The sequence below is a fragment of the Quercus robur genome, chromosome 3 (assembly GCF_932294415.1).
Source record: "Quercus robur chromosome 3, dhQueRobu3.1, whole genome shotgun sequence".
NCBI lineage: Eukaryota > Viridiplantae > Streptophyta > Magnoliopsida > Fagales > Fagaceae > Quercus > Quercus robur.
The window spans coordinates 9,741,499-9,802,446 of NC_065536.1; the positions used below are offsets into that span (position 1 = coordinate 9,741,499).

Below are 60,948 nucleotides of genomic sequence, written 5' to 3' on the forward strand. Positions count from 1 at the left end.
GTGGTTTCAAAATACTTTTTTTGGGTTTTAGGTAAATAAAAAAATTGTGGTTTCAAAATGTATGGGTGCACAAAAGGAAGGATTTTATTCTAGGTTTCTTGTATGATCCCAAAAGACTTCTTAAGATTCATTTGAAAGCATCTACTTATCCCAAAAAAAAAAAGATTCATTTGACAGCATCACAACTGTATGAGCACACGTAATAGATGGTAATCTTGTGCAGAAGGGTGGTTCGACCTTGGCTTGGACTGAAAATGGTTGATCTTAACGAGATGATCATTGCACAGCTTAAAGAAAGAGATAACACATTTCCAAATGTCAATAAGGGTGTTCTTGTACCTATGGTATGTCCTCTAATTGTTTCCTCCCCCAATCTTATTTTGTAAAACCAAATGAAAAAAAAATCTTATAAGACGGTCTCATGACACCTCCCTCTCACAACATTTGTGGGTCCCATATGCTATGAGAGGGTGGTCCCATGAGATACCCTTTCGTATTATAATGTACTTGGCCATGTTTTATGAAGGGTTATATGTTATACTTGAAAATATATCTAAGATCACAATAATTTGTTCTTTTTGGGTGATGCATGTTTTATTAATTTCTTTACTTATTTGCAAAATTACTCTTCAGATTCTTATCTCGATGGATTTTTGCTGGCTACATGTAGGGTTTACAATCACTGGTTTGTAGAAACTGGGTTGGATATAGTGAACTGCTTCCCCTCCCCCCACCCCCTCTTTCAAAGATATTAACCTTGTCTGTCACACTAGGATGGGAAAAATGGTATTGGGTCTGTGACCAAATATTTTTATTGACTTTTGCTTTGTTTTGACAGAGGCTTAGTTTAGATTTAAGGTCTGGATGGGGCCTGACTTTTGAGGGTAGTATGCTATGCTTTCTAGTGAACCCTACTCTGACCAAAAGACTAGAGGCTCAAAAGGAACTACAGATATATTTTGCTGTGGTTGGTCTTTTGTTTGCATGAACTGATATTTTAACAGTGATTTTAGTTAATGTCAATCAGATCCAGGTTAGGATTTGGGTTGGGTTTATCTGGTTGAGTGGGTGGCTTCCCACTAAAGCAGTGGTAGGCAAAATATATTTTTGATGTTTCCATTTAAAATTAAATCTGTAATAGTATGCCTTGACGTGTGAGTTGATTTTATTTATTTAGGAATTCTGTTCCCTTCTGGCTTCTGCCATATTAACAAATGGAAGGAATATGCACTAATTCCATGCTGTGAAATAGAATTTGTGGTATCCTAAGGATTTCCTGATGATATGACGTTGTTGATAAAAATCAAGAAAAAGGCATCTTCTCACTCTGATGGTTTTCTGATTGTTTTACTAGGTGACTCCTGGATGCCCTGCTGATCGTGCTGGATTTCGTCCTGGCGATGTTGTGATTGAATTTGATGGGAAACCTGTTGAAAGCATCAAGGAGGTATTTGGGACCTTAATGGATGTCAGTAGGAGGAAATTATGCATTTTGCAATGAGAAGTGAAAAACACTAAAATATTTAATGGCTGGAATTTGAGCAGTTCATGATTAATGGAGAACCTTAATCTTAGATTGTTATGCATTTTCCTTTGATTAAACCACAATTTAGTGGCTTCTGGCAGGAATTCTGGTCCTGAGGGCCTCATAAGGGATTTATGATTGAATGTGTTGATTGTCAGAATATTTTAAGTCTGTGATGAGAAACTAAAGGATATTGAAAGAGAATATAACTTACCTTCCGAAAAAAGGAAGGGAGAATATAACATGATACATGTGGTGTGCAAAAATTTCCAATTTAATTGAGTTTGGGTTCTTAAAACTCATGCTTTTGTCTAATTGAGTTTGTTGCTTACTATTTTTATGATTATGATTCTGATGGTCTATACAATTTGTGAATTGTTGCAGATTATTGAAATAATGGGGGACAGAGTTGGAGTACCCATGATAGTGGCTGTGAAAAGAGCTAAGGATAATTTGGTCACTTTGACAGTAATTCCAGAGGAATCCAAATCAGATATGTGACAGATAACTACTCTCCTATTCAAGACATATACATTGGTTAGATCTTTTGTATTACCAGTACATTAGCAGGAGAGTTTCATAATTTAACCTTTAGGTTTCTTTTTTTAAAACTTATTACTTATAATTTTTTTTAATCTTTAGGTTTCTAGTTTTCGTGTTCTTTTTAGCTTATTCCTTTAGGCTTTGTTTAGGAGTTCATAAAGGAATGAAATGGAATGTTAAAAAAGGAAGGAAAATGAATGGAGTGGAATGTATTTAAGTAAGAGAAATGAATAGAGTTGAATTAAGTGGCATTGTTTGGATGTTTTAAAATAAAGAAATGGAAAAGAATGAAAATGAATGGAATGTAAGTAATATTGTTTGGGAGTAACATAGAGGGAAATGAATGTAATCATTTTATGACAATATTACTATTAGATTTTTATTTTAAATTAAAGGATTAAATATATAGGGGTATTTTGGGAGTTTTAGTAAAAAATTTATTAAATCTAATTCCATTCCTCTCAAATTCTTCCTAATTTCAGGGGGAATGAAAATTTGAAATTTTAAAGGAATAAAGAAGAATGTGTGTTCCTTTTTACTCATTCCGTTTCTTCTCATTTAAACTCTCAAATAAGGGAGTGAACTTTTCATTCTCTCTATTAGAACTCCCAAACAAGAGAAGGAAGAATATTATAAAATTATTTTTTCTATTCCTTTCCATTTCATTCATTCTTTTCAAATTATTCTAAAATTTATGCTAGTGGGAAATACATTCTTTATCAATCACTTCTCTCAGACCTTGCAAACGTGAGAGCTTTGTGCTCAGAGTACGACTTGTTCTTTCTTGTATTTTCCTTTAGTGATCTTAGCACTTGCACCAACGTGTAAGGAATTTAATCTAATTGCAAATGGACATGCACATATGTGCACACTTATTAGATCTTAGGTTTTCAAAGAATAAACTTGACTTGACCCGACCAGTTTTCTTCTCTCATTCTTGTTTTGTTTATTTTCTGTTCTATGTTTCTGGGCTGAGTTTCTAGGTATGTGTAGGTACACATGCTTCATGCATGCATACGCCAACAAATGGGATTCGCACGCATACCCTATGTATGCGCATGTACACTCGTGCCCAGAAACCTAGATTATGTTTTTCTTTGTTTTTACTTGTTTTCTTTCATATGTTTAGCCTTGGTTTGGTCTGTTTTTCCCATATTTGAGTCCTGAAATCAGTTGTTTAACATGTTTTGTATTAGATGAATGATTAGGGTTTATACCTTTTTGGATACCATGAACATGCATATGAACATAAACATGCATTGATGCATAGGTGTTGTGATATAGTAAGGTAAATGAGGTAAGTCATACATTGACCGCATGAACATGCGTTTGAGTGTTTGAACATGAGTTATTTAAATATTAATAGTATGCTTGGTTGAATGTCATGAGGATTTGGTTGATGTTTATGTTTGGTTTTATCTTATTGATGTTACTGCCTTGTGATATGTTTACTGCCCTTAGTGGATCTGAATTTTGTTGTAATAGATGAATGCTAGGTTTGGGGATGATATGCCATGTTGTCTAAAAGTTTGTATGAATTTAGAATATCGTATTAGAAGACCCTTTGATGGGATTAGGATTTGGAACACAATGAGTGGAGGCTGACTTACGGGTCGGGTGGGGTTAGGTGCCTAATACCTTCTCATCCCCATATCTAAACTTTTGACACGTGTTCTGATAAAGATTAGTCCTTCCACAAAGACACTATATACATGATTCCTAGACCTAATCTAGGTGGTGGCTCTATCTACACCCTCTATCACGGTCCATTCTAGGATGAGGCGTACTTTCCATGTGAAGACCCAAAACTTGTTGTGGACGCTTACGCCCACAACAAGCGGCATGCCTATGTCATTAGTTTGCTCCCCCATTGTACGCTTTGTTTAAGAGAAGTGTGCATAGGTGGGGCTAGGGTATTGACCAAAACTATTGGATTGTCTCTATAGTCTTTCAGCATTGCCACGCATGGCAACACTGAAAGAGGGAAACTGTAGACACCCCATTTCGTTCTGACCTATACCCTAGCCTCCCGGTCTAAATGACGAGAAATCGAATTACTACCAAAATGATCAGTGGCATGTGTGGAACCCAATGACTTAATAGAGCCCAAAATGTCATCCAAGAAACCAACCCTAAGCCCAAAATCCATTTTCAAGCCCAATACCCATTTTAAAGCCTAATTTCCAAAGGGCTTACAAAATGTGTGTACGCTAGGTATATGATGCATATGAACCCAATCTACGGCATACGCACCTTTTGGTCAAAAGCCTAAAATTACTCATTTCCTTTTTGGTGGGATTTTTTGGTCAATCAGTTTGACCAATTGACTGACTAAAATGTCCAACCAAATCCTAACCTCCACTAAGCCTATAAATACCTCCACTTTCCACCACCAAAATGATCCTACTATTCACCCATAGTAGAAGCTATGCCAAAATTACTCCAAAATACTTATATAGTCTTAAGTTTCTTTATCAGACCCAAAAAAGAACCTTTATCCAAGTTGTTGATTCACACATAAAGCTACGGTAGCCGATTCCAGCCAAGGGATCGATCAATCTACATCCCTGTTAGGTATTAAAGAGGTGAGATATATGTCTTTTCCATGACCATATCTCCCTCTTTGTTTTTCTCTTTATCTATACTACTATTTAAGGAGCTTCCCCTGTTTGGAGTCTTCATTTTAGATGTCTAATATACCCTTAAATTCACCTATATAGAAAGTTTAAATAATATGGTTAGACATGTAAAATTGCTAATTTAAAAACTCCTAAATTTTAGCTAAATTAAAAAAAAAAAGGTTTTCCTCTATCTTAGGTTCTTCTCTCTCTCAAAGATAACCCCTTATCCATATTCCTTAAAATTAGGTACTTCCACTTCTCCTTATTCCTTCTAAACAAATCAAACACAAATAAATGTCTTCCTTCCTCATATTTAATTTTTTTATTTTTTTATAATTTTTTTATATAAACCTCTCTTTTTCTCTCTCAAATGAAGGACCTACAATGTAATTCTCTTAGTGCTGTTTATTTTTTTTATTGCTTATTTGATTTTGATTTATTTGTTATAGAAATAGTAAGAAAAGAATTTGAAATAATAAACATTGTATGATAACTATTTTTAGGGTTATTGGACCAATTGAAGCTGTTGTATATCTACTTTTATGGTGGCAAAAGTAAGGAACTTAGGACCAAATGAGATTGAAGTGAGACATGAAAAAGATTCAAAAGATTGCACTGTTTTCTTACCCCATTTGCTTTCTTTTCTTTTCTTTTTCCCATTTTTGTGCCTCTCAATTCTACTTAGAAGTTATTATTTGTTGTATATGAGTGAGTTACATGTGTGAATAGATTTTTTTTTTTTTTCCAAAATTTTTGCATTCATTTTGTTATTTTGTAACTCTGAACTATAAAATTTTGGGTTAAAAAGTGTAATTATTTACTTTATTGTAATGCAATAGGTTTGTCCATGATGATAGGTTCCAGAAGGTAAGGACATGGAAATAGAAGAGATAAAGTAGGATGAAATTATTGTGAAAAATAAGGCCATGAGTCAATGCTTAGTATTTGTAGGAAAATGTGTAAACCCGACCTAAAAAAAAAAAGAGCGCCTTTGCACGCGCGAAGTGCGTGTGGTGAGGCTAATGTGGTTTATTATTGTCTTGTGTTCTTTTTATTTGTTGTTTTTTTACATAGCCTGTGATATTTTGTTCTTGAGTGTTAACATGTTTACGTGTGCTTCATTTCTATTTTCTATGCATGACACAAACCTGGGAATTGGGTTGGAACCCTAGATGTGTACGTTAGCATAATGGTGCGTACACATTTCTGGGCAAACCCCATATTCTATTTTTATTTTATTTTTTGTTTATTTACTTTTTTATTTTACTAATGTTGTATATATATATTTTATTTATTTTTCATATGGTTTAATTTGCTATTTGTATGTATATATCTCCTTGTTTGGTTTCTTTTCTTTTTAGTTAATAAATACAAAAAATGCAATTTCATTTCAAATAAGTGGCTTACAATTTCATTTTAATTTGATTAGGATTAGTCAGGGCTTTTGATTAAGTTTTCTCCAGCACGTTACTTGAATTTGTTGATGTACATTAGTTTAGAATTTATTGCGTGTGAGATATCACATATTTTGATGCTTTGACTATTTCCTCCTGAAGTGTCTTTTATAATCAAATGGGTAAGGATTTGAACAGGCAAGGATTTGTTTCCAACTAAAACTTATGCCCGTGGACTTGACTAAATGAGATACTATGGCTTAATTTCATCAATTCAAATGGCATTGAATGTGGTCTTGCATATTAAGGTGATATAGTAATTCTTGGTTTGATCAAGTGTTATTAGTTTCCTTTGCAGCATGATAATGTTTATTTCCTTCTATGTCTAAACATGACAGCCAATGTATCTTCCCTTGCATTGTTTCCTAATTTAATCTTGTGCCTGGACATGCATTGCCAAATATCCTCAATTCCTATTGGAGTTTGGAAATAAATTATTGCATTTAATTGGGTAATCAATGACGATTAAAATGTGATTGCATGATTTATTTTTCTTCCTTTTTTAATATGATTGACATGCATTATAATTTCCTTGGACATTGGTCTTGAAGATTTGAATTCGAAATTAAAATTGATTGGTTTTTTCAAAAAAAAAAAAAAAGATTGGTCAATTCAAGGGAAGTCTTCAGATAGCACTTAAAAAGATAAAATCTTTCCTAATCAATGAGAATTAAATCTTTTGTCAACTATTTCAATGATGAGATTTTGAAAAGAAAGTGATCATAAATTCTTTTAATTCTAAAAGATTTTCTTTTGGAAATTAATTGATTTTAAATTAGGGAGGGAATTTGGCAAGTAAAAAAAGATGGTTGGACATTAAATTTTCACATGTCTACATGCTTTGATGATTAAATGCTCACATGCGCACACACTTGGATGATGATATGTTTATGCTTGGATGTTTACATGCTCGTGCACTCACATGCTTTGATGATCGCGCTTAAATGCTCTGGTGATTGGATAGTAAGTTGTATGCGTGCTCGGATGCACATGTTCATATGTTCACATGCTTGAATGCACACATGCTCACATGCTTCCATGTTCTTCTGCTCACATCTTTGGATGTTTACATGCTTGCACGTTCACATGCTCACATATCTGGATGCTTCCATGTCTACATGCTTGGACATCTTGTACTCACATGTTTGGATGTATGCATGCTTACATGTTCACATGCTCCTATGCTCACATGATTGAATGTGTATATGCTTATACATTCCTTTGACCTTCACAAGATTGATTGCCTTTCACATTATCCTTTTTCTGCCTTCTGTTTTATCTTGACTCACATGACCTGTAGATGAACTCTAGGGCTTTGAGGCATCTGTTTGTTCACACAAGTTCATTAGGTAGATCTCATTCGACCATTATCCAGTAACGATATATGAAGGCTAGCTACAGTTGGGTAGGCTTGGGGTGCCTAACCTCTTCCCATTCTATATCCTAACTCCAGACTTAGTTTGGTAGGTAGACCTTCATGAGTCATGTTTTGGTTTCCGGACCTATAAACAAGTAGCAACTCCTCTGTCTCTTTTTAAGAGGCTTTGCGTACTCCTAAGCTTGTGCTAACTTTAAGTCTAAAACCGTTTTTAAGGAGATTAAGTATCGCGTACCCCGCCTTTGCAAGAAAGAATCGACATATTGATGTGTCATAAATGAGGGTGACTAATAGAGGTCGTGATTTGGTAGTTATGTGAAGTTCATGGAGTAAATTGGCCAAAATAATAGTTCAACGGGTGTCTGGACCACTACCTTAATGTTCGGGGGGGGGGGGGGTGTTAGAGAATTTTTTCCTTTTTATTTGTATATGGAATTGTATATTCTACCATTTAAATGACACACGATGTAGAAATATTCTAATATAAAATTTTTAAATATTAAATATAATCTAAATTTAATTAAAAATATATTAGAATAATGATGCATTAAATTCTTAGATCTATAAAACTTAAGTTGTACAAAATTAAAAGGTCAACCAAATATGAAATGTCTTTGGTTTTATATGTATTATATATTATAGATTATAAATAAGTAACATTTCAATGTTGAGAATGACAATCCATTGGCTTATCGCCTTGACAATACAGTGGCCACTTTAAGAAGCACATAAACAATTAAAAATGCATGTCACTCACGGAAGAACTAAGGAGCTCCATTAACTGATAAGATATGATATGGTTTTCCAAATATGATGTCAAATTTTTTTTTTTTTTTTTTTTTAATGCTCTAATCTACTAGAAAAAGGGTTGGCTGAATTACTAATTAGTCGGACTAATTAGTAATTACAAATAAATTTGAAATTAAAGAGAGAACGCTAAAAATATTCTATCTTGAAAGAAAAAATTTGCAGGATTTTTCTCTCATTCTTGAGTGATGATTAGAACGAATCAACGAAATGAGTAAATCATAAAGGAGTGGAATCAAAATATAAAGAAATACTAAGATTTGAAGGGAAATTGTTAATCAAATTCTATCTCAATTAAATTTGATTAACACTTTGCATAAATATGGTAACAAATAAATTTAGAGTTGAAAGATATAATTTTTAATTTTTCCCATTTTTGAATAGTTAATAAAGGGAGCTGAATAGCCAACAGAAAATAGCAAGGTGGGATGACTGAGAAATTAAATAAAAAAGGATGCCTTAATTAAGGTATTAAGGGAGGGAGAGAGAGATTTGTCTTTATATATATATATATATATATATTAGGTGGCAGACCCATATTTTTAGGAGTTTGATTAGAAGAATTACAATTAATGGTCATAAAATAAAATTTAAACTTGACATAATTAGCCGACGCCCATCATTTATAAGGTAGTTTTTTTTTTTTTTTTTTCATTAACCCATTATTTTAGCAGTTATTTTTTTTCTTAATTATGAATTATTTTTAGAAATATTTTAATTTAGAATTTAGGAGTCCAATCATTGTGTTCTTAAATAAAATTTCATTTCCTTATAAAGTGAGAACCTTCGATGTAAAGTTAATGCACAACCTAAGTCATTTCAACTTTCACTTATATATAAGCTGTGGTGTATTTTTGAACACATAATCAAAGAGTGGGAGAATGTATACTAGAAACTTTTTTGATGTACCAATTGTATTTTGTTTCTTATTGACCTAGCTCATTTTCATGCTTACTTATCTTGGAGCCAATGGCTTTAGCATCAAGCTCATCCCAAGACACTCTATTGATTCAATGCTCTTTCCAAAAAATCTAAGCCTACTAGAAAAACACTTCAGAATTGCTAAGCTTTCTAAAGCTCGAGCTCTGCATTTCGAATCCATGGGTTTTGTAGATGCGATCAACTCAACAAAGCAAGGCATTGAAGCGCTACAACCTAAGATAGAGTATTCCTTGGGAAATTTTTATATAGCTCAAATGAACATTGGCACACCACCATACTCTGCATTATTGCTATTGGATACTGGTACCAATAATACATGGGTTCAAAGCTGCTAAGTGCGCCATATGTTTCCCCTTAAAATATGAAGGTTTCGATTACCGTTAAGTCTGAAACATACTATGCTGCAGCTTGTAAACATCCCCTTTGTGTTCCCAAAATATGTAAAAATAACATGTGCCTTTATGAGTCCGTATATATTAATCGATTCAGTTCCACTAAGGGTATTCTTTCGATTGACACATTCACATTCCCTTCCAATGAGGAATCTGTAAGCTTCCCAGATTTAGTTTTTGGTATGGGCTATGAAAATCAAAATATTAAATTTAGTCAAAAAATGGGAGGTGAGAATGTAATAGCAGGAATTTTGGGTATGGGATCAGGAAGACGATCAATCCTAAGCCAACAACAGTCGGTGACCAACCTACGTTTCTCATATTGCCTTCCTTCATGGAACAATGAAGCGGGAACCTACACATATTTACGTTTTGGCGATGATGCACAAATTAGTGGAAATACTCAAACAATGGTACAATCGATACCAATGTTACCCAATGTAAATAGATACTTTGTGACAGCGTTGAGTATTTTCATGAATGAAGTGCTGCTTCCAATAGATGTAACTGTGTTTCGATTGAGAGCTGATCGTACTTATGGATTTGTTATTGATTCAGGAAGTGGAGCAACTTTTCTTGTTCCGCAAGCATATAACGTTATCAAAGAAGAGATGATTAAATACTTCTTGGCATATAACTGGCATCCCATGGAGATATCAGGCCTAGTACCATATGACCTTTGTTATAATGTCATACCAAGTGGAGATCAAAAATTACCAACATTAAAAATTCGTTTTATTGGAGCAGACCTTGATCTAGATTCTAAACGAATCTTCGAGGTAATTGACAATATGTTGTGCATGATTATCATGCCTATTGAGCGAGGACCAAGTCTTCTAGGGGCGTTTCAACAAGTAGATTATCGATTCTTGTTTGATGTTAAAGCCTCTTTATTGTCGTTTGTCCCTGAGAAATGTCAATTTAATTAGAAGGAAAAAAAAATTGAATAAAAAAACTCAGGAAAGTTTAGTAGACATTGTAATTTCATTTTTCTTTGTAAGGGGTGGGGCTATTATCTTAAGTGTCAAATTTTTAGCAATGTTATTAATTTTGGTTTTATTCCGACTGGAATATCTTGTACCGGCATGCAATTTGGTATAGTAATACCACTTGTTCCACCTCGAGCCAAATTCCAGCCAATTTCGAGGCGTTCCGGCCATTCTAGTCAATTTCGGCCGCTATCAGTTTTTAGCTTAAAAAAAGAAAAAAGAAAAACACTTTACAAACCCATCAATCTCAGGTCACCACCATGTCTGGTTGCCGGTTTCCTGAATGAACTCAACCCTCTTCTTATTCTCCGCTTTGTATCCACCGATGAGTGGTGTTTACTTTTTTATTTTATGTTGTCCTCTAGAGTCTAGCTTTGTTGTCCTCTTTTATTTGATTTCAAGTTTCAACTTTCATTGGTTATAAAAAAAAAAAAGGTTTCAACTTTCATTTGCTTCCTCTAGTGTGAGCCACGTGAAGGAAAGTAAAAAAAAAAAAAAAAAATCCACAATAATTGTCAGACCTATTAATTTTATTTCCTCTCAATAAGTTTCTATTTTTATTTTCCCTATTATCCAGGTACAATGGTACATGTTAATTTTATTTATTCTAAAAAAAAAGATATTATTATATATACTGTTATTTAAGAGGTTTCTTTTATTTGAAATTCTCAAATTTTAAATTTACAAGTTTGTAAAACTTAAATGGTAGGGTTACACATGTAAAAAAAAGCCACATTCAAACCCACGTTAAAATTTTCCCTTAAAAAAACCCGCATTCAAATTTATCAAAAAAAAAAATACCACTTTCAAATCTATAACAAAAGTGTTGGACAACTACTTTGCTAAAAAAAAAAACTGAAAGTTAAAAACAAATCTAAAAAATTTCAAATACAATGTCCTAACCCAACCCGTTTAGATTCTTTAAAAAAAAAAGAATGTTATCTTTGATTAACCTCTGAGCGCACGCTCAAGTGTGTGCTAAGAGACTTTTCTATTTGTTTGGGTAAAGATTAATGATTCACATTTATTATAATTTGGGATAATAACATTTTTCGATTACAAAAATATCTAGGGGTGTGATGAGTGTTAGGGATGGCAATAGAGCGGGGTCGAAGAATGGGGTCTTCGTCCCCGCCCTGCATGGTTTTGTTTTGCCCCATCCCCGCCCCGCCTCGCATAACGGGAAATACTTTCTCACCCCATCCCCGCTCCTTGGGGCCCCGCGAAGCCCCGTCCCGTCCCGTAAAACTCTACTTTTTGTTAATTTGCCCTACAACTAGTACAATTTTTTTAATGAAACTTATTTCATTAATAAAAATATACTTAAAATTACAAATTTATCCCATCAAATCAAATCAATTTTTAGAAAAAATTGAATAATATATCCAAGTGTTTAACAAGACAATCATAAAAATAAAATAAAAATTTCATATTATAACACATAACAAAATAAAGACAGAGAATCACATTGGGTAGAATAAAATATGCTAATATTAATATGTTTGTTTAAATAGTAGGGTTTTAGGGTATGCAAAATTTACAATTATAACCCTTAATAATGTGGGGCGGGGCGGGGACGGGGAGGGGCGGGTTTAAAAAGTCTAAACCCATCCTTGCCCCGTCTCGTGGTGCGGGGCTAAAATCTTGCCCCATCCCCGTCCCACTGCCTTTGCGGGATGGGGAAAACCCACGCAGGGCAAAGCGGGGAGGGGTGGGTTAAGCGGGGCGGGAAAAAATTGCCATCCCTAATGAGTGTTATTTGTGGGTGAAATAATTTTACTTTACACCTAAATTTTTTTGTGATTGATAAATGTAGTAATCCCAAAATGAATATACTCACACACAAACTAATGATTAAAATATTATTTTGAAATTCAGTTTTTTGGTTCTAGCTTCATCATATCACTCCCGGCTATATTAATAATTGACAAATGTGAAATACCACTAAACAAATGCAAAAAACCCAAATTTAGATGAACGAAAATTTATAGAGTTAATATCATTCATTTTTTGTTTTTCTACTAATTTGATAGCTAATTGTTTAATTTTAGAAATAGTAATATAAAAAGATTTAGAATAGCAAGTAGCAATCTAGAGAACCAATAAAAACATGAAAGCGAAAAAAGATTATAGAAATTCACAGGTCTATTTACAAAATTTAACTATTGGAACCTGATATCCTTTAAAAATAAAAAAAAAAAAAGAAAAAAGAAAAACTTAAAGAGACACACTTCTCTGCAAATTGCTTGATCTCCACAGCCTGTGAGTTGCTGCCCCAAAATAGAGACCCATGAGAGAGTTAGAGAAAATCAATTTTATGCTTCTCTATATATATTTAAAAAAAAAAAAAAATACATGAACGTCAAAGGGAATTTAGAGGCTACATTTGATAGTTAATTGTTTAATTTTAGAAATAATAAAATAATTAGATTTAGAATTTGTATACCAAAATTAAAACTTGAAGTTTCTACTTAATGCATGTGTTATTAATCTTTTTCTTCATTGGGGAAATTTTGCAGTAACTTTTTCTCAGCCACGTTTGAAACTCATGTTGTTCTCCATTGACATAAGCACAACATAGAACAAACTCATAAAGTCAACAGTATTTGCTTATTAGCGATATTCTACCCACCCATATATTTCATGGCGTATGACGAAAAATATAAGTGTTACACATTCATATTGACAAATACAGGCATGATTAGGCAATTAATTTCACAAAACAAAGAATCAATTAGGAGTTGTGTATGATTGTAGCTAGGCGGTTTTAACTGCTTCTCTTTCCCGAACCCACGTAATCAAGCAACACCAAACCAAGATGCTTTGGCCTTTATGAAATCCACTAAATAAGTCACTTTGCATTTATAGAAGAAAAAAAAATGGTTAAAACGGTTTTTTTTTGGAACATTGAAATGTATACCTGGTTTAGAAAGTATTGACCTTTGAAAAAAGAAAAGAAAAAAGCAGCCTCTGAGCTCACGTGTGCTCAAAGGCTAGTTCTTTATAAAGATGCATTTTCCCAACTTTTTTAGGAAGCCTAACAATTTATTTATGCCATAAACCAATTGATATTCTAAAAAATTTTAACTTTATAAACTTTTCTTGATGAATCATGTGTATAAAAATTAAATGAATAGAGATGGAGCAAGTTGATTTTGAAGGCTAAATCTCTTACTATTGATGATGCTGAAATTTCAAATTATAGGTCTATATCCAATGAAACAGGAAGTCAAACTAAGAGTTTAAGAAAGATTACCAAATGTCTTCGAATTTAGAATCATTCTTGTTTGTAAGTCACACAGGCAGCGGTGCCTGGATTTTGGATTCCAATGAGAAAGAAATAGTTCATACTATTGGCCTAGACGGCAAAAAATGCTAACTTGGCTGACTACAACCAGTATGGTGGAAGAATTAATAAAACAGCATCTGCAGGGCATATATTTCATGCATAAAAGTTTAGATAGTTCACAAATATGTTCTACTGAGGTTATAGAAGTCACCAAACTGTGACATAATAGACTGAAGTGCTCACTAAATTCATTAGGAAACAAAGATAAATATGAGTATTTAAATTTAATTTAATTTCCAGTTTCATTCCTTACGTTAAAATGTACAAAAGTTCAAATATAACCATCTGACAAAAATCGAAATGATCAAATCCAATCAATATAATAGGTACAGAAATCTAAACAACGTAACAAGGAGGAAACAAATGATAGAAATCCACAGGTCTATTCAAATCCAATCAAAATTTACCTGTTTATGCTTATCCACACGTCAAATTCAATGAAATCTAGAGGCTAGACAAAATTTGCTGAATAGTCCCTGTAGACATCAAAATTTTATGATGCATTCATAGACATCTGATTGATCATGATCGTGTATTTTTTTTTATTAAATTAAGTTATAATTGATGATGTGGACAGTCAGCAAATGAATTTGAGTCACGTGGCAACATCAAATGAAGAAGGTCAAGTGGCAACTTCAGAAGAAAAGACTCATATGGAATGTTCTCATAAAATGCAAGACCAAAATTAAAGTCAAATTTGTATTTAAATTTAAAATTTGTAATTAACTCTCAATAAATGTTGAGAAAAAAAAATTCTAAATCAAAGACCATTGAGTTGCTTATAAATAGAGGCTTCTCATATGAAAAAAGGGGGAAAACTTAGAGTGAAAAACCCTACTGACACTTTGCCAAAATAGAGGATCATCTCTAAGTCCAAAAGAGTGCCCTTGCTCCCTCAAAATCAAGGCTCATTTCTACTTCTTCAAATCAAAGTAGAGATTTTCCTTCAATTAAGTTCGAGATCAAGCCAACGGCCCTCAACTTCAAATCAAAACTCAAGTATATCCAATCACACATCCAACTTGGAGACATCAAAGTACGATTCAAGATCAAATTTCATAGCCCTTCAGATCGTAAAGTTACTTGGAGATTAAATCAGAGGAGTTTTATTGTATTCTTTCTTTGTAAAGAGTTATACAGAGAATTGTACTCACATATATACAAATCAATAAAATTGATAATTTGTATGCCTATTTCGTGATTGTGTGATTCTTCTTTTACGAAAATTGTATGTACAGTACCATTTTAGAAATTTTTTGGTGAATAGCATGCTACTGAGGTTAATTAGTTAAGTAAACTGTTTTTGGAACTTGAGTTTGACAAACTCAAGTTCCAAGCAATATGCACCAATACTAATTGGAACTCGAGTTTGTCGAACTCGAGTTCCAACCCAAACTTGAGTTTGACAAACTCAAGTTCCAAAAACAGTCTACTTAACTAATTAACTTTGTCCATATGCTACTTTCCTAAATTTTTTTTTTCTTCTAAAAATATGCTATTTGGCAAATTTTGCCCTATAGGCTACATTGAAAGAGAGGATCGAACTCTCATTCTCTTGGATGGTTTTCATTCTTGGGTCAGAGAATATCGGGTATCATCACTATTATTAATAATGCCTATAGCAAAACAACTACACCAAAACACAATAAGACCTAGAAATTAATATAGTCGAACTGTAAAAAGGAGAGTTTCTAATTGAAATAGTGACCTTTTATGATTCTTCGTCTCACATCTAGGTCCATTGTCGCTCCCAGTAAAATCCATGAACATCGTTCTCTACTTGTAGCTACATTATAACCTTACATAATGTATTTTTGACATTTTTTGAAACCATAACTAATTTTCTGAACTATCTTAATATACATACATACATACATATATATATATATATATATATACACACACATAAACACACATATATGTTTGAGTTGGGCCCTTACATCAACAGAATGTCATTGTGGTGAAAGCCCATTAATGATTCAGACCCACCTGAAGAGACAGTATGCAAAGCAGGTCAGCAAGCCCAGGTTCTTATTTGTTGATTATATAGTGAAAAAAAAAGATGGTAATATTAGAAGCACCTATCTTTTATGGATGTCCAAATCCATAATTGGTTAGATTATGCGGACAAATTCTTTGATCAAATAGGTTTGTCAAATGCTAAGAAGATTAGGTTTGCCAAGATGAAATTAATAAGTAGAGCAAGGGAATATTGGTACAGTATTTGAGAATATTGTCTAGGAAGGCGTAAGCTTGTCATAACTAATTGGGATGAAATGAAACAAAAACTTAGAGAGAAATATGTTCCCCAATCCTATCAAGAGAAATATTTGTCCCAATCCTATTAGAGTGACCTTTTTTTGTTCCCAGAGCTACGTTCATCCATCACTGAAAATACCTACTAAAAGACTTCCAAGACTTATCCACAAAGATCAAGTCTCACTTCTTCTAACCCAAAAATGGTTGGTACCAAAATGTTGAAATAGAGGTACAAGTGCCAACATATGATGCTTCAACATTAACGAAGCAATAGCCTATTGTAGAGCCTAAACAACAAGAAGAGAGAGCTCAACAAAGAGCAAAGACTTATGGCCTGTTTGAAAGTTTGAATAATGAGGGGAAGTAGAGTAGAGGGAGGGGTTTGGAAGTTTTTTAAGGAATGAGGAGAGGAGTTTGGAGGGGTTTCAACTACATCTAAACCCTCATTTTTAATTCCCCCAAATTGGAGAGATTTGGAGGGAGAGTAGAGTAGATAAATTATTAACTAGATATATTTTCCAATTTATCCTTTTTAAATTAATAATAGACCAATGTTGCAAGTCTATTTTCAAATAGGGATAAATTTGTTTATTTTAATCATTTCCTCCTCTCCATCTTAATTTTTAAAACATCTAAACAAGGAGAAGGGCTAATTACTCCCTTCCCCTTACTAATTTTAAAAACATCCAAACAAGGTGGAGGGAAACCATTTCCCTTTACTTCCCTCTACTCTTCTCTCTTTCTAAACTTCCAAACAGGCCATTAGAGAGTGCACATAATGTGAAAGTTGAATTTGATGAAAGCGCTACTGTTCAGCCTCCATGGTACTTGGTACATGAAATGAAGATAAACATCCTGAAGAAGTAGGAAAGGTTGATACCAGGGTCAGCCCATAGACTTAGTCGTTTGGTCCTCAATGGCTAATCGAATTAGTACTTGAAAATGGGTTAGGCCGATAAATGCTCAGGCCAACAGCCCACGAGTTTGGTCTATCTATGTGGCTGACTAAATAAACATTTGGGAGCAATTTTAGCTGGGCCCACGGAATCAACTCCAAAACCCATTGTCATGGGAACGAGATAACAAGTCCATTTAAAGGAATCAGTCAATTCATTTTCATTTTAAGCGCCATATTATCCCTGCATTTTAATTAAATACAAAATATATTTTTCCTTCCGAGTACTTCTGAGACTGAATACCAAATAATTAAAGAAAATGTGAAGGAATGTCAGGGCATTGATTTAAGAACTATTTTTAGAAACATTTTATGAAAAAATAAAAAAATAATTAATTTTATTGACAACTTTTTATATTTTTCATGAAAATGACATTAAATTTTTTTTAATATGGTTTATTAATAATTTTTCTAAGAACATCTGTTAACATAATCCATAATTAAATAAACAAATGCATTTCCAGTTGTGAAATTAAAGAGTTGGCTTTTGTCCCATGGATGTACTGCTGAAAGATGTTCTGAAAAATCATTTCTCATTTTCCACAATTTTGTGAAAAGAATATAAAAAAAAGAACAATAAAGCAAAGGGATTACAAGGGCATCCAAAACAAAGAAACAAGGACTGAAGCAACCTTAAAACGACATCAAATACAACTTTAACATTATGTTTCACCATAATTAACTTAAGATACATTTCAAAATTCGAATGGGTGAACATAAATATTCTCAAACATCCATATGAACTTTGATTTTCAGACCCAATCAGTAGTGAGTAAAATAGATGAATCACCAAGATTTCAATTAAAACAAAATTAAGCAGTCTGATCAATGGAAAACACCTCTGTGGGAAAAAGAAGAAAACTGAAACTTTACTCCAATGCTCTAGCTAATCAATGGAGACCGATTTCAAATTCTGAGAGCAATTTGGAAACATCACCTTCTATTTGTACCCAAAAGCCCATCTTTTGTCCAGTCCTGAATAACTTCCTCTAGAGAACATTGTTGTGAGAAAGCCTTGGGGTGCAGTTCTTCCTTGCAATCATTTCCTCAATGTAACAATATTTTCTACTAGGGGCACTGAATCCTAGCAATAGCAGATATCAAAATAAGAAATTAGTAGAAACCAAAGGAACTTGATTTGAATAGAATTGAACTAATGCTTTACATTTCTTTTTAACCAATTGTTTCTTGCTTGACAGCTAGCCATTTTTATTTTATTTGTTATGAACAGGCATTCAATCCAAAAGCTTTTTTATTGTTAAAATGAATTCCTGGACCGCACCTACAAAATTCCAAATTTATATGATTTTTATGATGTCAAACAAAGGCTGGATTATATGGTATGTTAAGCGCAATAATAATTCAAGACCACATCAAAGAAGAAAGGAAATCACGTTGTGTAATTTCAAAACTACTATCAAAATAAGGCTTAAGGATGTCTTAAGTTTAAAGATCCATCTTAATGGAACAACCAATATTTTCTCCAGGACCACAACTAGTCAGCTACTCAGTATATGAAACATAAAATTGGTAAAATCCATTTATTATTCCTATAATGTTGAATCAACAACCTATGCTTTTGATCCATCAACCCTATTGCTTTGTTTTCATATATGCATCCGTACTTTTCAGGGATAAACAAAAACCCAAAGCTGCAGAAATTATAAATTAACTTTCCAACCTGTTATATAACCTCGATAAATATTTTTCTTAATAGTTGTTGTGAATACGAAATTTCAAACATATATAGGCTTTATGAATATTGTTATTTTAATAGGTAAAAGATTTATAGAAAATGCTTCAAACTAATAGTAAACCTGTTTCATTAGCTAAGTAACTATTACTACCTTGCAATATTCTGATATGAACAAAATACTGATGCATTATAACTTATAAGGTAGTGGTAGATCACCCGAACAAGCAGTTGCCCTAAAGCTGAAGCTATCCTCAAAAAGGTACTAGTAGAAGATGAAACTTGTAACATTTGTAGTATCTTGTGTGCAAATTGAAGATTTCTTGTATTTTGATAGACTAAATCTGCCAGTGGAGAGATAACAAAGAGGATTCTTAATCTTACTTTTAGGAAAGCTATTACATATTTACAATATAAGGATGGACATAAGTAAGACTCATTTTTTGCTCGTAGATTCATAAGCAGTACCAGCTTCTTTTTTGAAAAAACACCAACTCTTGTCTGGTTTAGAATTCTTACCTTGTGTCATATCTGCATACAGAATCAAATCATTGAGAAACTTAACAGAATTTTAACAAAAGAAAACAAGAGAAAGTTGGGTATTTGATTAACAGAAAATGATTGAATCTTAAAGGAGTTGTATGAACCTTTAGAGTGTATGATCTTTCAAAAAAAAATTCAAATATCAAGGATAATTAAGTAGTCTTATAGCAGTCCCCACCTATTTCCACTTGGCATCATTTTGAAAAGTAAGGAAAATAACATACTACAAAGTTTCCAATGCCATGTTTCATGCCCGTTTACAGAAATACACGCCTGAGTAATTTTGGTTTCACTAATTCCAATTATTTTAACTTTTATGTTTCAATTCATCCATTTTTTATACTTAAATTCATAATGTATAATCCATCTGAAATCGAGTGCATTTCTAAACTCTGTATTTCAAGCTGTGCTTTTAATCCAATGAACCTACAGAACAATCATTTAAGAAAGCATAGAGATTTCTGCAGAAAAATCTTCTACAAATCAAACAAAACCTGGTAGAAACTTATACATAGAAAAAGAATTCAACGAAATACCTGATTGTTTTTTTGAAAATGATCCAGCAACAGTGTTACTCCAATTCCAATATGAGCAAGTGTGGCTTTCCAATCTGTTTACGCACTTAAACCAATAAACAAACTAAGTATATCACTTTACCAACCTGATTTTGAGATACTTATCTGCAGTGATGATTAGAATTATAAGAAGGGCAGTTAACAGAGACGAGAGGAGGTTTGTTTCCAGTTAGCGATTAAAATAGAGTTGAGAAGTTGAAGTTCTACATAAATTAGTATAGGCAGATGGAGCTTGTCAATGGTTAGGATTGCTGTAGTGTAGCGATTAAAAAGGAAAAACCCTTCTTTTGGTGGAGTTTAAATTGAATTTGTTGTATGAGTGTACGACTGACCGGATACTTTGAATTAGAATTTAGAAAGCACGGACATGGACATGGTACAACATGGTGACATGCGCAATTTCTAAAAATTAAAACATGAAACAGCGGGTATGACATGATACGACACAGATATAACACAGGTATGACATCCTAAATAAAGTGTTCGTGCTTCCTAAATTAGAATGCAAATAACAATAATACAGAAATAATTAATGTTTAAATGAATACCTTCATTAAACATTTGTCTTCAAACATGAAAAATCAAATGAAAATAGAAACAAAATATATTTAATGGAATGGTAATATGTTAAGCTATATGATTAACAGTTTAACAACAATTATACAGGGAGAAAGAGATGTACTTTGACAACTCTTTTTTTGTTATTTTATAATTAAAATACCACTTATGTGGCAGATGTGAGGCTATGCTTAACTAGCCGAAGACCCATGCTATGCACGGGATTAATTATAATATTTAAAACTATAAATTAAAAAAAAAAGCAATAAAACAACTTTACTATCTTGCCATTGGTGGGCATGACACAGTTATCACGATGCATGCATTATAAATGGCTTAATCAAGGATCATTGTCTAATATCATTTGCTGAGAGTCATTCAAAAAATCATTTTCTAAGTGGTACCTACCATCAGTCAATGTTAAATAACCTTTTATGAATCAGTAAACAAGACAAATTAAATACAGTGATTTGTCACTGCCAATAAAATTGTGGGGGAGGGGTTGAGACTGGAGAGAGAGACATCCATGGGCTGAACAGAGCAATTAACTTGCAAAGATCGATTCACATAGGTCTGATGCAACCAAAGCTCATTCTAGATGATGTAAAGAAGGCTATGCAAGAAAATAACAACTCAGTAAAATCCATTACAACACACATTTTTGTGCAGGAATAAATTGAAAGAGAATTAACTAGAAACATACAACATTTAAATATTGTCCAATCTTTGAAAGAGAAATCACTAGGTGGATTCATAATGTATTGCTGTCAGTGCTCGATTCCTTCAGCCACAGTCCATTCTCATCACATGGGCAGGAAGTTATAGCAGTGCGCTCATCCTTCTCCAAGACAATCAAATCTGGGAATGATGGCGAAAGTTCTTCTTCCCAGTCCATCTTAAATTCTTCTAAGTACTTCAAACGTAAATTCTCAACCTTCCACTTCTCGTTTTCCTTTGTCTCGCCTAAATTTTTGAGTTTTCCTCCTCTGATGTAAAGTTTCTTTAGGCTCTGCAGTTTTCCAGGTATCAGCCAACCAGGTAGTTCTTCGTGAGGAAAGCACTGAAATACAAGTTTCTCCAGTTTTGATAGAGGCTCTGGTGTCTCAGGATCTTTCAGTGTTGATAATCTGCGTAACACTGTTTTTTTTAGTTTTGCTGCTCCACGGAGTTGCCTTGTATTATCTCCTTTGTCATCTGAGTTCCCAGTGCCGCCATTTTCTTCCTTCATCATACTCCATGCTATTGCTAGCTTCTGAAGCGCCTCCAACTTGCTTAAGGCCTGTAGCTCTTCTTTTGTAGGGAAAGCCTTGCTGCTTGTATTGATGCTCAACTTGCCCAACTTCCTCAATCCTATCAAATCTTCAAGAGTGCATAGGCTTCCTCTCTTTGAATTACCAATAAGAAACCCCTTGAGGACTTGGAGTTTTGAGAGATGTGCTAGCCCCTTGGGCAAGCCATCTAGCAAGTAACATTCTGATATATCTAAGTGTGTCAGCTGCTTGAGTAAAGCTATTTTGTCCGGAAGTGCCTCCAGATTGTGACAGGCTTTGAGATCTAAGATCCTCAAAGTTGTTAGCTTGCCTACAGAATCGGGAAGTTCAGTAATTCCAGAGATTCCTTGTACGCTCAAAAGCCTTAAACGTATCATATTCCTCAACCCTTTCAAAAACTCAGTGCTCGCTACTTCAATGTGATACTTACCTGAACTTTGCCACCTTCCCAAATAAAGAACTTTGACATTTTTCATCTTTGAAAACCAATCAAATTTCAGAAAGGGAAAAGGATCATTGACATTGAAAATAGTTTGCAGTTTTTCCAGCTGTAAATTAGTTTTTGCTAACTGCTCTGGAGTTCCATCCTCAGCCTTCAGTAAATAATTTCTGCTACACCGTGTAAAATTTTCAGTTAGAATTCCATTAAAATCATAATCAAAGAACCCAGCCTCCGTGGCAAGAATAATAACCAAATAACGCATCCGTGACCGCATCTTATACCTGTTCGCCACCAGTTTGTGCCTTTCTTTAACAGCCTCAATAAAGCCCTTCGAAATGAGTTCCTTGAGAATCTCATCAGCAATTTCTTCATCAGTCTTTTCTCCAGTATCTGGAGGATCCACTAAACACTCTCCGACCCACCAATTTATCAGAAGCCTCTTCTTTACCACCACATTCTCTGGAACTATAGCAAAGCACAACAAGCAGTGCTTCAACTTGATATCAAGATCCTCAAAAGCTTCCTTAAATTCAGTGAAAACTGAACTATAAAGAAACTTATGTCCCAGGTGTAAGCCAGGCAATTTATCAACTCCACTACTGAGATCCTTCTTCCATAAATATCGATGAACATCAGAACTTGTGGAAGACATGCTGTGCAGCACCAACGGAATGTTGAACCTCAAATTCATCACATGGTTCTCGAGTGCATTAACCTTGTCTTGAACTTGCTCGGTCATTAAGGAACCTCTAGGATCTCGCTGAAGCACATCGAAGGACTCACTAAGGCTGCCTTCGAAGTTCTTGATTGGTTCACGAACAAGTTGCTCAAGTTGGTGGAAGGCTTCATTGATTTGATTGAGATCTTCGCCTAACTTATTGCGCAAATGTTCATCATTAGGGGAATGACTGCTGTTGTTGTTGTTCAAATTACTAATGCCAATATTTCTGTGCAGCTCCAACAGAATGTTGAACCTGAAATTCATCACATGGTTCTCGAGTGCATTAACCTTGGCTTGAACTTGCTCGGTCATTAAGGAAACTCTAGGATCTCGCTGAAGCTCATTGAAGAAGTCACTAAGGCTGCTTTCGAAGTTCTTGATTGGTTCACGAACAAGTTGCTCAAGTTGGTGGAAGGCTTCATTGATTTGATTGAGATCCTCGCCTAACTTATTGCGCAAATGTACATCATTAGGGGAACGACTGCTGCTGTTGTTGTTCAAATTACTAATGCCAATATTTCTGTCAGTTAGGATGTTACTGTCGCTGCACTGCTTTATAAAGCGCTTGACTTCAAAGAAACGAACAAGCAAGGTGGCAAAGGCATTAGGGATTTTGTTGATGGTTTCATCAGGATTGGCTCGTGAAAAGAGTTCCTCATATGAAGACATCGCTAAGTGAACAAAGTGAAATGCCCAGATCTATTCCTGAATATATGTGCACATTTAACAAGCAAACATCATATAATCATCATATAGATCTTCTTCGCAATCACAGTTGCACGGATCGGGAGCATATCAACTTCAATTGAAAGAATATGAAATCAAATATCCGTGCAAATGAACCACGATGTTGGTCTATGAAAATAAAACCCACAAATTAGAAAAAGAAAAACAGAGGCAAATGACACAACGAAATGCAAGGTATGATTTCTACTCAATCTTACATTTCATCAAATAGATGGCACTCAAAGAAGACTTTCCTTACCTTACTACTTCAGTTGCATTATACAGAAACGGAGACAAATAAATAAATAATTAAATTACCGAGGAGTGAGGATGCTACACCGGTCGAATGGGTTTTCACCAACCCATGCTCCGAAGGTCTCCGGCTACGTGGATTGAATACTCACTACCCACTTTGCCACCAACCGCCACCACCACTAATCACTCTGGGTCAAGTCAATGGATGGATCATATTTTCATATCCATTCCCTCTCACATCAATTTTTACGATTCTCTTTTTTTAACTTTAAATTTTTAACTTTTTTTCAAATTTTTATTCAATGATTGAAATTGAATAAAAAATTTAAAATTTTTACTATTTTTAAACTTTCAATCTCATCCATGTATTCCCATCAACAAAAAGAAGAAAAAAAATCTCATCCATGTATTGCTTTTGCATCATTTCCAAAACCTCAAAAAAAAAAAAAAAAAAAAAAAAATCATATCTCCATGGGCACGTTATAATTCATCCAATAATTGTGAAAAGTGAAAGTACAATTATCCCTCGTTAAGTAATAAATAATGCTACAAATACAAACTATTCTATAATATTTTTACAAACTACTAATATGAAAAATTCTCTCTAGTTCTAATATGGGTCCATAACTAATATTACATTTTTACTTACAATAACTATTTGGAATGAAAAAAATTAAAACCACGCCAACAATTTATAAAAATATTATAAAATAATTTATGTCTGTAGTATTACTCTTAACCAATATATTGTGAAGAGAGAAATTAAACCTCCAGGATGTGATCCTTCCAACTCCTCTCAACTAATGGCATTATTATCCCAACTGTTTTTCCTCTCACCCCACTTAAAATTTAGACGAAACTACATTGTTGTCTCTAAAGTTTATATATTGAGCGTTTTTGGTTCCTCAAGTTTCAAATAAGTTCTATTAGTCCCTATGGTTTTAAAAATGGGCGTTATTGATCATTTTGTTAACTTCCGTTAGTTTCATTGCCTATGTGTTTAAAGGAACAATGATGTAACATTTTTTAAGGACAAAGTTTAGTTATAAAATTGGTTATAGCCTAAACCTATAATCTTACTCAATAAAATAAATATTACTACATATTTGAAAATCTAACTGTGGAATTACGTGTTCTTTACACTTTTAATACAAATGTCAAATTTTGTGTCAATCAGATATTATTTACTATATGATCTATAAACTTATACTTTATGCATAATTTTGATAAATAAAAACTTGTAATTTAAACAATTTATTGATGACATAACTATTGATCTTTAATTTTCTAGAATTTTTGCAAGCATGGAGAATATAAGAAGAAGATGTAATCTAATGGTAAATTTGTCAAAATTCACTTCTAATAAAAAGATATTGAGTAAAGTTGTAGCCTTAAGTTATAATCAATTTTGTAACTAAACTTTGTCATTTTTTTAATAAGTTGGCAAATACTAGAGATAGCACATCAGTTTTTAAAAAACTAAATTGCAAAATCAAATTTATTTATATAAATTCATTTTAGTTTAAAAAATAAACAGAAAAAAAGATCATAGATTAAAATAAAATAAAAAATTATCTTAACCAAAATCGATTTTGGGACAGCATCCATATTGGTTTTTATTAGCATATTATGTCTACACAAAAGGAAGATGAGTAGCACTTGTTAATGAGAAAGCAAAATGGATGGTGCACTTTATAATCTTGAATAATTATCAGTGTCTATCCTCGATTTTCTTGGTTTCTTCCCATTGTCATCCTTATGCCTTTAGGTGCCCATATCGTCTAAACAATTCAAAAAAGTATAAGGCAGCTGATAAGATTCAAGATTAATGTTGGCAGTGCTTAGTCTTTTGGACGATGAGATTGGGGATTTTTGCGAATTGATTGTTTAGGTTTTAATCCTTTTCTTTTCAATTATATTTTCTGTTTTGTTTTTAAAACTAAAATGAATTAATATAAATAAATATGATGTGGCAATTTTGTTTTTTAATAACTAATGTGGCATTTGCCATGTCATTAAAAAATAGCTACATCATTATTCATTTAATAGAGGGAATAATAGTGCTATTTTTTAAACTTTAGAGACCAAGTCTATTTGGATACTGCTTATTTGCTGAAAATTAAAAACTTATTACTGAAAATACTATAGTAAAATATTTTTTAAAAGGCAAAATACCGTTCACGCATATTTGATCCGTGAACAATGCTATAGGACCAGCCAAAAAACATAGTTGCAGCTTCAATGCAGACACGTTGCTAAACAAGTGCACACTAAAACTTAGGCGAAAAACACATTTTAGTCCCTACATTTATTTTTACCGCTTTTAGTCCCTATCCTGAAAAACACTTCCCGTTTTGGTCTTTGCCATTACTCATTTAATAGAAATATCCTACGTGACAAACGATCCAACAGTAAATGCTGACGTATCTATTAAAAAAATATTTGCATTTTTAAAAATGCCACATCAGCAATTTAATTTTTGAAAAAAGCCACATCAAATAAAAATAACATAAAAATTTCTAACCTAATTATTTTTTAAAAAAAGAAAAGAAATTAGTTAAATTATTATTTTTTTCCTTTTTTTTTTGGAAGAACATGAAGAACGTGTTCTTCATTTTTCTTCCCCAACTAAGCTTGCCTAGAAAATTAAAAATTAAAAATTTACTTTTCTTTTCTTGCATTTTCTTAGCAACCAAAAACATAAAATCACTCAGATTTACAAAATAAAAAGATATGCCCATAAAAATTTACAAAACACAAACATTCAACAAGATTTTCTTATGCTTTGAAACCAAACACAAAAAACGCAAAACTCAAACCCAGATTTTCGGCCTCCATGCACAACCAAACCCAGCGAAACCTGAATAAGATCTTAGAGAAAGCGTACACCTGATTCCACTCTGGATTCGAAATCTTCTCCAAATGAGTAGTCGATTTGGATTTAGACAACATACACCACAAACCCATAAATCAACATACAACACAAACCCAGAAATCAAACCACCCACTGCTGAGCAATTCAAACCCAAACCTAATACCTAACTCACCAAACACCTAAACAAAAAATCACCAAACACCCAAACAAAACCCAAAGGCACGACCACCACCACCAAAACCCGGCTACCAACGAAACCCAACTACCAAAAAGACCGTCACGAAACCCAACCACCAAACAGACCTAGCAAGCACCAAATCTCACCACCAAACTAATCCAACAAGCACCGAAACCCACCACCAAATGGATCCAGCAAACACCGAAAAAAACCCACCACCAAAGTCGGCCACCGATTCAACTCTACAATCGAAACCCACCATCGAAACGCCACCCCTAAAACACAACAACCACCGATTCAATCCAACCAAAACTTAGTCAAATGAGAAGAGATAGATGAGTGAAACATGCTGTGAATAGAGAAAGAGGAATGGGAAACGTAGAAGAGAGATATAGTGGGAGAGATGGAGAATTATGAATAGAGAAAGAGGAATGGGAAACATGCTTTTGGCACGTTCTTCCAAAAAAAGAGGAAAAAAAATTAATTTAACTAATTTCTTTTCTTTAAAAAAAAAAATAATTACGTTAGAAATTTTTATATTATTTTTATCTGATGTGGCTTTTTTCAAAAATTAAATTGCTAACGTGGCATTTTTAAAAATCCAAATATTTTTTTAATATTATTTTAATAGACACATCAGTATTTACTGTTGGACCGTTTGCCACGTAAGATATTTCTGTTAAACGAATAACGGCAGGGACCAAAACGGGAAGCGTTTTTCAGGATAAAGACTAAAAGCGGTAAAAATAAAATATATGGACTAAAATGGGAATTGCCTGAAAATGTAGGGACTAAAATGTGCTTTTCACCTAAAATTTACTTAGTACCCATTTGTTTCAGAGTTTGAAGCCCAAAAGTTGCGTTTTCAAGAAAGTCAGCCCAAAAATAGTGTTTGGTAAGTATAAAACGCAACTTTTTGGAAAAGTTGCATTTTATATTTGTGAAGAGAACGCGCGTTTGAGTTATGGAGCTCTGATAGTCCATTTTGTTAAAAGTTCGTGGGCATTTAATATATCCGTTGGGCCTGAGTTGGCAATTACGTAATTGCCCTTCAATAAAGGGCAAGGTGTCTTCAAAGTCTCACACGCACAGTGCCTCATTCCTTTCATTTCATCTCTCTGCTCTGCTCAAGCCAGCTCCACGCCTCTCATCTCTTCTCTCAGCTCTACCCTCTCCATGTTGCTACAAGCCTCTCCTTATGCGTAAGTCTCTCTTTTCTTTTGTCACCCGTTGAAAATCTTCTTCCTCTTCTTCTTCTTTCTTTGTCTTCTTCAACGGGCCTTCCTTTATATATATTTTTTAATTTTATTTATCTAATCTAATATGAGAAATACATTTTGAAGGTAGATTTTTGATTAACAAAACACCAAGCAACACCGATTTGCTACCAAAAACTACTAGGTACCAACACTGATCTGAGATATATATATATATATATATTTTTTTTTACCTATCAAAAAAAAAAAATTCAGATCTTGCATGCTTTGTTCTTGCTAAAGATCTATTTGTTCTCTTGCCGGGTACTGAAAAAAATTTGTGGGTACATGCTTCGTAATTTTTTTTTTTTTTTATTTTATTTTGTGGATGCTCTGTCTTAAGTTATGCGATATCTGATTTGGGTGTTTTAGCATGATTTGGGTATTTTAGAAATATAAAGAATGAGAAAGAAAGAAGAATTTTAAGAAGAAATATAAATATTTTTCATGCTGGTTGTTGTGGTTCGTTGAGTATGTGACATTTTGGAATATTGGGCTTGTTTGGTTGCTGCATGGTGAGGTGCTGCAAGGTGTGCGTGCTCTGCTGATGTGGGGTGTGTTTGCTGCTGATGGGGCATGCGTGTGCAGCTACACACGCATGCCCCATCAGCAGCAGACACACCTCACATTAGCAGAGCACGCACACCCTGCAGCACACTATACAAGTTTCTGTGTTTTAATGTTTATTATTAGTTATTTAATTATCTGGGTTTTTAAGGTTGTGGTTGAAAATCTTTTGCTTGATATGAATTTTCAAGTTTTAGTTATGTTATGGGGTTATATTTATTTTTATGTTTTCTAGTACTGATTGGTAGCTTGAGTTTTTTGGGTTGGTTTTGTGGTTTTTGTTGATTATTAGTTATGTGATTTTCTAGGTTTTGAATGCTTTGGTGTAAGAATTTATTGCTTAGTTTAAGAATTGAGGTTTAAGCTATACAATGTTTTTTTTTTTTTTTTGGTACTGAATGGTTACTCTTGTAGGTTTGGTAAAGAAACCCAATTTAAATGAAATGGATTGTTATGGTTTGGCATAACTTTAGCCTAGAATTATGGAGGAGATAAGATTGGGTTTCAGACAAAGGTTTTAGTGTGTTCTTCCCACCTTGATGAAGTTTGCATATACCAGTTTGGTTTCCCGTGTTCTCCTCTGGCCATATATATTTTCAGTTAATCTAGTTGAAGTCCACCCTAGGTAGTGATCATTATTTGTTAATTTAAGGCTTCTAGTTTGGTTTCCCGTTTTATAGTCTCTTATCTTCTACTTGGGGAGAACTCATCAAAAACCATTTATAAAACCATTATAAGACCACCTATGCTTTATGGGATTGAATGTTGAGTTATTAAGAGTAGTCTATTGCAATGAACCTGACTGCTTTTGAGGCCAATGTCCTCAATTATGGCAGCAATTTTCTAGCTATGTCTACTGACTAGTGAATGTACAAACGGTGCTCTTGTGAGTTGTGACCTGATGAGATTCCTCTCTAGCCCTTTCTATTTTAATGCTTAGACTAGGTAGCAATTTTTTTTTTTTTTTGGTGGATTTATTAGATCATGTTTGTAACTAATTCACTAGATTGGAATATTATGAATTCTATTTTTTGCATTTCTTATGGTTACTTAACTCTATAGATGGGTAAAAACACCACTTCCAACTCCGAGGCAAACAAAACAAGAGCAATATGGGGATATCCAAGTTGAACAACTACTTTTTGTAACCTTTGTGTGGAAGAGATTGAAGCTGGGAATAAGGGAATCTTTGTTGCCTTAAGTGCCAAAGGTTGGAGCAATTTGGTAATCAAATTTTGTGATGAGACCGGTCTAAACTATGATAAGTAGGGGTGTCCACAGAACCCGTCCACCCGCCCAACCCGCCGGACCCGCCCGAACCCGAACCGTCACCACCCGAACCGACCAATCCGACGGTCAGCGGCAGGTCGCCACCCACAGAACCCGATCCCTTCGGGTTGGCCAGCGGGTTTCCTCCCTAAAAACCCGAGCCACCCGACCCGACCATAAAATCAACAAAATCCGGTGAGATTGAAAGGTTTTTCAACAAAGAGCTACTTGAAATCCACTAGATCCGGCGATATTTTTTATTTTCCGACGAAGATCTACTTGAAATCCACCAGATCCAGCGAGATCCGGTGAGATCTACTCCAGATTCGACATATCCAGCCAAATATCGGCCAGATCTAGACCGATCCGGCGAAATATCGGCACCGGCGGCGAAATATCGGAACTGGCGGCGAAACCCGAAACCGAACCGACACCAACCCGAAACCCGACGGACCCAAACCGGATGACCCGACCATTAAAACGGGTCGGTTTCGGTTTCGATTTTTACCCACCCGAAAAATTCGGGTCGGTTCCAGGTCAGGCACAAACCCGACCCGTGGACACCCCTAATGATAAGGAACAATTAAAATGTAGGTGGGATGTATTAAAAACAGATTGGAGAGTGTGGGAAAAATTGAAGGGTCTTGACACAAATTTAGGTTGGGATGCAGTGAAGGGAACAATTGATGCTAGTGATGATTGGTGGGACATGAAGTTGAAGGTGAGTTGAATATTTTATTAATATGTAGCTAGTTTGAAATATTTATGTATATTATTGTAATATGAGTGAAATGACAATTACATTTTGTAGGAAGTACCCAAAACTTCAAAATTTTGACATAAAAGTCTACAGAATTTACAACAACTTGATAGAATGTTTAGGGATGTTGCAGCAACTGGAGCAGAACTCATGTAGTACAATTTAAACTTGGATTATTGGTGTATATTTTATCACTTTTTTACATTTTCATTTTGTGCTTCATGATGTTTAGGGATGTTGATAGAATGTTTAGGGATGTTGCAGCAACTGGAGCAGAACTCATGTAGTACAATTTAAACTTGGATTATTGGTGTATATTTTATCACTTTTTTACATTTTCATTTTGTGCTTCATGATGATGAAAATTATTTAGATTTAATTAATATTGATAAGAAGTCATTAATGGTAATAATAAATAATTATGATACTAAAAAAGAAAAATTGCCTAAACATTATTAAAATAATACCAATAATATATTATTATTATTATTTATTTATTTTTTATAGTAAGTATATGGAGTAGTTGATTTAAGTATAAAATAAACTCCCTTATATATACATTGTTTGTTTTTTTGGTAATTTACCTTTTAAACTGCAATTTTTATAAGTTCTAGCCAAACACTCAGTTTTTTCAAAAGGCATTTTTTAACAGCTTTTACCAAACACAACTTTTTGAAAAAACACTTTTTCATTATGTACTTTTTAAAAACTCAACTTTTTCAAAATGTCCCATTTTAAAAAATTGAACCAAACTCAAACTCAACTCACCCTTAAACTCGAGACTTGAGAGACCAAAAGCAATTAGCAGCTAATCTACATATGCCTAAAATTTAACTCAACTTAAAAAACCAAACCAAGTTAAAAAAGCAAACCAACTCAAGTTAAAAAAAAGCAAGAAAATCGGTTGAAGCAAAATCAAAACAAACACACAGCCACTTTCTATATTTGAAATTCATAGTTTCAGTCAAACCCATGGCGAAAATGGGTAATTACCCATAAGGATGAAACTATTCAGTTAGTTGGCCCGGTTTTGAAAGTTATTGGCAAACTAGCAACTCGAGCCTCAGAGGCTCGATTTTGGGCCCCTAAATCGAGCCTCTGAGGCTCGGTTTAGGTGCTTTGACCACGTCTGATGTGGCAGAGCTGCCATCTGGCATTGACATGGAAATCGAGTCTCTTAGACTTGATTTCCACGTGTATTCCAACCGGAAATCGAGTCTTAGAGACTCGGTTTCCAATTGGGGTTTTTCAAAATTAACGTCTTCGTCTATTGTGTCTCACTTTCTCTCACACTCACGCTCACACCCTCTCACTCTCACACAAACCAGAGCGCTCTCACTCTCTCACCCTCAGTCTTACATTTTCATTTCCCACACTCACAAAACTCTCTCATTTCTCTCTATCTCTCACAAAACTCTCTCATTTCCCACACACACACAGAACCCCGCCGGCGTCGACGAGCAGAGCCCAGCCCAGCCCAGCGACGATGCCGACGAGGCTGAGCCCAGCCATCGGCTCCTCTCCTCATCGATCTCTTCTCCTCATCGATCTCTCTCTCCCTCACTAGGAGATCCTTTCTCCTTTTCTCCCTCTCTCTCATTACCACCCCCATACCGATTCATTTTTCCTCACCATACCCATACCCATACCCATTCCGATTTTGGTTGGTAAGTTATTTATATGATTTTTTGTTTTGATTAATGTGAAATTTTGGGTTTGGATTTGGATACTTAACATCTAGGTTATTTATTTAATTTTCAGTTTTGATTTTTGTGAAATTTGGGTTTGGATTTTGCGGTAGATACTTTATTTAATTTTTATTTTATGATTTTTATGAAATTTGGGTTTGGATTTGGTGAGTGCAGATGACATTGTTGCTTGGATAGTGCATATTGTTGCTGCCATCCTTAAGAGTTTCCAAATTTCTGCCTTCAGGTTAGATTGTTATTGCTGATTAGGATTATAGCTTTTACGAGAGAATTGTATATCTCATTAGGCCCATTTGCTTGTCTATTAGGAGCTTAGAACTTACAAGTTTATATGAAATAGTTATCTCATATATTTATAGTGCTTGCGTACCATTACAAATTACTAAATTATATGCATATAAAAAAGCACTTAGTAGTTTGCTATTGAAGAAACAAATTACATAGTCTTTTTTCAGTTATGTATTTTGGTTGATTGGTTATGATTAAGGTTTTTCGGTTAGGAATGGTTTTGTTTAATTAGTTTAAATAGATGGATTAGATTTAGTTTTGATTAAGGGATTTTGGTTAGAAGTTTTGTTTACGTTAGCTGGCTTGGCATAAATTGGTTTTAGGTATCTAGAAATTTCCATATAAGGAAGTAATCTCCCAGCCTTTATCGGACTATTCCACTCCCAATTAATAGGACACCTCAGAATTCCCATGGACTGATAGCATAGAGAATGGAACATTGGATGTTTCTATATTAAAACTCAAAATAAAATTTCAAATTAATAGAAGAGCAATTCATTGTAAAAGTTACCAAATGACAATTTCCTTTTTGATTCGAATAAGAACCAACTCGTTTACAAAAAAAAATGGCAGCAAGCCGTCATCATTCTTTCTTGCCAACGTTTTTTAGCAAATTGCACAGAAGGAATACATAAAACCGTTTATAGAATGTCATGTTATTTGCATCATTGCTTCATTTTTAATGTAAGTTTCCAATACACGTGGTATATACACAAGACTGAAACCACTCAAATGGTGCTGCATATTTCTGCTGCTTATAGGGCCTCGTATAGAACTCGGTGCTCCAAAAGTTCTGATAAAATGCTCCTCATTTTATCAACTGAAATGGGTTTCTGTATTACTCCATTTATACCAACCCTCATACAGTTCTCCTTGGTAACCTTGTCTGTGTTTCCAGTAAGTGCTACTATAAGTGGCTTTTCATGACGTCTTGCGAATTTTTCACGTATAGTGACAGCAAGCTCAAAACCATCTATACCAGGCATGCACACATCCAAGAACACCACCTGGTGTTCATGAGAAACAACATGCAAGCACTCCTCGCTTGAGCTTACAGTTGACACATCACATCCCAAGTGCTCAAGTAGCCCCTTTGTCACCATCCTGCTAACCCTGTATAACACAAATAAAATTCAACATTCAGTAATGTGATTGAAATTGCTAACAGTAGTTCCATTGAACTTGAAATGAAATATTGAAATGATAGTAATTATCACTAAATGTAAACACATTTTAAACTAGAAGTGCCACACCATCCCATTGTTTGTAATTTCAATATACAATTTAGACTTCTTACAGTCTAAGTCCAATGTAGACAAGTTGTCTAGTTCAGACTTTGTCAAGATTACTTAAATTAAAATCCCAGTTTTCAAGAACTTCAACCAACACAACACAATAAAGCAGTAGACTAAAGCAAATTGTAGCTGTTTTTAAGCATTTCAAGTGCCAGGGCTTTAAGTCCAAATTTTTATGCACGATCAGTGGTGTAATTAAGTAAATAAAGACTTACATACACAACAAGAGAGAGAGAGAGAGAGAGAGAGAGAGAGAGAGAGAGAGAGAGAGAGAGAGAGAGCTGATATTAATGGAAATTTGGAAAGTGGTAAATGGTAACTATATTTTCCTTAACCTAATTAGCAAGCCTTGCCCTAAAAAGAATGCCATCCTTATTAAAGCCTTCTCCCTTGTCAATGTTGGAGATGCCAGGTTTTGCCAATTGTTGTTGTTTATATTATGACTTCTATCAGTTTGCCTGGTGGCAACTTGGAATTTATGTTCTTTAGATGACCTGCCTTACCTGCTAGATGTCCAGCTGCAAAAGGAAGAGGTTAGGCTAACTTCATTGGAGACATTTTGTTAACTCAAAGTCTGAGCTAACTTGGATTTCATGTTCTTTAGATGCCCGCCTTGCCTTGGTTGGAGACATTTTGCAAGCTCAAGGCCTGAGCTAGAGGTCAAATATGACACATCCCAAGTGATTCAGGATTAGTTAGAGCCCAGTTACCAGAACATCTGATCTCAAGTGTGATTCTGTTTATAGTGTGTTCAAAGTCAAACAGAAACATAGATGAACTAACAGAAATGCCATGGGAAATGTTTTGGAGACAAAAAGACATCATTTCAGTATCTCCAAGAAATTTCACAAATTTTGGCAAATATTAAACCAATGCATTTTGCTTAATTCTCAAAATCAGATTAAATCCCAGCCTCTCATTTCCCAAGCTGTTTCTACTCATCAAAAAAAAAAAAATAAAAAAAGAGCCATTTTTATTAACTGTTTCAAGGATTGTAACCATAGATTAAACGTTGTTGTATTCCAGCCTGTCTATACCTCACTAAGTGAGTAAATAATTTATAAACCCCTAATAAGATAGTGGTACATGTTAGAAAATTTTTTTTTTTTTTTAAATTTCGTATAAGACTCCTATACCTTCAATATAAGAACTATGGTTAAATGATTAAATTCACTATTTTCTAATAGCTTAAGTTTTGGGGAGAACTGGCAATTTAACATGGTATCATGGCAGGAGATTCTGATTCTACCTTCTATTTAAAATGTTAAAAATCCCACTTGTTGGGCCCCATTTATTAAGGGGGAGTTTAGACTCATATGAGAGAAGGGGGGGGGGGGGGGTTAAAACTATTGTTAAATGATTAAATTTACCATTTTCTAATAACTTGAAGCTTTTGGGAGAAATGGTAATTGAACACTCAACAACCAAGTATAAGAATTTATTATTTAATAATAAACGTCATATTCGCATGCATGATTATTATGGGTATAATTATTGATAAAGTGAGACATATGATGTTGACATAGATTTTGTGAGGGCATCAATTTAGAAAAATCATACCGGTGGTTAATGAACCAAAGGCAAGGAACCCAATAGTCTCTAAAAGGAGATAGTATATAGCAAAAATTTCTATGGGGGTTGGACTTTAATGAAACTTGGCTGGTGACATTTTTCAAACTACATATATACACATGTATTAAGAGTTTTTAGAAATTGTTTTGAAGTAGAGGCTCATGTGGAATATTGAATGGAGGAAGGAAAAATATGAGAAATTGTAGGTGCAGACCTCACTTGTAATTTTCAAATCTTCAAGGGTCAATTGAATGATTTGATTACGGAAAAGAGTTTACAAGTTTATGTCAATAGCCTTTTAAAGGAAATGATTAATTTTTATAGCTAAAGATTAATATCACTAAGGATCCCACATTCAATCTCTCTATAAGGTTTTTACCTAAAGTCTTATAAATAAGACAAACCACAACCTAGTTGGCCACCAAAACTATTTTGGGAAACTGCACCTATCCACAAAACACTAAAGAAAAAGAGAAAGAGTAACATAAATACATTGGGAGACAACGCACTTCGATTGCTAAGAGAGGTATGCATTATGTCCTTATCAAAATCCAGGATTACGTGGTCTAATGATCTTAGAACCAATTAAATGACATTTTGTTTGGTATTATTTCGCAACCATAGATACAATTCCAGGACTAAGTACAAAAGATGGCAAAGTTACTGACCCGTTATCATCCATGACAAGAACTTTCAGCCCTGAAAAATTTGTCTGACCATGATTTGCTGGTACTTTGGGTGTGAAGGGAAGCTTAGATTCATTTGATCGCTCTGGAATTCCAAGTTTTACAATGAAAGTGGCAGTACATCCCTTGGCAAGGCCGTCACTTTCAAGCCAGATATGTCCCTCCATAAGATTTACAAACCTGATCACATCATAGGAAAGGAAAAAGAATTACAGCTGCATCTTTATATGAAAATAGTCTTTTCAAATCTAGTCCACAAAAACTGCAATACAAAAAAAACAGGCAGAGACACCTGCATATACTGAATGTATAGCCTAACAAAACCAAACCAAAGCTAAACATCTAACAACAAAAGATTTAAGTACCTCTTACAAATTGCAAGGCCAAGTCCGTTGCCACCAGAATTTCTAGTTGCTGATGATTGACTTTGATATTTAAAACACATAAAAAAAAAGTAATTAAGAAATTTACTTATTATGTGGTTGTCATGACATCAATCACAATTATTATGATGTCATTTTTTTTTTTTGAGAAGAATTATCATGTCAATTTGTAAGCATTTTGTAATAAAATTGATATAAAAAAAATTGTTTCTTTCATTCAAAAATTAATTTATTTACTTGTTGATATGAAATCAATCAATACTATTTAATACATTAGTTTCTTTTTTCTTTTTCTTTTTTTATGTTCCTAAATTACCCTTTAATCTCATGTTTGATAGTAAGTTTATCAAAGCCCTTCATTGTATTGTGGTATTTGTAACTAAGCATTATTCTGTGTGTGATCTTCTTCCAAAAAATAAAAATAAATAAAAAAACTGCGTGTGTTCAAAACTGTAACCTTAAAAATAAAATCCTAAGTCTAAAAAGCTTTGTGTTCATATTGGTCTCTTTTGGTTTACTCTTTCATCTTTTACTGAATTCTCATTGTACAAATTGGCTTTAGTTGCTCTAACTCATACCTATATATTTAAGCATATTGTGTGTTCAATTTTGAAACTAACTGCTTATCATTCTTCTTCAGTATGACTGCTGTAAATGCTGGACCCATTGACGACTCGGTGTTGTCACAGCAGGCGACGCATCGGTCCGAAGCTATTTGGAATGGGCGGGTAAAACACTCAACTAAATATTTACTTGTGCACATGCATTTAATCCATACAATGTACACGTATTTGCATATACTATATTAATCCATAACGAGATGTTATGTGCAGGATCCAGGGTCCATTACCTGCCGTAGTCGTAGTTCAGAGTTCTCCAAGCAACCTCCAATGGTGGACGACCGAGTGAGGAACATCATCACCACAGTTGGTTTGGAGGGACTCCTGTGGGTCCCGGGTAGAGAGATTGACAATGGCCTCATAACGGCCTTAGTGGAGCGATGGCGGCCCGAGACTCACACCTTTCACATGCCACATGGTGAGGTGACCATCACATTGCAGGATGTGGAGGTTCTTCTCGGGCTTCCTGTTGATGGTGAGGCTATAACAGGGAGCACACAAAAAACTTGGGTGGATGTGTGCCGGGACTTCCTTGGCTTTCGACCTGTAACTCAAAACAACCATAAGCAACTTGATGGGCAGAGGATTCTCATCAACCGCCTTTTGGAGGAAGTTGCTAACCCATTGCCGCCTGATGCTGAAGAGGATCAGCTGCATAAGTACGCACGATGCTACATCCTAGCGCTATTGGGGGACACAATATTCATGGACAAATCCGGCGATAGGGTGCATCTAATGTGGGTGCAGCAGTTGGAAGACCTTCACAACCCACGGAGGTACAGTTGGGGAAGTGCTTGCCTTGCATGGTTGTATCGAGAGCTATGCAGGGCAAGCGAGGACACCAGTCAGATTGGTGGGTGCTTGCTGTTGCTCCAGTACTGGGCATGGGCCAGGTTCCCCTATTTGTGCCCGACAGTTGAGCGAGGCCCGCCAGTGGGTGCTTACGGTCCTCCAGTACGTGGTCCACTATCCCTGAAGTAAGTCTCTACCTCATACTGCTATAACATACTGTCTTCACCAAAGCACGAGTCTTATATTATGTTTTGAGTTCTTTTTCTATTTGGTTCTAACTTCTTCTTGAGTATTTTTATTTGCTATTTGAAGTCCTAGTCTCTTTAGGTTATTTATAAAGGCTTTATTGTAATCAGTAACACTCATAGAGAGAGTGAATTTTAAAAGAATGATGACAGCCACGAGTCTCTTTTTCTTTATTTTTCTGTTCACAGCCACCGAAATCTTTATTTTTCTCCTTTGTTTCATCCCAATCATGAACTACACAGAAACATTGGGGTCCAATAACACTTATCATTCCGGATTGATCATTACCCACTCCACAATCATGTAACTTGATTTTATTTATTGATTTTAAAGGCTTCTAGCAATTTTTTATGTCAACATAACAACATTTTAAACCGAGGTCCAATGTAGAATTTTATGTTAATCTACTATAATTTTGTGACTTTCAATATAGCTGGTTTGTGCTTTGTCTTTTAAAAGGGCCGTTTCTTATTCCAGTGATATTATTAATTAGTTTAATATCTTTAAGATTATCTCAGTAGTTATATATGATTACATTATCTTAGTTTTAACAGACTCATAAGTTTTATATTGATATTGATATTATTAATTAGTTTAATATCTTAGTTTTAACATCCAATTAACATTAATTGCTACGTTTCAGCTTTTAGTATTATATTGATATTTAATATCTGTGATTACATTATAGTTTTAAGATTATCTCAGTACTTATTGATCCATTCTTCTTGATTGTAGGTGGTTGTGGGTCCCAAACAAGAAAAATAGGCCCGCCCACATTTTCAGGGACAGGTATCGCGAGCAACTAGCTTCCATGTTGCCAGACCAGGTATGAAAATGCCTTCTTTTACGCTTTTACGAACATCCATATAGGTTTTGTGAACTTTGAAATATAAACATTGTTCGCTAATGTGTTGTGTACTTTTTTTTGGCTATTGTAGGTGGTGTGGCAGCCATATGAAGCTCATTTTGACGACCTCCCGCCGTGGTGTGTTGCAGGGAGGGCCGTATGGACGGCAACGGTGCCGCTTGTATGTTTCCACCTAGTAGAGAAACATACACCGGATCGTGTTGTTCGTCAATTCGGGATGATCCAAGAAATTCCCGAAGCTGTTAACACTGACAGAGTGCTTCATGGCATTGATTTGAGGGGGAAGATCGGTGTTAATTGGATGCAGAAACATGCTGTGCATATCCTTGAGTGGGGTAATCGCGTTTATCGGCGTTGTGAAGCAGTGCTTGGTGATATGCCTCCAGAGCACGAGTACCACGACTGGTTCAAAAGGGTGACTCGGAGGTTCATCGATAGGCCTGGTGCTGTAGTGACTCTGCTGGTAACTTCTCTATTTCTAACCCAAGTTACCGTGTTTCTTACCATGAAACCACTGTTTAGAGAGCATGATGTTTGCCTCGTGTATTTTTTGCTTAGCACTTCATCTCCCTTTAATTTGCAATTTTTAGTAGCAGAACCAACATTTATTTTATTATCAATTCGCATTGTTGATTTCGTATTGCAGGTCTAATATGTGTGGTCTTTTCATGTGCAGATTGAAGGATACGTCTGTTTGTTGAGGCGTCATCCAGTGGGCACGGAGGACCACAATGACATTACTGAGGTGCTGACGGCAGTGCAGGCGATGGCACGTGTCCAACCTCCTATCCCTGAGGCCTCGATTGAGGAGGCAGCTATGCCTACCGGCCCAAGCACGAGCACAGCTCCGGCCGGATGTCAATCCCGTCCGCCTGTTGCTACCCCTCAGCTTCTCCCTACTCCCGATCCCTCTGCATCCACCCCACATGCATCCGCCAGCCCCACCATCCCTTCATCCACCCCACATCCATCCCCTACCGTCACCATCTCTTCACCCAACCCACATTCAGCTCCTACGCCCACCATCCCTTCACCTAGCCCACATCCAGCCCCTACGCCCACCATCCCTTCACCTAGCCCACATCCAGCCCCTACGCCCACCATCCCTTCACCCACCCCCCATCCATCTCCTTGCCCCACCATCCCTCCATCCACCCCACTTCCTTGTTCTGGCTCTGACGTCCGTCCACCCACCCCACAGTCATTTCTTCAGCTGTCACCCATTCCATCCTTTGACCTGGGTACCCCACCTGACATGCAGCAGGAGCCACCCTCCCATAGTTCGTTTAGTACCCCTTCTTCAGCCATTGACCCACCCCATGTTCAGGCTGAGCAGGCGGTTGGGTTACCTACAGAGGTTGAAGGTCGGCCTAAACGCATATCAAAGGCACCTCCGTTTGGGACAGGGGGGCACAAACATGGACACAATGTTGGCCCCGAGGCATCTGACGAAGGACATGCAAGACCTCCTCCTCATTATACGAGATGGCGTAAGATTCAAAAAAGGTATCTGAAAGCTTAATGTGAAACAACACACTTTATTCCATTATTATTTCTCTTTTCACATTTCAATAAGATTATTTTTGTTTTCAATATGGTTTGAACGTACATTATTGGAACTAGGTGAATGCCTCAAATAAGGACATTAGCTGGAGGTAGATATTCCAACAAGGATATGGTTCTTAAATGTGACAATGGAGGTAACCCAACATGTGTTGGTTGTTAAATGCTTTTGTTGCAATTTTATTCCTTGCATCATTTGTTATTTTAATCTACATATAATTTTATTCTGAAGATGATTGTTTTAGCGACGAGTTTGAAGAAGATGAAGAAACAATGTTTCTTGTTAAGGCGAGATCACGGAAAAGAATTAGGAATTTCGATAGTGTGATGGTTCTTAACTGTAACCTTAAGCTACATGTCAAATTAAGTATTTATGTGTGGAGTATTTGATTCATGAATTATTTGTAGAGAGGAATGACTTGTTTGATTTGAGATTTTTGTTAAAAAGAATTTCATTGCTGAATTTGCTATTCGTTCTGTTGCAGGCGACAGTTGGAGCTTGTAACATACCGGAACCTAATTCTTGGAAAGTTGTTGAGCATACCAAATGGAAGAGGTTTGTGCTCTTAAGCTCTCCTGTGCTGTCATTTCATATGCCAATGTGTATGTGTTAAACACAAATTTGTGCTTATTTTTGCACTTGTAGCACAATATTTTAATTTGTGTATTCTAAAATGAGTTGGTGATATTTGGAAACGGCATAAAGGATTGTCAGACCTTAGAACACATACATGAGCTGATGAGCCTAGGTTTTGAGCTTTGCTTAGGGAACCCATTGCATTAGCTAGTTGCTAGGGAATGGGATTTTTGAAAGTTATCTTGTTGAGTACCTTTTTTTTTTTTTTTTTTTTTTTTTTTTTTTGTAGCTTCTTATAATGAACACATGCTATTAGGAAAAAAGTGGTCTTGAAGCCTTAGGATGAGGAAAGCTGAAAAGTGGTTGAGGGAGAAGTTTGAAATGTTAGCATTTAAAAAATTGTGAAGTTACCACTTATCAAAAAAAAAAAAAAAAAAAAAATTGGGCAGTTACCGAATCATTTTATATTTTCTGTGGAGAGTTGGATATGAGTTTGCTGGATGTGGAGGAATTTGGTTAAATATGATGATGATGATGTTATTAATGAATGGGATCCTTGTTACATCATTGGTGATATGGCACATGGTATACTTGCGGACTTTATTTGATATCTGCGGCCTTTGCTGGATTTGGTTTTCTCAAGGGTTTTATTATTTATGCAGCTGGAGCGGGCTTGGAAACACGTCTCCCACAGAAGCTATGCGTCTCTTTGTGAAAATATTGGAGGTCCATGCAATTAAGATTTTTTAGGGGCGTTTTCTTGTAATGTCGTGTAGAAACTTGGGTAATTGATTTTTTTATATTTTCCTTTTGTGTAGGAAGATGATCCAAGTTGGTATTCAAGAGCTTCTAACTTTGTTGCAGAGCCTGTAGTAGATGTGCAAATGAATGTGAGTATCATGGAACTTGTTTATATTGTGTAGTTCCTTCTTCTTCTTCCTCTATTTTTGATTGACTTAATCAATGTCAGTTAAGAATTTCATCTTCATATTTTGTCATAATAGATAACTGTACAGAACAATGTGAAAAAAATCTCTGCCGATAACCATATAACCACTCTGATATCTGCTCCACCATTACCATTTATGCTTCATCACTACCATTGCTGTTACCCATCACTATTACTTCTATTCTGCTGCTGTTGCTGGCACTGTATTATGGCAAATACACCATCTTTTTTACATTGATGCTACTAGCAAGGCACCATAAATTTACAAAAAAGCATTGCGACGAAAGTGACGATGTCTCACTTAAGCCTCCATTATCATACCACTGTCACTATACCACTGCCTATCCAATCACTGCTGTTGCACTGGCATTCCCTGATTTCGACCCTCCTACCACCACCACTACACGGTTATCTTGAATTACATAACCAACATCACATTTCATCTATTTTTAATCCTCTGCCTTATTTTTTGTTGGTAAATTATCTATGCATTAAGTGGATCACTCAATACATTCATGTTTCTTCTGCTTTTGAAAAGGCCACTAAAAAAAGGAAATATTCTTGTTCTCTTATGTATCTGTTCTTGTTTGCTCTCACACTCCACTACTTACCAAAAAATAAAATAAAATGCTCTCATACTCCACTATGCGTCTGTTTTTAAAATTGGGATTGGAAAAGAGGGAGCTCTAAGTGATCAAAGTCTTGTGTTCTTGAGAGCCATAGGTGTAATAATTATACCTTAATTCTGCATGTATAGCATCCAGCTCTTTTTCATCTTTGTTCTTACTATGATTATTGTGTTTTTCACTTTTTCTTCGTCTTTTTGCATAATTTTTTGGATGGTTCATAGCATAATTCAAAAGTTGAGCCAGTGGTTGAGAATGGGAATTCGTTTCCTGAGACAAAGACTATTTCCACTGAAAATGGGAGCCTGACAGAAACTCAGGATAAAGATATTGTTGTGGAAGGCCTTGGCTCAGTTGCCATGTATGATCAATGGATTGCACCTCCAATATCTGGTCAACGCCCAAAAGCCCGATATGAGGTATTGCTATTTATTTATTTATTTATTTGTTATAGTATGAATTTGTTTCTGGCCTTTTCTTCTATTCTCTGAACAAAGCATTGGTCACATATTTTCAGCATGCTGCAGCAGTTGTGCAAGACAAGATGTACATATATGGCGGAAACCACAATGGTCGTTACCTTAATGATATTCATGTAAGAAAATTTTCTTTACATATACATGTGTTGATGGCCTCATGCGATATAGAAATAACATCTCCCATTTTGTTTTGCTCCTCGGGCTATCGCTAGGGCACTGCCTTTTTGGTTGTTGTCTCCTGTTTACTTGGTATTTGAATTGGTCTCCTTTGCTTTCATTAGTTCTCTGTTTTTCTTTTTATACGTTCGATAAGTAGTTACTCATTCACAAAAAACAAAGGAACAATAAATAGAAAGTAAAAGTAAGAGTTATTCTGGGCAACTTTAAATATTTAGCATTGTGCTTTTGTGATTCTGAGCTTTATTTTCTTCTGTGTTCATTTTTTAGATGGAATCTTGGTTTTACATTTAAACTCTTTTTGTTTTTTGCCTTTGCATTGATGTGGTTACGGATTTTTCCACCTTCCCTAACTTGAGTAATAATGCAGGTACTGGATTTGAGAAGTTGGACTTGGTCAAAGATTGAGGCAAAGTCTGGGGCTGAGTCCCTGGAGTCACCGTCTCCAGTAACGTTTGCTCCTTGTGCTGGTCATTCCTTGGTTAGTAAAGAGCAGTTTTATGTTTTCATTATGTGGACTTCTTCAAGAAAGTTTTTCTCAGTAATATATGAACTTTTGCATATTATCTATTTGTTTCTACTGGCATGTGTTGTAAGTTGTAACATTTTTTGTATTGGTAATGAATTCTTTTAAGTGGTGATGAAATTATAATCTTGCGTTATTTCTGTAGATACCATGGGAGAATAAGCTTCTGTCTATTGCTGGACATACAAAGGATCCAGCTGAAAGTATACAAGGTATAAGTCAATATCATTTACCTATCAAAAAAAGTCAATATCATTTACTGCCTTTTGATTTATTTGAGTTTGTGAACTTTGTGGAAATATCGTACTTATAAAAGTGGAAAAACCGTGGAAAGTTTTAAGTTAGAGAAACATTTATGACCAGAAAATGGAACATTCTGCTCATCATACCATTTCTAAACGGTTCTTCATTCTCATGACTTTTAATTGAAACATTATTTTTTTTGCTCAAATATATTATTATCCTACTAGGTTATGCCTGCTCAATTTTGTACTTCCAATGTTGATTTTGTTAAAATATGCAGGTGGAGATTAAGACCCGTGAATTTTTTCAAGGCTATATGGAAGGTAGAACATACTATAACTTTTGGACTGAGATGCTTAAACTAAAGGACTGGCCCCCCTCTAACAAGTTCGAGGATTTTTTGCCCCATCATTGTGATGAATTTATCCGTGCATTGCCATTTCAAGAGTACACAGATCCTAGGTCAGGCCTCCTTAACTTAGCTGTCAAGTTGCCTCCTGCTGTGTTGAAACCAGACCTGGGTCCAAAAACATATATCGGATATGGGCTCGCAAAGGAGCTTGGAAGAGGGGACTCTGTAACTAAGCTTCATTGTGATATGTCAGATGCGGTATGTTATAACAATATGACTTGTAGCACGTGACATTGCATTTCAAACTGTCATAGACTTTGGGATATAAAAAGTGCAATTTAGTTATATTTTGGAGTCAACGAACAGTTTTTGTTGGCTTTTTGCGCATGCACAAATATTTTCAAAACTATCAATATTTTTTCCTGCTAATTTTTTTCCTTTTAACAATTTCAAATCTGGTTATTGAAATTAATATTTAGAATTCTTTTTTAAAATATATAGAAACTCTGTTATAAGGCTTGCTTAGCTGTAACTGTGTGTAAACAGAGTAACTTAAAATTAAAAAATGCAGTGTATTTGGTGAAGACTGTAAGCATTGGTCAATTTTGATTTAAAACTTCCTAACAATGTCTGAACATGTGAATATTGGGCTCTTAGAAACATTATAGATGTGAATAATCATTTTTGAGGATATGTCCTTTTTGGCCATGTAGTCAATAATTTTGTATTCTTTTAAGTTAATGGTCCAAATTGTGTTATTTGGTAATTGTTTATACTCTACAATTGCTACATGTGATAAAATACAATTTCCTTATAGAAATGGGATGTGGAAAAAATTTTCCTTTATTTTTTTTTTTATTTTTGGTACTATGAAAGCAACATTGTTACATGTTTTTTCCAATGTTGATTAATGCAGGTGAATATTTTGACACATACAGCAGAAGTAGTGTTGAGTGACAAGCAGCGCTCAGCAATTGCAACCTTAAAAGAAAGGCATAGGGCCCAAGATTGGAAGGAGCGTCTAGATCGAGAGGAGTTAAGTTGTCCAACTGAAAAACTTGTTCATAGCAACGGTGAGGACATGGAGGTCCTAGAAATTGCAGATATGAGCAAGCATCCATCTGTTTTTGATGGTAAAATTGAGATGTCAAAAAGTGACATAGAAGGGGCTACTTGTCCTGGTTTCTCCACAGAACAAGAAACAGAAGAAACAGGCAGTGCTTTATGGGACATTTTTCGGAGGGAAGATGTTCCTCAATTAGAGCAATATCTTAGAAACCATGCAAACGAATTTAGGCACACCTATTGTTCACCTGTTGAACAGGTAACTTATTAGCAAGTTAAGCTTCTGATTAGCCATGTCTCATGTGCAGTCTCTGATAGATAATGCTTTTTTAGGTTGTCCACCCAATTCATGACCAATCCTTTTATTTAACTTTGGAGCACAAAAGGAAGCTAAAGGAAGAATTTGGTGAGTATGATAAAAATGCAATAATATTTTAGTGATACCCTTGCATGATTATTTACACAATTACTTCACTTTTGTAGGTGTTGAACCGTGGACCTTTGTGCAAAGGCTTGGGGAAGCAGTATTTATACCTGCTGGATGCCCGCACCAAGTTAGGAATCTCAAGGTAATAAAAGAATACTAGTACTAGTAATAATAATTGCAAAAGTTCACCTTCTCACATAGCCTTGCATTTTCAGCTGCTAGGACTTTTTCCTGAAGAAAAATTAGAAAATAGAACATATACTAGTCAGCAACAACTGAAGAATTCTGTTAAGAAAAAACTTATGGTGCTGCAATATTTCAGTGCCAGGAACTCAACAAAAAAAAAAAAAAAACAGGGAAAATTCTTTCTACGCAACTTGAAATCACCTTGTTGGGCCTACATATCAATCAATTTCAAACTTTACCTTTTCCTTTAGTTGCTCAATTTGTTCCTTGATAAATGTACGGCTGAAAGTATAGACCAAGATAAAGCATGTTAAACTACCATTTAGTAAAATATCACCTTTAAGTTAGGGATTTTATAATTAACCTTTCTAGCTCTAATGCTGCTTACGCTCCTCTCTAACTGTTCTTCTATCTGTTGGAGTTCTTCAAGGGAGCATGTTCCTAGACCTTGTCCTACGAGTCTCCTGAGGTGTATATATCTCACAGACTACTGTATGACTCTTTGTAGGTGGGGATTCAATCACATGCAGTGGATATTAGTGCAGCTACTTGAACGTGAGAGGTAGGGTCCAAGGAAACTGATGAAAAGGCTGATGAGGTTCTAAAGTGGGATATTTTGGATTGTTGGACGCCAGAAAATCATTACGGATGGACTGAATCTGAGTGTTAAACATGTTGGGTTTAGACCATCGGTAATGATTTTCTGGAGTCTAACAATCCAGAATATTCCACTTTAGAACCTCATCAGCCTTTTCATCGGTTTCCTTGGACCCTACCTCTCACGTTCAAGTAGCTGCACTAATGTTGGAGCTAATCTGAATGAAGGTTTTGAAACCTTAATTAAATAAAAAGGTATGCTTGTTTCCCAAATATTGCAACCTTGAATTAGCATAACGAGATTTTTATCAGAAAAACAAACTCAATTTATATTTATACAGCCGTAGGTTCAAAATTTTTGTAGGCTTTTAATGTGGGTGGCTGATAAATGTACCTTGATTTTAACTGAAGGAGATTCAGCTAAGGCTCTTGCAGTAAGTTGTTGTGTCACTGTGCAGAGTTTTTTAGCATTAAAGTTACCTCTATTGGGTTTCACTTTGTATGATTTTCGACTTTATTCATTGTATTACAGTTGTCATGAGGTCTATATGGACAGGTGCTACGATCTTTTAGAGCTCAAGGGGAAGGAAATTGCAGTTTTGGATGATAAAAACGGGCAAATTCATCTCCGCGGACTATCTCAGGTCCCTGTGAAGTCGATGTCTGAATTCTATGAGATATTTTCTTGTGGGATTCAGAGGAGGAAAATCGCGCACACCGGGCTTAACGATGTCTCTAGTAGGAGCCATGGGGTGCTAGTGATTGCCGTTTCTACTCCTTGTGGTGATGGCTCTGAGGCTGTTGTTACTGGGAAGCTGAACCTTATAGACTTGGCAGGTTATTTCCTCTTTTAAGTTGTGCAATTACAGGGTCATAGCTCAGCTGTACGTAAGACTAAAAGAGGGGTTTATTTCTGGTCTTTCCCAAATTTTGATTTGTGTAATTCTGCCTGTCATTTAAACAGGTAATGAAGATAATAGAAGGACCTGCAATGAAGGAATTCGTCTCCTAGAGAGTGCCAAGATCAACCAGTCTTTGTTTGCATTGTCCAATGTGATTTATGCACTGAATAATAACAAAACCCGTGTGCCCTATAGAGAAAGCAAATTGACCCGTATATTGCAAGACTCACTTGGTGGGATAAGCCGTGCTTTAATGGTTGCTTGCCTGGTATGGACTTTGTCTCACCAATTATTCCTTATTTTTTTTCTTTTTCTTTTTTCCATTTCATGTTGTTGACCCTGCAATTTTTAAGTGTATTAAAGTTTTTTAAGGGAAATTATTTTCTTTGATAATAGAATCCAGGAGAGTACCAGGAATCTGTTCATACTGTGAGCTTGGCTGCTCGGTCAAGGCACGTATCCAAATTTGTACCTTCATCACATAAGCTAGAGACCCCAAAGGTTAGAATGGACATGGAGGCCAAACTGCTTGCTTGGCTTGACACTAGAGGCAAGACAAAGAGTGCACAACGAATTGGACCATTCAATTCTCCTTTTACGAGCAAAACTCTGGGTTCATTGAGCTCTGTTAAGAAAGCCAGTGTTTATCCCAGCTCTGTGACAGCAAAGGGTAGTACCAAACAAGGTGCTTCTAAGGCAAAAGAAAGGTATGGATGATTGATTGAACCTTTCACAGATTAAGATAAGTAACATTCCGATTGCCTAATTTGTTCATTATATGTGCAGGTTTGATCCCGTGCCTTTCATAAATTTAAACAACAACGAAGGTCTGGCCGATGCTTGCTTGGAGGTAAGAATCTGAAATTGTAAGATGCGCCTTGTACTAACAGCTCATTTACATATAGTTATTAACATTTCAGACATTGAGTAGATAGCTGAAAAACACTTTTTTCCCCTCTTATAAATTTCAGGCTGCTCTGGAGGCACCAAGGGTTCTGAACTTAAAAAGCAGTGAACATTTCTCTGGACCATATGGTGTGAACATTTCTGTTTCTTAAACTTGAAGTGTCTTAAAATAAATAGCTTCATTAAGGATGTTCTTTTCTGCTTCTTGCAGGGGAGGATGTTGTCTTCATTGCCAATGATTGGCACACTGCTCTTCTTCCATGCTACCTAAAAACAAAGTACAAATCAAGGGTACTCTATAAAAATGCCAAGGTAAGGTGTCCTTGCGCTGATCTGGGTTACCTACAGAATTGTGGTCAACTTGGGAATTTCTATTTGTTAGGATCTAACACAGCTTCACAAATGATGGCAGGTTGCTTTTTGCATTCATACCATAGCTTAACAGGGAAGATTCTCCTTCGAAGACTTTTCACTTCTCAATTTGCCTGATCAATTCAAGAGTTCTTTTGACTTTTTTGATGGGTAAGATCTTTTGGAGCTATTCATATTTCCATTTGAACAAGGACTTTCAAATTGATAGGAATTTGATGAACAATTCCTCTTGCTAAGTATTATAAGTATTTGTATTGTGCAGCTATGAGAAGCCAGTGAAAGGAAGGAAAATCAATTGGATGAAGGAAAGTTGGGGTGCCTACCACGAACCTTCTTGGAATGAATCTTAAAATTTTGTATGTGATAGTGGTTGCATCAAAGATGGTTGTTGTTGCTGTTCTGAAACTTGCAACCATTGGCAACGACAGATGCAAACTTTGAACTACATTTGTAGATTCTTTACCCAAAAAAAGAAAAAAAGATTTGTAAACAAATAAAATAAATGGAATGTTAAATTACTAACTTGGTTTCAAACTATTTGGGCTAAATTTAATTTAACACTCAACTACTGTTTGTATAATTGTATCAATAAATTTTTTTTTAGAAATACTATTTGTATCAATTTAATCACTCAGCCGTGGCAAAATCAAGCCAATGTCATCATTAGGTGTGAATTTTTTTAGTAACTTTAATAAAATGGCCACCCTCCAAAAAAAAAAAAAAAATTAATAAAATGGCCAAATTAAAGAGATTTTGGTTTTTATAAATTTGTCACAGTTTTAGTTTTAGTTGGGTCTTGTTAACAGATGCCCTTAGATTATTTGTTACCAAATCATTTTTAAGGACAAAAACTTAGTTAAATTTTTTTTTTTATCAAATGCTTTTAAAAATAGTTCCTAAACCTATACTTTTAGAGCATCGTAAATTTTTCAAGCCATTTAATAGTATCAATTTTGTCCCTCGACTTTCAAATCAATTTCCCCAACTATTAGTTGTATCAATAGTGTTGTTCATACACTTTTAAAACCAATTTCTAAGAATAAAATTAACTTCATTTAAATGTTGAAAGTCGAAATTAGCACATTTATATTAACATTGATGCCAATTTAAAGTTATATATATACACACTATTTGTCAAAGTAATGGGGAAGAATAACGTTTTAGTTAAGGTAAGTAATATTCCTATATGAATGCACTCAATTGTAAATTTGCAGCTGTTTTTTAACTATATATTTTTTTGAAAAGTAATGATATTTTAGCAAGGGAATAGACTATTACATGCACAAGGAGTGCCTTAGGAGTGCCTTTTTGTTAATAAGAGATGGTTTGAAAACAGTTTGAATACATTTTTATCTAATGTTTCATATTGTTTACAATCTTACTATTGAACGGAAATATGTTGTTGACATTGATAAAAATATCGATATCACCAAGATAACTCCATAAACAAGAGTTGCTCTCCATAATGACAGTTATGTGCTTCATTTAATCTTGCCAAGCAAAGTTGATCCATTGGTCAACCTCATGAAAGTTGAAAAGGTTCCAGATTCCACATATGACATGATTGGCGGTCTTGACCAGCAAATTAAAGAGATAAAGGAGGTTTGCCTCGTGTACCCTTTTGAATACATTTTTATCTAATGTTTCATATTGTTTACAATCTTACAATTGAACGGAAATATGTTGTTGACATTGATAAAAATATCGATATCACCAAGATAACTCCATAAACAAGAGTTGCTCTCCATAATGACAGTTATGTGCTTCATTTAATCTTGCCAAGCAAAGTTGATCCATTGGTCAACCTCATGAAAGTTGAAAAGGTTCCAGATTCCACATATGACATGATTGGCGGTCTTGACCAGCAAATTAAAGAGATAAAGGAGGTTTGCCTCGTGTACCCTTTTACTTTCTGCATTTAAACTGGTAGTGGAAATGGTGACAGTGAAGTGCAGCGGACTATGCTGGAGCTTCTCAACCAGCTGGATGGATTTGAAGCATCAAATAAAAAAATGTACATTTCGTGTGTGTTTTCATTATGCAGATTGGGTTGTTTAGTTTTTGGTACTTTTCTTTATTGTGACCTCAACTATTTAAACAGATTCATCTCTTATTGTAAGTATTTGGCAAGCATGTCAAAATAGGCTTCATTCTTGTTAATTCCATAACGACCTATTGCACTGGGCTATTAAAGTCTTCAGAAGTGAAAGATTGTGTGTTTTCTCTGTGCATAATCATATTATCCCTTCTTCCTTTTTTCGTTTATTTTGTTTGCTGCAGGCTGTGTGCACAGAATCTGGGATGTTTGCTCTGAGGGAGAGGAGGGTTGATGTAACACAAGAAGATTTTGAGATGGTAGTGGCAAAGGTAATGAAGAAGGAGACCGAGAAAAACATGTCATTGCGGAAGCTATGGAAGTAGTGTGTCTCCATGTTAATGTTTTGTTTCACTCCACCACCCTGAATATAATTGATCCGTGGCTTTGTTCTTCACACACAGCCAACAGCTTTGTTCTTTGTATGGATATAAAAGCCACATGGGGGTGCCCACACTTTGTTGAAGTTTTTTAAATACCACTGGCATCTCTGTTTATTTTGTTAAATATTCTTATTGTTTTTCTTTATGTAATATGTGTTTTACTTCAAGTATCTGACAAGAATGTCCGTAGACAATGACTGTCAATCTGTTATCAATCTATTGGTTAGACGACCAGAATGATAATTACAAATCTGTGCTTAGTGGACAAGCACATGTGGCTTAGTTTTCTGGGCATGTGTAGTTGTAGCATGAGACATAGCACTCAGGGATCAATCCTACCATGTAGTGGTTGTAAATGAGCTAATTAGAGTTAGAACTTCAATTATATTCAAAATAAAATTAAAAGAACAAGTTTGAACTTTTAATATTCCACTCAATTTTCTTGCTTATAGTTTGTGCATTACAATGTGATATGAAATTATACTGAATGTGTGCTTTTTGTGTATTGTTGGATTGTGAAGACATGAGATGTTGATTTTCTTTTCTTTTTCTTTTTTTTTGGATTTACAGGGTTGGGTTACTTAGATGTTGGCAGTTGAAAAAAAAAAAACCAGATTGTATAATTTTATTTTGTTCATTTCAGTTATATTTTTGGATTTACAAGGTTTACTCTTCGATGTTGGCGGTTTAGTAAAAAATTACCTGAAATTAGTTCTCAAATGGGGTAATAACAAAAAATTGAAAAAAAAATCCCAGTAGAAATGGGGTTACCATAAATGGAAATCAAGTCTAAGACTCGGTTTCTACTTATAGAACTCGCTCGATTTCCATTTATGGAAACCGAGTATAAGATACTCGAGTTCCACTGGGAATTTTTTTTCTTTTTTGGCCGCAGGTCACCAAATTGGGGCAAAATTAAAGGAAAAATTCCCAGTAGAACTCGAGTATTTTATACTCGGTTTCTATAAATGGAAATCGAGTATAAGATACTCGAGTTCCACTGGGATTTTTTTTTTTTTTTTGCCGCAGGTGCATGGACCAGAATTCCCAGTAGAACTCGAGTATTTTATACTCGGTTTCCATAAATAGAAATCGAGTCTTAGAGACTCGATTTCTATTTATGGAAATCGAGTATAAGATACTCGAGTTCCACTGGGAAATTTTTTTTTTTTTTTTTGCCGCAGGTGCATGGACCAGAATTAATTTTCTCCCCTGCAGCAAATTTTCCAGGGTCCAGAACACATCAAACAACTACATACGCTATGATACGCGAACGGAGCATACATTAAAGTTCTACAACCAGATTAAAATAGTAACTATTCAATAAAATTATTGTTGGACAAAAAGTCTTAGCACACAATGGCAGTTCAATACTAGAAGGGCAACTTGCCAAAGTAATATCATTGTTCGTTTTATAGGAAAAAGCTGCATCACGCAACTAATGTAACGAGTAAAATGGATAGCAAATAGTTCAATCATCCGTAATTTACAACAATAAACAAAATAACAACTAAGTTAATACAACATAGTCTACATATTCGCCTAGCGGAAGCTCCATACTGATATAACATATTATACATATTCACCTAACACTTGTCCATACTGATACAACATACTCTACATAATCACCTAGCTTGTCCATACAGAAGATCACGACAAGTCCCACGTACAATGTCACTTACGAAAATCAAGTCTCCGCTTGCCTGACAAACATTAAATACGGTTATTAGTTTCCAAATGCAAAGAACAAAAACCAAATGACATTCTGAGTATATTATATAAAAACAGTGACGGCACTTGCCTAGTTCATAGCACTACCACTTGTCGAAGCCCCATGGGAATTGGGACAGCATCTACGGTTATGCCCCTCTTGATGACACACTCTACATCGTTGCCTCGGTTGAATCTCCCTCAACTCCGGATCTTCCCTCCGGCTTCCCCGTTCTCGCCGTACCCCATCCATTTCATTCCTTATTCTTGACATCGTAGGACGACCTTTGGCCCACAACAATTGTGGGTCAGGCACCCACCGTGGTCCGCGAACGTCTGTCCATAATGACTCTGACTTTGGCACCACAAAATTATGTGAATATGTGAGAATGGCGTTGTTCAGACTGTAACATGGGTCAATATAGCTGGGCGCATCGAGATGCAGACCATTAAGAACTTTAATTGCATGTGAACAAGGGATCTTCAAGTTTTGCCACTTTCCACAACCACATGTTCTATCAAATATGCGCACATCATGACTGTGATTTCCCCCTCCAGCTCTATGGTCGTTATACGGGGTAACCACTTGATATATACCCTCTGCATGATTATAATTCCTCAGAGTGTGTCCTGCAATTTTCTGCTCATTTTTGTTATAGATCTCCATTGCATAATCACTCCACACCTTACCTCGAGAGAGATCAGAAGTAATTTGTTTATGTCGATCGTGGAAATATGCAACAAGTTTAAAAAAAGTGAACTCAACCATTGCAGCAATGGGCAAACCGCGGGCACCTTTAAGAACCCCATTAAAGCACTCAGAGATATTGGTTGTCATTGCCCCGTAACGTCTTCCATCATCATGTGACTGGGTCCATTTGTCTACATCCTCACTCATTAGATATGTGTATGGCATATAACGTATAATCCGGCGATCAGTAGGGTCTACACCCCTCAGTAAATTAATCTCGGCCTCTTTAATGGTTTGCATTATGGACACAAATTTAGCATCATGAGTCGCATATCCAGCTTTCAAGGCCAATGCCTTTAGAGTCGGGTTATCAAAGTGTGTGTTGAAGTTGCTAGCAATATGTCGAAGGCAATATCGATGATATACCCGTTCTCTTCCGTCTTGCCCTCTAGGCCACTCTCGAATGGCGCATTTGATACCTTTATGTCGGTCAGAAATAATGCAAATGTCTTTGTTTTCAATAACACGCTCTATCGAAGTCCTGAGACACTCTAAAAACCACCCCCAACTAGCCCCTGACTCCTTATCCACAACAGCAAAGGCGATAGGCAAAACCTTTTGATTAGCATCTGTTGCCATTGCAATCATCAATACCCCTTTGTATTTACCATATAAATGAGTTCCATCAATACTGATCACTGGCCTGCAATACTGGAATGCAGCAATGCATGGAGCGAATGCCCAATATACATAGCGCAGTAACGTAGTACCTTCTAATGGCTTAGGTATGGTGTGATAGCTATACTGGGTACCCGAATCCTGATCCAAGTATGCCAACAACAACTTTCGCAACCTTTGGTAAGACTCCTCCCAATCCCCAAAAATCTTAGCAATTGCCTTCTGTTTTGCGTCCCATACTTTATAGTAAGAAAGCTCATGATCATACTTAGTACGTATGTCTCCCAAAGCTCATCAATAGTAGCAGTGTGCTTTTTTCGCAATCTTCCCACAATTTCTGATGCAACAAAATTAGAATCCATCATTCTACCGTCTCTTCACAGCCCAAAGGGTATACAACTGTGTGGACCCACATAAGACGTGACCATCCACAGACCATTCAATTTAGACTTCATGTATGCCCCAACGTACCACTTGCAGTTGTCGTCAACGCATGCGGCGCACAATTGAGTTGTGCTCGACCTTTGGATGGAGAAATTTCTATTATCCTTTGCTGCGTATATTATCAATGCACGCTTCACCGCAGCTTTATTTGCAAAAATCAACCCTTTACAAAAATGCATCCCATCTTGCCAAGTACAAAGAAATGGTATCTGAAGAAGTGAAGGATCAACCATATCTTCCCAAGTATTTGCGTAGAATGAGTCCGCAGGAGCTCTGTAGCCAATGGTCGTATCTGTATCATGCTGGACACCAATATCATCATCATCTGCATCACCTTCATCATGGTACTCCATATTTTCCTCTTCAAAATTAGGAACGACTTCATGCTCATCCACATCGTTCTCAAAGTCACCTTGCTCAATCCTCTCTTCGTACTGATCCATATCATCATTATTTATGTTATCATTCGCAGCATGATCTTCGTCTTCGTCTTCGTCTTCCTCCTCTAAATGTGTCTCTTGAGAGTAGAGGGTTTCACCAGTATTTGCAACATAATCTTGAGATGGGAGCGTATAACCTCCCATTGCATACCCTCCCATTGTAGTGCATCCATTATCTAGGGTTGTAAATTGTAAAGCCGTAGATGTTTCTTGCACCACCTCAGTACTGTTGTCTACACTCGCCTCCAAACTTACATACAACTCAGCAGCATTTACTTGGGACATTTTCTGGATCCTATTAAACATCATCTTTACATGTTTATCTTCTTTAATCGCCATATACCCGTAATTTATCCGTTCATGAAGAACTTCTTGTGGGTAACGATAAATAATCTTGATGTCATACCAAGCAGGGTTCAATTTCAATTCGTCCATTATTTTCCTCTTCAAATCAGTCAACGTCTTCAACTTACGACGTAACATCATGTAGTAGCATTCAATACCCTCCCCTCTAAATGGAAATCCGTCAATCCCTTCAGGATTGTAAAGGGGTCCACCGAAGTATACATTTATGTCAATATTCTTCAAAGATTGTGAACCTATTAGAGAGCCAAGTAAATTTATGTTAGTGACATATTTGATCTCTTTGATTTAACATCAATTACAAAACCTTTTCTATCTACTCAAAGTACAACAATCGCAACTTCTAAAAGTGTAACAATTGCATATACTCACCCCACATCACATACAAACACACTCAATCATTATAATTTCATACTCAAACAAATAAAAAAACTGAAGACAAAACTCACCCTCATTACAAAATTGAAACTCAGCTCTAACAAAAATATAAATAAAAATATCAAACCAAACAACAAAAGTCATGAGGATGTGCAAATGAATGAGTGCAATTATGTAACAACATCATTCAAGTAATTTTAAATTAATGCCATACCCTATTACACTACTATTGATGAAATAACATAGAGCAGGGTTCATCAGACAAAAAAAGAAAAAAAAAACACTAATGTGAATATAATCATGATCAATCAAATTAGACATATCATCTAATTTAATATATAAATATAAATATATTTGTATATTTAGCCTATTTATACAACTATATAATTAAATATTTATATAAATATATTTATATTTATCCTATTTATACAACTATATAATTAAATATTTATATAAATACATTTATATAAATATATTTATATTTAGCCTATTTATACAACTATATAATTAAATATTTATATATTTATATAAATATATTTATATAAGTATTTATATATATAGTTGTATAAATATAAATATATTTATATAAATATTTAATTATTTAATTATATAGTTTTATAAATATATAAATAAAAATATGTATATATAAATATTTAATTATATAGTTGTATAAATATACATATAAATATAAATATAAATATATATACGTATTTTTTTTTTAAGCCAAACGTTTGCAGCCACAAATACATAAACACCTTTATACCTATGCCCAAATAACAAAAAGCAAATACCATGTACTATCCAACTAAGAGAGCCTCAAAAAGCTTATTAATCTCAAAGAACTAGAACCTTAAACCACAAAACATTCCCAGCTAAACAAAAGCTACAACTATATAATTAAATATTTATATAAATACATTTATATAAATATATTTATATTTAGCCTATTTATACAACTATATAATTAAATATTTATATATTTATATAAATATATTTATATAAGTATTTATATATATAGTTGTATAAATATAAATATATTTATATAAATATTTAATTATTTAATTATATAGTTTTATAAATATATAAATAAAAATATGTATATATAAATATTTAATTATATAGTTGTATAAATATACATATAAATATAAATATAAATATAAATATATATACGTATTTTTTATAAGGAAACAAATATACATATTTTAATACAAACAAATATCTTATTAGGAAACAAATATATTTGCCTAATACAAACAAATATTTTATTACGAAATGGCATATACACTAAAACAATGCAAGCAATAATGGTTAAAGCAGCTATATACACTAAACAACTAATTAGAGAGTGAGGAGATCCTTACTTGACATAATGATGTGCAAATGTACTGCTGAGATTGTATGAGAGTGAGAGGAGCAATGTTTTGCTGCTAAATATGTATGAGAGTTTCAGTCTCTGTGAGAGTTCTTAAGAGAGGTTCTGTGATTGAAGTTGCTGAAGGTGTGAGAGTTGTTGAGCCTTTGTGATTCAAAACATAGTCTGAGAGTTGTGGTTCAACATAGTCTGAGAGAAGTTTTTGGTGCTTGTGCTAGTTTAACATATTTTTTGAATATGTCTCAAAACAGACAAATTATATTCACATGTCCTTCAGCAACGTACTCAATTATATTCACGTGTACCTGCAACAAAGACTGTTGTTGTTGTTGACTAGCACAAGCACCAAAATAGACTAATAGGCTAACAAGCAACAGACAAATAATTCAAGTCCTTCAGCACTAGCACAGAGCACAATATATTCACCTAATTGACTAGCACAGAGCACACAGCTAATAGACTAGCACAGAGCACAGCAAAAAAAGCTTGATATGACCAGACAGGCAGAAATGAGAGTGCTTTGAAACTCGAGTCTCTAAGACTCGAGTTCAGTTTGCCTTAAAACTCGAGTCTCAGAGACTTGGTTTCAAAGTTAAAATGCGAGCGTTTTTTGGCTTAAAACTCGAGTCTCTGAGACTCGGTTTACTTAAAGTGAAACCGAGTCTCAGAGACTCGAGTTTCACGTGGCATCTACGTGGAACTTGAGTTTCTGAGACTCGAGTTTCATGTAAACGCCACGTGGATTTTTGCCACATCAAAGCACCTAAACCGAGCCTCAGAGGCTCGATTTAGGGGCCCAAAATCGAGCCTCTGAGGCTCGAGTTGCTAGTTTGCCAATAACTTTCAAAACCGGGCCAACTAACTGAATAGTTTCATCCTTATGGGTAATTACCCATTTTCGCCCAAACCCATTTATCTGCCTCTCTCTCTCTCTCTCTCTCTCTCTCTCTCTCTCTCTCTCTCTCTCTCTCTCTCTCTCTCTCTCTCTCTCTCTCTCTCTCTCTCCCCGTGTGTCTGAAATTGAAATCTCAAGACGAGTCTATTCGGCGGTGACATAGTTTACGAAGGCTTTCCAAAGAGAAAACCCACAAGCTCCACAACAGCTGGTTTTGGTATCAGATCTGGTGGGTGAGAGCTACTCTTACAAATCTACTATAATGCTTATATCAAGCATAAGATTGTTCATACAAAGAAAGACTCCTTAAATGATGCAGGAAGGGAGAGAGAAGAGAACTAAGTGGGTTAAATAAAATTGTGTTTCAGAAAATTGGGTGAGAGGCAGCTAAATTAATTGGGTTTTTGAAGTTTATTGATTTTTGGGTTTAAGGTTAAGAAGAAAAGGGAAGGGTGGTTGAAAATTTGAAATCTCTTTCTGAAACTGTTAAAAGTGTGAAGAAGAAGAAGAAGAAGAAGAAGAAGGAGAAGCAAAATGAATTTGGGTTAGTTTGATTGAACATTCGGTTGTGTCTATTTTGATTTTGCTTCAGCCTCATGGTTTGCCTTTTTAACTTGGGTTTGGTTTGCTTTTTTCACAGAAATGATACATTGATAACATTTTTATAATATAGGTAGTAAGTGGCAGATTGATACGTATTGTTATTACTGAAATAAAAAAGTAATTTTAGTGTTAGATTTAAATTTAAATTAATAATAATTAATTATTTATAATTTATTATAAAAATATTTTAAAAGTATCATGTTTGTTTAATCTGACTTAATTTCTGTCTAAGTGGTGTGCTGGGTCATTATTTTAAAATAGCTGGCATAATGCCATTGGCTAAGAGGAGTTGAGAGGCCCAGAGGTTATAATAATTAATTTCTCCTCATTAACCATTTTCACTTTTTTAGTTTATATGTCACTTTTTTTTTTTTTTTTTTTTATGAGCACTTTTTTTATTCAGAGATTGGAAGTTTCTCTTTTTTAATTTTCTTAGTAAAGTGAAATATGGTCAGAGAAAAGTTGGGAGCCCAGGAGGTTCTAATAAATAATAATTTCTCCACGTTCATCAAAAAAAAAAAAATAATAATAATAATTTCTCCTCGTTAACGACTCTCCCTTTTTAAGTTTTACATTTTTAGTTTTTGTGTGTGTTTGGGTTCGCGTTTGTTGCGTTGGGTTTCAGGGTCTGTTTGAATAGAACTTATTTTGTTGAAATTGAAAACTGAAAACACTGTAGTAAAATAATTTTTAAATGTGTGAATAGTACCGTGGGATCCATTTTTAATGAAAAAATTGATAAAAAATGAAATTTGTGGGTCCGTGAACAGTACACAGATGCACTGTTTACGTAAAACTGGTCAAATGTTGCGGTTACTGTTCATGTACAGTCCATGAACAGTAGCCACTTGTGAGGGGGGAAAACGCGTGAAAAAAAAAAAAAAAAAAAAAGGAGAAAACGTAGAAACTGAAACCCAACGCAGCAAACGCGAACCCAAACACACACTCAGTTTCTACGTTTTCTCCTTTTTTTTTTTTTTTTTTTTTCACGCGTTTTCCCCCCTCACAAGCGGCTACTGTTCATGTACTGTACATGAACAGTAACCGCAACATTTGACCAGTTTTACGTGAACAGTGCATCTGTGCACTGTTCACGGATCCACAAATTTAATTTTTTTTCAATTTTTTCATTAAAAATGGGTTCCACGCTACTACTCACACATTTAAAAATTATTTTGCTACAGTGTTTTCAGTTTTCAATTTTTTGTTTCAGCAAAATAAGTTCTATCCAAACAGACCCTTTGTCACTTTTTTTTTTTTTTTTTAATAGTGAGATCGAAAGTTTTTTTTTTTTTTTTTTTTAAATTCTTTTAGTAAAGTGAAATATGGTCTTTTTGTGTGTGTGTGTGTGTGTTGATAGTTACAAACTTATGGTAGGGAGGGGGATTTAAACCTTAGTTATCTTAAAAATATAAGGAATTGTCAATTAATTAAATTACAAGACTCTTAGCAGGAAAATAGTTATTAGAGTAGACTAAAAGTGAAATGGGCTAAGATCATAGTTATATTATTTAATTGAAGAGAAAAGAAAATCAAAAGTCAAAACAAAAAAACTTTTTCCAAATGCACATTTGCTCATTGTAGAGA

The 60,948-nt window shown here is 34.9% G+C and overlaps 11 protein-coding genes across 15 annotated transcripts in view; 7 read left to right on the forward strand and 4 right to left on the reverse strand.

The window, feature by feature from the left end:
• LOC126716973 (putative protease Do-like 14) overlaps nt 1–2,320 on the forward strand; it is a 5,753-nt gene extending 3,433 nt beyond the window's left edge. For both annotated transcript variants that reach the window (XM_050418049.1, XM_050418048.1), the window contains exons 9-11: nt 224–344; nt 1,355–1,447; nt 1,910–2,320. In XM_050418049.1, the coding sequence (XP_050274006.1) occupies nt 224–344; nt 1,355–1,447; nt 1,910–2,026 (331 nt within the window). In that variant the 3' untranslated portion in view covers nt 2,027–2,320. The remainder of the gene's footprint in view (nt 1–223; nt 345–1,354; nt 1,448–1,909) is intronic.
• A 6,218-nt stretch (nt 2,321–8,538) lies between these two features.
• Nucleotides 8,539–10,620, forward strand: LOC126716976 (aspartyl protease AED1-like). Its single transcript, XM_050418052.1, has one exon. The coding sequence runs from the start codon at nt 9,632–9,634 to the stop codon at nt 10,589–10,591; it is 960 nt and encodes a 319-aa protein (XP_050274009.1). The 5' UTR covers nt 8,539–9,631; the 3' UTR covers nt 10,592–10,620.
• A 7,217-nt stretch (nt 10,621–17,837) lies between these two features.
• Nucleotides 17,838–24,212, reverse strand: LOC126716977 (disease resistance RPP13-like protein 4). Of its 4 annotated transcripts, none has more exons than XM_050418057.1 (5): nt 24,062–24,212; nt 22,578–23,722; nt 19,376–22,463; nt 19,062–19,251; nt 17,838–18,298 (listed from the first exon to the last, which is right to left on the reverse strand). In XM_050418057.1, the coding sequence occupies exons 2-3, from the start codon at nt 23,684–23,686 to the stop codon at nt 21,335–21,337; spliced, it is 2,238 nt and encodes a 745-aa protein (XP_050274014.1). In that variant the 5' UTR covers nt 23,687–23,722; nt 24,062–24,212; the 3' UTR covers nt 17,838–18,298; nt 19,062–19,251; nt 19,376–21,334. The 4 variants fall into 4 exon arrangements, with proteins under 4 accessions (XP_050274014.1, XP_050274011.1, XP_050274012.1 ...); XM_050418054.1 differs by having other exon boundaries at nt 19,376–22,466; XM_050418055.1 differs by having other exon boundaries at nt 19,376–22,466; nt 22,578–23,872; nt 24,062–24,205.
• Nucleotides 24,213–33,394: 9,182 nt separating this feature from the next.
• Nucleotides 33,395–37,196, reverse strand: LOC126719211 (ethylene receptor-like). The gene is made up of 4 exons (XM_050421791.1): nt 37,153–37,196; nt 36,819–36,878; nt 36,436–36,633; nt 33,395–34,013 (listed from the first exon to the last, which is right to left on the reverse strand). The coding sequence occupies exons 1-4, from the start codon at nt 37,194–37,196 to the stop codon at nt 33,656–33,658; spliced, it is 660 nt and encodes a 219-aa protein (XP_050277748.1). The 3' UTR covers nt 33,395–33,655.
• A 281-nt stretch (nt 37,197–37,477) lies between these two features.
• On the forward strand, nt 37,478–40,884 carry LOC126719212 (serine/threonine-protein phosphatase 7 long form homolog). The gene is made up of 5 exons (XM_050421792.1): nt 37,478–37,564; nt 37,670–38,433; nt 39,230–39,320; nt 39,433–39,825; nt 40,039–40,884. Exons 1-5 carry the CDS (start codon nt 37,478–37,480, stop codon nt 40,882–40,884), a joined length of 2,181 nt encoding a protein of 726 aa, XP_050277749.1.
• Nucleotides 40,885–41,041: 157 nt separating this feature from the next.
• On the forward strand, nt 41,042–44,587 carry LOC126716978 (acyl-CoA-binding domain-containing protein 4-like). Its single transcript, XM_050418058.1, has 8 exons — nt 41,042–41,062; nt 41,411–41,481; nt 42,165–42,228; nt 42,321–42,392; nt 43,302–43,496; nt 43,595–43,672; nt 44,104–44,214; nt 44,405–44,587. Exons 1-8 carry the CDS (start codon nt 41,057–41,059, stop codon nt 44,570–44,572), a joined length of 765 nt encoding a protein of 254 aa, XP_050274015.1. The 5' UTR covers nt 41,042–41,056; the 3' UTR covers nt 44,573–44,587.
• A 132-nt stretch (nt 44,588–44,719) lies between these two features.
• LOC126719213 (lysine-specific demethylase JMJ29-like) lies at nt 44,720–47,085 on the forward strand. The gene is made up of 5 exons (XM_050421793.1): nt 44,720–45,112; nt 45,771–46,178; nt 46,253–46,325; nt 46,403–46,488; nt 47,041–47,085. Exons 1-5 carry the CDS (start codon nt 44,777–44,779, stop codon nt 47,083–47,085), a joined length of 948 nt encoding a protein of 315 aa, XP_050277750.1. The 5' UTR covers nt 44,720–44,776.
• A 415-nt stretch (nt 47,086–47,500) lies between these two features.
• LOC126719214 (kinesin-like protein KIN-10B) lies at nt 47,501–49,831 on the forward strand. Its single transcript, XM_050421794.1, has 8 exons — nt 47,501–47,966; nt 48,094–48,299; nt 48,428–48,738; nt 48,818–48,881; nt 49,003–49,066; nt 49,149–49,249; nt 49,350–49,459; nt 49,572–49,831. Exons 1-7 carry the CDS (start codon nt 47,501–47,503, stop codon nt 49,377–49,379), a joined length of 1,242 nt encoding a protein of 413 aa, XP_050277751.1. The 3' UTR covers nt 49,380–49,459; nt 49,572–49,831.
• A 1,002-nt stretch (nt 49,832–50,833) lies between these two features.
• Nucleotides 50,834–51,730, forward strand: LOC126719215 (26S proteasome regulatory subunit 8 homolog B-like). The gene is made up of 3 exons (XM_050421795.1): nt 50,834–50,922; nt 51,066–51,195; nt 51,590–51,730. The coding sequence occupies exons 1-3, from the start codon at nt 50,834–50,836 to the stop codon at nt 51,728–51,730; spliced, it is 360 nt and encodes a 119-aa protein (XP_050277752.1).
• Nucleotides 51,731–53,588: 1,858 nt separating this feature from the next.
• On the reverse strand, nt 53,589–55,228 carry LOC126719216 (uncharacterized). The gene is made up of 2 exons (XM_050421796.1): nt 55,142–55,228; nt 53,589–55,088 (listed from the first exon to the last, which is right to left on the reverse strand). Exons 1-2 carry the CDS (start codon nt 55,226–55,228, stop codon nt 53,589–53,591), a joined length of 1,587 nt encoding a protein of 528 aa, XP_050277753.1.
• On the reverse strand, nt 55,211–57,973 carry LOC126716979 (uncharacterized). Its single transcript, XM_050418059.1, has 2 exons — nt 57,853–57,973; nt 55,211–56,349 (listed from the first exon to the last, which is right to left on the reverse strand). The coding sequence occupies exons 1-2, from the start codon at nt 57,857–57,859 to the stop codon at nt 55,244–55,246; spliced, it is 1,113 nt and encodes a 370-aa protein (XP_050274016.1). The 5' UTR covers nt 57,860–57,973; the 3' UTR covers nt 55,211–55,243.
• Between the last annotated feature and the right edge of the window lie 2,975 nt (nt 57,974–60,948).

Bases quoted from the DNA above. Each gene is read 5' to 3' on its own strand.
- LOC126716976 (XM_050418052.1), top strand. From the start codon at position 9,632: ATGAAGGTTTCGATTACCGTTAAGTCTGAAACATACTATGCTGCAGCT.
- LOC126716977 (XM_050418054.1), bottom strand. From the start codon at position 23,686: ATGTCTTCATATGAGGAACTCTTTTCACGAGCCAATCCTGATGAAACC. The intron at 22,467-22,577 runs GTATAAGATGCG...TACACGGTGTAG, and splicing joins CACAAACTGGTGGCGAACAG to CAGAAATTATTTACTGAAGG.
- LOC126719211 (XM_050421791.1), bottom strand. From the start codon at position 37,196: ATGAAGGGCTTTGATAAACTTACTATCAAACATGAGATTAAAGG. The intron at 36,634-36,818 runs GTACTTAAATCT...TGATGTGATCAG, and splicing joins GGCCTTGCAATTTGTAAGAG to GTTTGTAAATCTTATGGAGG. The intron at 34,014-36,435 runs GTCAGTAACTTT...TGTGTTATACAG, and splicing joins CTTGTCATGGATGATAACGG to GGTTAGCAGGATGGTGACAA.
- LOC126719212 (XM_050421792.1), top strand. From the start codon at position 37,478: ATGACTGCTGTAAATGCTGGACCCATTGACGACTCGGTGTTGTCACAG. The intron at 38,434-39,229 runs GTAAGTCTCTAC...TCTTGATTGTAG, and splicing joins CGTGGTCCACTATCCCTGAA to GTGGTTGTGGGTCCCAAACA. The intron at 39,321-39,432 runs GTATGAAAATGC...TGGCTATTGTAG, and splicing joins CTTCCATGTTGCCAGACCAG to GTGGTGTGGCAGCCATATGA.
- LOC126716978 (XM_050418058.1), top strand. The intron at 42,393-43,301 runs GTGAGTATCATG...GATGGTTCATAG, and splicing joins TAGTAGATGTGCAAATGAAT to CATAATTCAAAAGTTGAGCC. The intron at 43,673-44,103 runs GTAAGAAAATTT...GTAATAATGCAG, and splicing joins GTTACCTTAATGATATTCAT to GTACTGGATTTGAGAAGTTG.
- LOC126719213 (XM_050421793.1), top strand. From the start codon at position 44,777: ATGCAGGTGGAGATTAAGACCCGTGAATTTTTTCAAGGCTATATGGAA. The intron at 46,326-46,402 runs GTGAGTATGATA...TCACTTTTGTAG, and splicing joins GAAGCTAAAGGAAGAATTTG to GTGTTGAACCGTGGACCTTT. The intron at 46,489-47,040 runs GTAATAAAAGAA...GACTCTTTGTAG, and splicing joins ACCAAGTTAGGAATCTCAAG to GTGGGGATTCAATCACATGC.
- LOC126719214 (XM_050421794.1), top strand. From the start codon at position 47,501: ATGTGGGTGGCTGATAAATGTACCTTGATTTTAACTGAAGGAGATTCA. The intron at 47,967-48,093 runs GTTATTTCCTCT...TCATTTAAACAG, and splicing joins GAACCTTATAGACTTGGCAG to GTAATGAAGATAATAGAAGG. The intron at 48,739-48,817 runs GTATGGATGATT...TTATATGTGCAG, and splicing joins GCTTCTAAGGCAAAAGAAAG to GTTTGATCCCGTGCCTTTCA.
- LOC126719215 (XM_050421795.1), top strand. From the start codon at position 50,834: ATGAAAGTTGAAAAGGTTCCAGATTCCACATATGACATGATTGGCGGT. The intron at 50,923-51,065 runs GTACCCTTTTGA...CCATAATGACAG, and splicing joins ATAAAGGAGGTTTGCCTCGT to TTATGTGCTTCATTTAATCT. The intron at 51,196-51,589 runs GTTTGCCTCGTG...TGTTTGCTGCAG, and splicing joins AAATTAAAGAGATAAAGGAG to GCTGTGTGCACAGAATCTGG.
- LOC126719216 (XM_050421796.1), bottom strand. From the start codon at position 55,228: ATGGATTCTAATTTTGTTGCATCAGAAATTGTGGGAAGATTGCGAAAA. The intron at 55,089-55,141 runs GTACTAAGTATG...GACGCAAAACAG, and splicing joins ATGAGCTTTGGGAGACATAC to AAGGCAATTGCTAAGATTTT.